Below are 65022 nucleotides of genomic sequence, written 5' to 3' on the forward strand. Positions count from 1 at the left end.
AGCTCGGCTCACTGCAAGCTCCGCCTCCCGGGTTCATGCCATTCTCCTGCCTCAGCCTCCCGAGTAGCTGGGACTACAGGCGCCCGCCACCACACCCGGCTAGCTTTTTGTATTTTTTAGTAGAGACGGGGTTTCACCGGATTAGCCAGGATGGTCTCGATCTCCTGACCTCATGATCCGCCCGCCTCAGCCTCCCAAAGTGCTGGGATTACAGGCTTGAGCCACCGCGCCCAGCCTCTGTATTCTTTTCTTTTAGGGACTCCTGCTTGTCAGATGCTTGACCTCCTATGGGGAACTTCCGTGTCCTTCGTCTTCTGGTGCGTGGTTCCCTTTTATTTGTGTTGTAATCTCTGTTATGCTTTGGAATGTTTGCTCTGCTGTATATTCCAACCCTTTTGTTTACTTTTTAAAAATGTATTTATTTTATTTTAAACTTTTAAATATTTTATTTAAAATTTTTTAAATTTAAGAGACTTTTCCATTTTCTAACCTTTTCATAGCTCACTGCAACCTCCACCTCCCAGGTTCAAGCAATTCTCCCACCTCAGCCTCCCAAATAGCTGGGATTACAGCCACCACGCCTGGCTAATTTTTGTATTTTTAGTAACAACGGGATTTTGCTATGTTGGCCAGGCTGCTCTCAAACTCCTGGCCTTAAGTGATCTGCCTGCCTCGGCCTCCCCAAGTGCTGGGATTACATAGCATTCTATTCTTATAGACAAAATGTGAACTTGAATTTTTCTGAGAATAGAGAATTTTTGTTTGTTTGTTTTGTTTTTGAGACAAGGTTTCTGTCACTCGGGCTGGAGTGCAGTAGTGCAATCATGGCTCACTGCAGCCTCGACCTCCTGGGCTCAAGAGATCCGTCCTCCTCAGATCCCAAGTAGCTGGGACTACAGGCGCAAGTCACTACTCCTGAGTAATTTATTTTTTGTATAGACGAGGGTCTTGCTATGTTGCCCAGGCTGGTCTGGAACTCCTGGCTTAAAGTGATACTCCCAACTTGGCCTTCCAAAGTGTTGGGATTACGGGCATGCACCATCACACCTGGCCTAAATTGAGATTTTCTTCCCTGAATGATCTGTTTCCTCTGGTGTCAGGTGTTTTCTCTTTGTTCTTCTTTTCTCTCCCTTTCATGATGCAGTATTTCTTCAAATGTCTGATGACTCTTCGGCATGTGAGGCAATACAGAGGCTGGCAGGGAGTGTTGCTTACATAAGCAAGGTTTGTCAAAAGGGAGGCTTCCCTTTAACCAGAGAAACTGGGTTTACCCGCAAGGACTTATCAAATGACAGAAGTAGAGCTTCGTGGGGAGGTGCCAGCACTTGTACTACCCACCTCATAAGTTTCTTTCCAAATGGTTTGTTTTTCTGTTTTGTTTTTTGTTTTGTTTTGAAACGGAGTCTTGCTCTGTTGTGCAGGCCAGAGTGCAATGGTGTGATCTCGGCTCACTGCAACCTCCACCTCCCAGGTTCAAGCGATTCTCCTGCCTCAGCCCCCCAAGTAGCTGGCATTACAGGGGCCCACAACCATGCCTGGCTAATTTTTTTTGTTTTTTGGGTTTTTTTTTTAGTAGAGATGGGGTTTCACCATGTTGGCCAGGCTGGTCTCGAACTCCTGACCTCAGGTGATCCACCTGCCTCAGCCTCCCAAAGTGCTGGGATTACAGGTGTGAGCCACCATGCCTGCCCTATTTAGTTGTTTTAAAAGAATATTCTGTATGTGTGTGGTGGGATGTGTGGGAGGGGGAGGCAATACACAAGTAAATACCTGGTTGCCTGGCATTTTGCATTTTCAGCTGCACTCCCCCTCAGGGTCTGCCTGTCAGGTTAGTTAACTCAATTGCAGACTCTCCACTTGTACTCCAGGTTTATACTCCCAGCTGTGCCTCCTGCTACCCTGTATTTTTGTATTTATATCAAAAACATTGTATTTTTGACTGGGAGCAGTGGCTCATGCCTGTGATCCAAGCACTTTTTGAGGCTGAGGTGGAAGGATCTTTTGAGCAGCCTGGGCAACATAGTGAGACCCTGTCTCTATGAAAAGTCAAAAAATTAGCCCAGCATGGTGATGTGACCTGTAGTCCCAGCTACTTGGGAGGCTGAAGCAGGAGGATCACTTGAGCCTGGGAGGTCAAGGCTGCAGTGAGCTATGATCACACAACTGCAGTCCAGCATGGGTGATGGCCTGTCTCAAAAAATATATATATTATTTCACTTCAGCTTTCTGTCTTCAAGAATTAAAAAAAAGTTTTTTGACACTTCTCACATTCTCTTTGTTGTTGTATTATATTCTTTTATTATTTGCTATTATTTTAATGGGGCCATGGAAGAATGGGGATTTAAACATATGAACTTAGTCTGCTGTATTAAACTGATAGCTCCCAATTTTAAAGGATTACTTTGGCTGTTTTATCAGAAGGAAGTGGAAAGTTGAATAATATTCTACAACTTTCCAGAATTGTTATAAACCTTTCATCATTAGGAAATTAACTTCTTTATCCTAGATAACATTTTTTGCTCTGAAATCTCTTTGTGTGATATTAATATAACCCCTCCATTTTTTAAATAAATCAGTGTTAATATCATATACTTTTCCATTATTTTACTTTTAACTATTGTGTCTTTATTTTTACAGTGATTTTCTATGTAGGCAGCACATAATTGGGAAGACCCAACCCAATGATGTGCTTTTTTATCCAATTTGATAGTCTCTGCTTTTAACTGATGTGTTTAGACCATTTACATTTAATGTAATTATTGATATGCTTAGGTTTAAATCAAGAAACTATAACAATTCTAGTTTATGCACCTAACAACAGAGCTTCAAAATACATGAAGTAAAAACTTACAGAACTGTGAGGAGAAATAGATCCTAATTTATAGTCAGATTTCAATACTCCTCTATCAATAATTGATAGAGATATAGAAAAGCAGGCTGGGCATGGTGGCTTACACCCATAATCCCAGCACTTTGGGAGGCTGAGGTGGGAGGATTGCTTGAGCCCAGGAGTTCATGACCAGCAGCCTGGGCAATATAGCGAGACCTTGTTGCTACCAAAATTTTTAAAATTAGCTGGGTATGGTGACACACATCTGTAGTCCCAGCTACTTGGGAGGCTGAGGTGGGAGGATTGCTTCAGCCCAGGAGTTCGAGGTTACAGTGAACTATGATTATGCCATTGTACTCTAGCCTGGGTGATAGAGCAAGACCCTGTCTCTAAGAAAAAAAGGGAAAAAAAGCAGGGTGGATACCAAAGAATCAAACAACACAGGAGAGAGAGAAATTGCCAAGGAGACAGTCTGAAGAAGTCTGGAAGAGCAGGGACACATCTTTGTGTGAAAGACTGGCTTTTGACTTGGGAGAAGAGCAGAAAGGAAGCAGCAGATGGGAATAGAAACAAGTAAGTTTGAGGATTTGGAGATAAGAAGCAGGAAGATTATATTCCTTCCTTCCTTCCTTCCTTCCTTCCTTCCTTCCTTCCTTCCTTCCTTCCTTCCTTCCTTCCTTCCTTCCTTCCTTCCTTCCTTCCTTCCTCCCTCCCTCCCTCCCTCCCTCCCTCCCTCCCTCCCTCCCTCCCTCCCTCCCTCCCGAGTCTAGCTTTGTTGCCAGGCTGGAGTGTAGTGGCACGATCTCAGCTCACTGCAATCTCCGCCTCCTGGGTTCAAGTGATTCTCCTACCACAGCCTCCTGAGTACCTGGGACTACAGGCGCGTGCCACCACGCCCAGCTAATTTTTATTTTTTTAGCAGAGACAGGGTTTCACCACGTTGGCCAGAATAGTCTCAATCTCCTAACTTCATGATCTGCCCACCTCAGCCTCCCCAAGTGCTGGTATTACAGGTGTGAGTCACTGTACCCGTCCTATTTTATTTAAATGTGAATAGAAAGGCTTTGCCGTCATTAAAAGAATTTCGTGCACAAAAGATCAGATGGTGCTGTTTTACAGCACTGAAAGTCACACTTCAGAGCTTCTCCCAAAAGACCCTGATTTGACTGTAGCTTTGACCATATTTGGGCATGGTGGAAGAATGTGTCTGTCTCTGCTATTTATTATTGAGTCTCATGATGAAACTGGATTCAGCCTCCATTTAGGAAAAGGCATGGGCTCTTGGGTCCTGCACAAAATGCATTCTCTTACATTTTTTTCTTCTCTTTCAGCTTTGGTCAAGGCCTTACCCTTTTCTTTTCTTTTCTTTCTTCTTTTCGCAGTGGAGTGGCAGTCACTATGGTGCCAAGAGACCTTGTTCTCCACACAATATGGTCCTGGAAAGTTCTGTGCAAATGAATTTTTAAGTTATATTAAATCATATGTCAAATATATTAGAGGAGTCACATATCTGAAGGTATTTAATGATGGCAATCATTTGTAAAGCACAGAGCCATGCATTCAGCCACCCATCACTTGTTCAGCAACTACTACATCCACATACATGGGAATAAAGAAGTGACTAGGACAGCAAGGTTCACAATCCAGTGGGGTAAAAGATGAGCACAGGGTGACTTGTAAAGAAAACAAAAACAAGCCCAGTGCGGTGGCTCACACTTGTAATCCCAGCACTTTGGGAGGCCAAGGCAGGCTGATCACTTGAAGTCAGAAGTTCGAGACCAGCCTGGTCAACATGGCAAAACCCCGTCTCTAATAAAAATTCAAAAATTAGCCGGGCATGGTGGTGGGCACCTGTAATCCCAGCTACTGGGGAGGCTGAGGCAGGAGAATTGCTTGAACCCGGGAGGTCGAGGTTGTGGTGAGCCGAGATCATACCACTGCACTCCAGCCTGAGAGACAGACTGAGACTCACTCTCTCTCTCAAAAAAAAAAAAAAAAAAACAAAAACAAATAAAAAATCCCAATTATAAGTGTCCACCTAGATAAATGATCATAGAATGAATATGCGTGTGTAACTAGTTCCCAGGTCAAAAGAGGCAACATCACCAGCCTAGAAGCTGCCTCTACCTCATGCTCCGTCCCAGCTACCAAAGTATGTAATTTTACCAGTTTACACTCCCCAGCAATGTAAGTTGCAGTTTGTATTAGTCCATTTTCATGCTGCTGATAAAGACATATCCGAGACTGGAAAGAAAAAGAGGTTTATTGGACTCACAGTTCCACGTGGCTGGGGAGGCCTCACAATCATGGTGGAAGGTGAAAGACACTTCTTACATGGCAGCAGCAAGAAAGGATGAGAGCCAAGGGAAAGCAAAAACCCCTTATAAAAACAATAGATCTCATGAGATTTATTCTCTATCATGAGACCAGTATGGGGGACACCACCGCCCCACCATGATTCAGTTATCTCCCAGCAGGTCCCTCCTACAACATGTGGGAATTATGGGGGCTACAATTCAAGATGAGATTTGGGTGGCCACACAGAGCCAAACTGTATCACAGTTGTTCCACCTTCTTGCCAACACTTGATATTGTCAGTCTATTTAACCATTCTGGTAGATGTTGTTGTGATATCTCATTGTGTATGTGTGGTTGGTTGGTTTGTTTGTTTTGAGACAGGGTCTCACTCTGTCACCCAGGCTGGGATGCAGTGGTCTGCTCTTGGCTTACTGTAGCCTCACCCTCCCAGGCTCAAGCAATCTTTCCACCTTGGCCTCCTGAGTAGCTGGGACTACAAGTGCACTCCACCATGCCCTGCTAATTTTTTTTCTTTTTTTCTTTTTCTTTTTTTTTTTTTTTTGTAGAGATGGAGTTTTGCCATGTTGCCCAGACTGGTCTTGAACTCCTGAGCTCAAGTAGTCCTCCCACCTCAGCCTCCTGAGTAGCCGGGACCGTAGGTGAACATCACCTATGCCCGGCTAATTGTTTTATTTGTAGAGACTGAGGTCTTGTTTCATTGCCCAGGCTGGTCTTGAACTCCTAGGTTCAAGCAATCCTCTCACTTCGGCCTCCCAAAATGCTGGGATTACAGGCCACCGTGCCTGGCTCATTGTAGTTTTAATGGGAACCAGATTTGATTTTGGAAAAATAAAAGCATGAAATGTTCTTCTGCCTGGGTACTATGGAGCAATTTGTAGTCATTACCAAGGTGAATGCTAATTTTTTTTTTTTTTTGAGATGGAGTTTTGTTCTTGTTGCCCAAGCTGGAGTGCAGTGATGCGATCTCGGCTCACTGCAACCTCCACCTCCCGGGTTCAAGAGATTCTCCTGCTTCAGCCTCCCGAGTAGCTGGGATTATAGGCATGAGCCATCACACCCGGGTAATTTTTGTATTTTTAGTAGAAACGGGGTTTCACTATGTTGGCCAGGCTGGTCTCAAATTCCTGACCTCAAATGATCAGCCTGCCTTGGCCTCCCAAAGTGCTGGGATTACAGGTGTGAGCCACTGTGCCCGGCCAGAATACTAAATTTTATAACAGATGTATCTAAGGGGCTATAGATGGAAAAAGAGGATACCCCTTCCACTCAGAGGGTTGTCTGGGGTGTCACCACTGTGCACACATATCAGGAGGGGGCTGGGAATCACATGCCATCCAGGTTCAAGGTCATCCAAGTATAGCACTGGATGTTCCCATTGTCACAACCTCTTCCCCATCCTGGGCCTTCACTGCCTCCAACTCATGTCAGCAAGATCATGATGAGCTCCTACCTAAGGCAGGCCTCAGCTTCCCCAGATATCTGTTGAGGCCACTAGACCAAAACTCTCCTATATTTTCCGGACTGTTCAGTCTTACCTTCTGTCTTTGTCTTATGCCAGATGGGAACCTACACAAATGCTTTATTTTGGAAAAATGCCTGGGATGACAGAAAACAAATCCGAGACCTCCCCAGAGCTGGAGGCCTTGGAGGCTCCCGGCAGGAGCTGGTGGGCTCCCAGCAGGCGGGAGAGCTTGAGCCAGTCAATCATTTACCCAGCAGGCATGGGGAAGGTGGTGAGCTTTTTTTTTTTTTTTTTTTTTTTTTTGAGACAGAGTCTTGCTCTGTCGCCCAGGCTGGGGTGCAGTGGCCGGATCTCAGCTCACTGCAAGCTCCGCCTCCCGGGTTTAGACCATTCTCCTGCCTCAGCCTCCCGAGTAGCTGGGACTACAGGCGCCCGCCACCTCGCCCGGCTAGTTTTTTGTATTTTTTAGTAGAGACGGGGTTTCACCGTGTTAGCCAGGATGGTCTCGATCTCCTGACCTCGTGATCCGCCCGTCTCGGCCTCCCAAAGTGCTGGGATTACAGGGTTGAGCCACCGTGCCCGGCCTGTGGTGAGCTTTTAAATAGAAAGCCCTCAGGAGAAAGGAATTAAAGTGTGTATTGTGCTGGGCTTTCCTGGGGTGAAGCTGGCAGAGCAAGAGGTGGGGCGAGGAAGAGGCAGGTGATTAGCCCCCCAGGGGCTGGGCCCTCCCTGATTTATGGGGTGACCCCCACTGGCCTTTCCCAGGCAGGAAATGGGCTGTTTACTAATGCCTTCCCCCTGCCACACACCTGTGAAAGCCAGTTGGTAGTATTTTAAAATAATTTACTAGAATGAAATTTCTGTGTTTTCGTTTGGATAGTTGCCCAGTAACTGGCTTTGTGTGTTTTATTTTTTAAAAAATGGCTTAAAATATGCAGGATCTTAAGCTTCAATATTTCTGTTTGTCTCTGTCTTTGTCTCACTGTCTGTCTCTCTATCATACACACACACACACCCCTGTGTCTCAGGTAAGAAACGGGTCCTCACCCTAGGAGATGTAAGATGGCTTTTCTTTAAATCGTGGAAGTCTTAGTTAATTCTTCTTAAACTAATTTGTCACTCTCTCTGGGGCTTCTCTGCTTTCTCCTCCTTCCTCCCACCGTGACCTTAAGCCACAGAGCATTGCCAATTCTATTTTTGTTTGTCTAAAATTGGTGCTTCTGGCAGAAGAAATGTGCTGTTGGCTTGCCTTTGAGCTTGGCCTATCTCGGTTTAGCAAGGCCTCCCCCAGGGACTCAGTCTCCTGTCTGCGGAGCACGAAAAGATATCCGTGGTCCCTGCCCTGCCAGGGGCATCTAATGCCAGGCGAGGAGCCACCCATTCTGTTTGTCAGAGATGGAAAAACTGCCTTTGGGGGAATTGCAATTCATTCCCTTCAAGGCACTGAGATGGCCCTTACAGTGCACAGATGAAAAACCACTGCCAACTTAGCATTGTATTCTAGGACAAATAGGGGAAGGCTCACTCTGAGAATGAAAGACAGGCCCAGGTGCTTGCTGGCCTCAGGAAGGGTGCTCGGCTCCACCCTCCTGTTCTGCTGCCCTCTCCTCCCCTGAGACCCACACACATGAAGTCCTATTGGGTCTCCGTGTAGCTCTTAGGAACTAAACCGTCACTTACACGCAGTAGGAAATTTGAACTTCCAGTTGCATGAAAGTTTTCTCATGGTGAAGGGGCTTTACGCGCATCTTCAAGTCACGTGAGCAAATGCTCTGCTTCGTCTGTGGAAGGAAGGTGAGGATAGTGCTGACTTCTTGAGTGTCTGTGAAGATTAAAGGTGGTAAATCCGTGCTGTTGATTGCTCCTTCCTCCTTGAAACGGGCTCTGGCCTTGGCTTCCAGGGCGCTCCTCTTTTGGTTTCCGTCGCCCCCTGGGCACTTCTCACCTGGTTCCTGTGCTGAATCCCCCGCCTCTGCTAGCTTCTGTATGCCACTCTCTCTAGGGCTCGGCCCAGTCTCTTGAGTTCCTCATCTATATTCACTTCCAGTGTGATCTTTTCAAGCTGCGTGGTTTAAATTCCATCTCTGGGCCAATCTCTCCAGCTCAGGGCTGTCCCTGAACTCCAGGTTTATATAGCTAAGTACCCACTCAACTTCTCCACCCGAGGCAGCTCAGACCAAATAGATGAAAGCAAACTTTATCTACCTCATCAACAACCATTCTTTCTGGAATCTTCTTCATTTCAGAAAATGGTAATGCTCTTCTTCCAGTTGATCCAGTCCCAAGCCTTGGCATCACCTTTAAAGCATCTTTTTTTCCACTCTGCACGCTTGGCCATCAGGAAACCCTATCACCTCTACCGGCAGGCCCATCCCCACCTCTTCCCACCTCTCCACTGCCACCGCCTAGTCCAGACCCACATGGAGTCTACGTGCCTGGATTGTCACCATCCATGCTGCTCCTTCTGCCTGGCAGTGAGAGACAGGGGGACCAAGGCAGGGAGGCAGGATGGCATTGTGGCCAAGTGTGGGGCTTTGGGGCCAGGATTTTTGGGTGCAAATTCTGGTGCCATCTTTGGTTTATTACTATCAAGAAATTGATTGTTGTTATACACATTTCAAATTGTGCTGTAGTTTTCAAATTATTTCCGTTTATGTCCACAGTGCTTGACATGAAAGTGGGATTTCTGGGACGTTTCAGAAGCCTTTGATTTCAAAAGGCTAAATTCATGAAACCAATTAGGCCGTGTTGTCCAAGAGGGGAAACAGGTACTTTCATTGTAGGAGGGGGCGGCTCCATCTCAGGAAACAGCTTCCCAGAGACTGCCTGGGAAAAAGGTTACTTTTGCTCCAGGCTTCTACGGGGTGGAAGATTCCAGTGCCTATTTAAAGGGAGGGATGAGGAGCACCGGGAGCTCCTAGGCTGTGAAGGCATCAGGCCTGGCAATCAGTGGGAAACCAGGGCAACCCCAAGGACTGAAGATTGAGCCCCGCATCCCTTCTAAGTCTAGGGCCTCCCTTAGTGCTGGGCCCCTGAGACCCCCTCAATGCAGGGGTAGGGGACCAGAAAACATGCTTGACTTTAATATACATTTTTTCCCCCATAATGACTTTAGATCGCTCTGGATTGGAGCCAAATTTGATGTGATTTAGAGAAATAAAGAAATGCAGCATTTCTTAATCCATAAGGGTCATGCTGTAAATTTTTGCCTATAACAACGGTTTTCTAGAACACATAAGTCAGACTCATGTTCTCTTTTCAGTCTGAAATGTGGGGTTGTGCATTGCACCTCCACAAGGAGATCATGCTTTTGTTGAAACAACCTTGGTTAAGAAATCCTAGTCCCAAAGATTTGGGTGGATACAGGCATCTCTCACGGCCAAGGTTGTAATGTGGCAAAGAGGGGCTCAGAGGACCTGAGGAATGGCGAGAGCTAGAGAGAAGGGAGAGCTGGGTGCTGCATTCTTACACCTTCTTCCTGAGGGTGGGAACCAAGGTCTTAGGAAGATCAACTTCCTATCTGAGCTGGCCAGCTTTCGGATGATAGAGCCACACAAATCCCCTCCTGTGTGCCACTGCCTGTTTCCCATGGGATTCCATCTTGGACCTCTGGGTCTGACATCATCTTTCATCCAATCCACCTAGGACCCAGTTAACACAAGCCCTGTCAAGTGGTGGTACTGCAAAGAGCCGAATATGGCCATGAAGCAATTCCCTGTGTTATTTGGATATAGTCTGGACATAAATGTGCTTAGACTATAGGTCATGTGTCTTCTTGAGTTAATGTATTCACCCCTTGCCTACCTGTCTGGGTTCAAATCCTGGGTCTTTTACTCACTTGCCCTGTGGCCCTGGGCAAGTAACTTAATCTCTTTGTGCTTTAGTTTTCTCCTTTATAAAATGAGATTAAGAATAATATTTATCTAGTATGGTGGCTCACCTTTATAATCCCAGCACTTTGGGAGGCTGAGGCAGGAGGATTGCTTGAGCCAGCCCAGGAGTGGGAGATCAGCCTGGGCAAAACAGTGAGACCCTGTCTCTACAAAAAATAAAAATAAAAAAATTAGTCAGGTGTGTGGTGGTGGACACCTGTAGTCCCAGCTACTCAGGAGGCTGAGATGGGAGGATTGCTTGAGCTCAGGAGGTTGGACTGCAGTGAACTGTGATTGAGTCACTGAACTCCAGCTTGGGTGACAGAGCAAGACCCTATCTCAAAAAACCAAAACAGAAAACTAAAAAAAAAAAAATTATCTCACATTGAATCAAATTAGTAGATGAAAAGAAAACTATGCCTGACACACAGTAAGTGATAATAAATTGTAGTCATTATTACTAGACTTTCACCTGAGGAGGAGAGAGAGCCATATTTTATTTTAGTAGTGACAGAATTCAGAAAAAGAGTTTGAAAAAGTTATTTTTTCATGGCTGGGTGTGGTGGCTCACTCTCGTAATCCCAGCATTTTGGGAGGCTGAAGCAGGTGGATCACTTGAGGCCAGGAGTTTGAAACCAGCCTGGCCAACATGGTGAAACCCCATCTCTACTAAAAATACAAAAATTAGCCAGGCATGGTGGTGGGCGCCTGTAAGCTCAGCTACTCAGGAGGCTGAACTGGGAGGATGCCTTGAACCTGGGAGGTGGAGGTTGCAGTGGGCCAAGATTGCACCACTGCACCCCAGCCTGGGTGACAGAGCGAGACTCCATCTCAAAACAAAAAGAAAAGGTATTTTTTCTTTCATTTGTAACAGGTCTATTAACTAGAATAACTTCATAAAATGCTGTCTGGATTGTGCCCATCAAGCAAACACTGACAGTATCATTCTGCCGGTAGAAAATAGTTTTTCTCCTCTTTATGGATTCAGATTTATTCCTTTTTTATAACTTAAAGAATAGATAACAATGGCTTGTTTCATCCTAAATAAATAAGGACCTCTCAGATCTCAATGCCTGGCCTAAATAGCATGGCAGATCCCAGCCTCCTGATCTTCTCTGTGGTCAGATAAAGGCTGAGATGTGTGGCACCCACTCCTTCCAGAAGAGTCATCTGTTGCGTGGGGTCTAGAGGTTCATACAAAACAGACAAGAAGCCAGAAGCAGTGGCTCACACCGGTAATCCCAGCAGTTTGGGAGGCTGAGGCAGGAGGATCATTTGAGGTCAGGGGTTCAAGACCAGCCTGGCCAACATCATGGTGAAACCCCATCTCGACTAAAAATACAAAAATTAGCCAGGTGGGGTGGCATGCACCTGTAGTCTCAGCTACTTGGGAGACTGAGGCAGGAGAATCGCTTGAACCCGGGAGGTAGAGGTTGCAGTGAGTGGAGACTGTGCGACTGCACTCCACCCTGGGCACACAGGGCAAGACTCCATCTCAAACAAACAAAAAAGAAATACGTAAGTATGTGTACAGCCGTTTCTTAAATCCTCTGTTCTTCAATATTGCTAGGAGGCCCCTGAGAGATTTTATCACAACATAGTTTATTAGGTATAAATGGCAGAGCCTAAAGCAATCAGAAGAGGGCTGCCCAGTGTACACATGTTACGGGTGTGAGCCTTGGCCAGTGGAGAAGCAGGTGCCTGACCCAGTCAGGCCAGGAGGAGGCACGAAGTCAGGAGAGCATTAGCAGGCCTCAGGCCTTGCTGGTTCCAGGGCTCTGGGCTGTGGGCTGCCTGGCCTGCCCTTTTGATAGCAGTTCTCAAGCCTCTTGACCACTCTACTAGAGGCTCCCTGGCACTGAAGCCAGGGTCTCACCAGGCCACACGAGCGAGCCTGGCCAGCTGGCTGCATGCCTGCCACTGACCCACTGCGGCTCTTCCCTGCACTCAGTGACTGCTGGAGCCCTGACTCCCAGACCGCTGAGAATAGAGCGACTTCACGTGACAGCCCCTCTGTGTGTAAGTCTCAAGCCAAGCCCTTCCATGGAGTGAGCTGTTTCCTTCCACATTCAGAGCCTCAGGTTCGGGACAGAGGCCAGGTGCTGTCCGATGTGGGCCAAGGACATGAGCCCATGTGGATGTGAGAGCAGGCCCAGGCTCCCTGTGTGTCACCATGTGACTTAGATCACAGCCAGCAGGGATCAGGAGTGTTCTCAGAGCCATCAGGCCTCCCCCAGCTGCCCAGACATTTTTTGCAGCTGCAGGAACAGCCACAGATGCTGCTCTCATGGCAGCTGGGACTGGCCAGCCCAGAAAAGAAGCCAGTGAAGTCCCAGTGAGGCCCTTGGGGGCAAGTGGGCTCCTAACTGGGCTTTTTGCCAAAGCCTAGAAAGATAAGACACCGGCCATGTTTCACTCCGTTTTTCCTGTGTTTTTTTTTTTTTTTTTTGAGACCGAGTCTCGCTCTGTTACCCAGGCTGGAGTGCAGTGGTTCAATCTCAGCTCACTGCAACCTCTACCTCCTGAGTTCAAGTGATTTTCCTGCCTCAACCTCCTGAGTAGCTGGGATTGCAGGTGCCCGCCATCACACCCAGCTAATTTTTGTATTTTTATAAGAGATGAGGTTTCACCGTGTTGGTCAGACTGCTCTCGAACTCTGACGTCAGGTGATCCGCCTGCCTCAGCCTTCCAAAGTGCTGGGATTACAGGCATGAGCCACTGTGCCCAGCCCCGTTTCCTTCTGACTCTTGTTTTCTTACCAGTGGGGACCTATTGCTCACAGGAAGAAAATGACATTGTCCTTATTTTGTGACTTCTGGCAACTATCTTTTTCCAAGGAAGCCCCTTCCCTTCTGCCCTGCCTCTGAGTTCAAGCCGGGATGCAGCTCCTAGTATTTTCAAGCATCTTACAAATGGAGATCAGCCCCGTCCTCCTCCGACATCCTCACCCCGCATCAGAGTCAGGACTCCACGGTGCTGTGGTCATCACGGCTGCACGGCCCTGCGACCCTGAGCCCCACTGGGCTCTGACTGTGGTTACCAGCATCTTAGGAGACAGAATAACAGTCTGGAAGCAGAAACAGATACTGTCCACTTTATAAACAGCCACAGCCACAAGGTTTATTCCTGGATCACAAACCAACCCCACTGACCAAACTCCCAGGCTACTTTATATTAAACTTGTTATCAAATCACCCACATAAATACATATAATAAATACAAAAACAGACAGGATTTTTTTTCAGTCTTTGGTATAGAGAGCTTTCTCCTCCTCTTATTCCTCCCTCTGTCTCTGTGCTCTAAAGACATTTCCTTGTGTTCACATTATTTCCTTGGATACAAAATCGCCCAGAAGTAAACTTTGTGCTGGAACCCCTGCCTCCATTGACAGTCCTGCCAGGGACCCAGCCCACAGTGGCCCAGGGGAGAAGCAGGCCGTGGGGACTCACACGTAGTCGTTCAGCCTGTACCCGCTGTGCGTGGCCGAGGTCACTGAGGGGGCCCGGTTGTCTTTGTAGGCAGCTGGTGGCTGGTAGGCAGGTGCGGTGGTGGCGGTGGCCATGGTGGCCCTGGGTGGGGCCTGGTAGGGCCTGTAGGGTGCCTCGTCCTGGCAGGACAGGCAAAGCAGGGTGCCACCAATGAGCGAGAGGGACGAGGAGATGAAGCCCAGGTACAGGGCCTGGCCAATCTCGAACTTCATGCCGCTGGGCAGCAGCGGGTTGTAGAAATTCTGCACCACGTCATTGGTGGTCCAGGAGACAGCCACCATGCACAGGAGGCCGGCCAGGATGAAGAGGGAGCCGCCAAGGATGGCGAAGGTGGTCTTGGCAGGTGTGCCCTTGGCGCAGCGCGTGCACTTCATCCCGATGACCGCGCAGGCGCAGGCTATGCCCGAGAGCAGGCAGGAGATGACCATGAGGGCACGGGCAGCCTGGAGGTCTTGGGGCAGCGCCAGCAGGGACCGGTAGATCTGGCACTGGTAGATGCCTGTGCTGTGCCACACGCACTCCATCCAGAGCCCCTTCAGGTAGGACACGGCCGTGAGGATATTGGTGCCCACATGCGCCGTCCTTCGCCAGTGAGGCAGGATGGTGGTGATCAACGTGCCCACCATGCCCAAGAAGCTGAGCAGGAAGCCCAGGAGCTGCACGGCCGTGCTGGCCATGGTGCGGCTGCCTGCCTAGGCCAGCCGGGCAGCTCCCTGGGCCCTCGAGGTCACGCCGCTCCTCAGGTGCCGACCGGAGCCCTAATGAAGCCGAGGGAGGCGGGAGCAGGGAGAGAAAGGAAACGGGTTAAAGATTATCTCATGCACTTATTTCTGTCACCGAAACCAAGTTTTCCATAGGCGGTTGGTGTGGCAATTAACATGTTTTCAAAAATAGTTTCTGAGACTTCACTGGGTGGGAGAATAGCTGCTTTCCCGGGAAGGCAGGATCTGAAGGGATGACAGCCGACGCTGGTCTCGGGGAAGGACTCCAGCCTCCTGCTGGAAGTTCTGCTTATGTCCACCCTCAAGCACTGCTGCTGCTTTGGCATCTCGTGTCCTTCCGTTCGTCAGTAACCAGGAATAACACTTGTTAAATCAACATGTGCTATTCATGCCTTGGCCTGACAGTGCTCAGGTGTGTGCCAGCTGTGACTTAGAAAATAGCCCTGGGCGGTTGTCAACATGAGGGGTTTTCTGAAGTGGGCAAATTCTCCACCCACGTGCTCAGGCGGGGAGAGGTTTTGTCCCCTCGGTAGGTCAGATGCTGCCTTCAGAATTCCAGAGCTGGATGTGACCCAGAGACTGTCAGCTGATGCCAGGGCAGGAATTTCCAAGGTCACAGCCCCTCAGGAGCTGCAGCAGGAGCACAGGCCAGCATCCCTCCTCTCCAGCATGGACCTCCGCTCCCACCATGCTCCCCATTCGCTATGCCCGCTTGTGACTGCTGAGGGCTGATCGAGGGTGACTTTATTATCAAACAGAGGCTGCTACCTGGCTTTCAGGGATATGGGAATGCCGAGCCCTTTCAAAGGCTCTTAAAGAATTCTTAGCATACCAAAATCCAGGACACTTTTTGGGGACAAGGACCCGGCACCTATGTAGGGCCAGGCATATAGAAGACACTAGGGACCGGGCACAGTGGCTCATGCCTGTAATCCCAGCACTTTGGGAGGCAGAGGCAGGTGAATCACCTGAGGTCAGGAGTTCAAGACCAGCCTGGCCAACATGGTGAAACCTCGTCTCTACTAAAAATACAAAAATTAGCTGGGCATGTTGGCAGGTGCCTATAATCCCAGCTACTTGGGAGGCTGAGGCAGGAGAATTGCTTGAACCAGGGAGGGTGAGGTTGCAGTGAGCTGAGATCGCACCACTGCACTCCAGCCTGGGAGACAGAGTAAAACTCCGTCTCAAAAAACAAAACAAACAAAAAAACACTAGGAAATACAGAAGGAAGGAAGGAAGGAGAGAGGGAAGAAGAGGAGGAGGGAGGGAGGAAGGAGAAAGGAAGGAAGCGGGGGCACAGAGAAAGGAAGGGAAAAAGGAAGGGATGAAGGCAGAAAGGGAGGGGAGTGAAAGTCTTGAGTGGACACCACTAGCTTTTCTCTCCTGCCTGGGGCAAGGTAATCAGCGAGACCAAGCATCAGGAGGTCCGGGCCCTGGCTGCGCCCATCCAATGGGTGACCTGGGGCTCAGCTTCTTTTTTGGTCTGAAGGGAGAAAAGGGAAGCGTCTCTGCTGATGACAAGTCACTTCAGCATCCCAAACCGGCGAAAAACTCAGTAGGCAAAACCTGCTTCTTCTTCTGCAGAGGGCTGAGCCTCAGTTAAGCAGTGCAGGCTGCAGACAGGAAAAGTGGGCTGCAGGGTGTTGCCCATGAGACCCTGAGACATTGTCAAGAAATCCCCAGTGGGGCTTGGCAGCTGTAATCCCAGCACTTTGGGAGGCTAAGGCAGGTGGAACGCTTAAGGTCAGGAGTTTGAGACCAGCCTGGCCAACATGGTGAAAGCCTGCCTCTACTAAAAAAAAACACAAAAATCAGCTGGGCATTGGTGGTGTGCACCTGTCATCCCCAGCTACTCAGGAGGCTGAGGCAGGAGAATTGCCTGAACCGGGAGGCGGAGGTTTCAGTGAGCCTAGATCGTGCCACTGCACTGCAGCCTGGGCGACAGAACGAGACTCTGTCTTGAAAACTAACTAACTAACTAAATAAATAAATCCCCTACTAGATGGAAATCACTTGGTGAGTAAATAATAACTGATGTTTCCACTGGGAGTCTAAACCGTCATCTTGCTAATTTAAAAACATATACTGGGTTTAAATGCTTTAGTATTGTAGGAGGTAATTGGTTCTGTCCTGATGAATGAACAAACAAAAATAAATAATAACAAAACAATGTGGTGCCTCACAGGACACGGAGCAGACTGAAGGGGTGTCTAGGTGATAGGGTTCGGATTTGTGTCCCCACCCAAATCTCATGTCGAATGGCAGTCCCCAGTGTTGGCGGAAGGGCCTGGTGGGAGGCAAATGAATCATGGGGGCGGACCTCTTCCTTACTCTTCTTGTGATAGTGAGTGAGTTCTCACGAGATCTGGTTGTTTAAAAGTGTGCAGCACCTGCCTGCTCCCCTCTCTCTCTTCTTCCTTCTCTGGCCGTGTCATGCCTGCTTCCCCTTTACCTTCCGCCATGATTGTAAGTTTCCTGAGGCCTCCCCAGTCATGCTTCCTGTACAGCTTGTGAGAGCCAATGAAGCCTCTTTTCTTTATAAATTATCCTGTCTCAGGTAGTTCTTTGACTCAGGTTGCATTGTGAGAATGGACTGATACACCGAGTATTTTTCTGCTGCTGTTTTGGATGACTATTTGTTCACAGCCCAGAATTTGTCACATGCACTATGCATGATGCTGGCTTTGCATAAAGCCTTTCTTCCCTCCACACAGCAAGCACTCACTCTGTCCAGCGACTGGGGACACCATCACAGTCCCTGCTGGCCAGAGAAGGACTGGGGCCGGCTGTCCTATGGTCACTGCCCTGGGGGAGGTGCTGGCAACAAGGCCAAGGTGGCCACCCTGATAGGCACAGCCAGTGGGGCTGCCAGCGGACCCACGCTACACCCTGAGCACACTGATGGCACCAGATGACTGGGCCTGAGCACGGTTTGAACACTGACACATTTCCTAGTTTATTCCCAACAACCTAATGCGTCAGTGACTGTTACCATCCCCTTTTTACACATGGGCAAACGAGAGGAGCAGAGGACAAAAGTCCTATGCCTGGCCTGGCTAGTATTCTCCTTGGTGTCATTCCCCCCTTTAAACACTAATGCTTCAATGAGATGGGACTGAAGTTAGTGTAAGGACTGAGGGATGGTGTTAGCAACAGATACTCCTTCCCACAGAGATCTCAGAACAGTGGCCTTGTCCCTTTTGCAGTGGCTTGGGCAGCCAGGACAACAAACTGCCCTGCTTTGCTAGGGCCTGAGGGGTTGCCCAGGACAGGGACCTTCAGGGCTGAAACTAAGACAGTCCCAAGGAAACCAGGACCAGAGGCTCCTCCAGGTACCTAGATCTCCGAATGGCCTCTGAGATCTCTTCCCGCCCTGCTTTGAGGCTGCCTCCAGGGTGACAGCCACACAGGGTGTCCCTGGTCCAAGCATAATGGGGCTTCTTGCAGCTCTCACTCTCAAGGTCAATAATTAAGTATACAGACCCTAAAGAATGTGGCATAAAAGCCAAGCCCATTAGGCTAGGCGAGTGGACCAGAGGTTTATTGGAGGTCTAAATATTTATGGAGAGCAATGATGGCTAATTTTAGAAACCATTAGGCTGCTATTTTTAAACATGTGCTATAAGGATTTGCTAATTTAAGACATGAGTGTTAATGAGCCCCCAAATCCCAGACACCAGCTCCCCAACCTGCTTTCCTTCTTCCTTACCAGCAGCTGCTACTGGCATTAGGTAATAATTCAACTTCCCTGCAACTGCTTTTCACTTTGGGGCCTTTCAAGGGAAAAACAACTTTAACTGAATGCATCTCCCTGGAAGCCACATAAAATTCCTCCCTGATGCTCTGGAAGCGCCCTGCCCTGCAGGGCTGTTTGTATAGGAAGGAACTTGCCCAAGCCTGGCCAGGGGGAGCAGCCCATGCAGGGCTGAACTGGTGTTCACCTGTGGTCTACCATTTTCCTGCAGCCATGTGTGTGCATATGGGAAGATTTGCTAGAGAGATACGGGTCCAAAACAAATAGGGTTCCAAGCATCAAGCTCCAGAAAGCCCTCGACAGGCTGAGTGGTGGTGGGAAGGCAGAATCTAACAGGATGTGTCAGAGGCATCAATGCTGGGTCCTGCATTTGAGTTCACAAAACCCCAAAAGTACAATCCTGGGTGGGGAGTATGTGGCTTAGCTGCACAAGAGAGCAGGATTTAGGGCTGAGTTTCCCAACGACCGCATCTTGGAATGCTGCATTTGCAGGATGTCGTGTGTCGAGGACACAAATGTCAAATATGTTTAAGAAAACCTTAGTGACTGTAGGACTTCTCATAGCTGGAAATGTGTTAATGTGCATTGTGTCTCTCCCAGAAAAGGTCTCATGTGCAGCATCCCCTGAACTTATTTGACTGGAGACACCCCCCACTACCCCTTTAGCAAAGAACAGTTTGCAGTGAAATCACTTTGGCATGATAACTTGGACTTGGCAATGGAGAGATAGAGTGGGTTGCTGTATTAGTTTGTTCTCATGCTGCTATAAAGAACTGCCCAAGATGGGTAATTTATAAAGGAAAGAGGTTTAATTGACTCACAGTTCCGCAGGACTGGGGAGGCCTCAGGAAACTTACAATCCTGGCAGAAGGTGAAGCAAACACATCCTCTTTAAATGGCAGCAGGAAGGAGAAGAATGAGTGCCGAGCTGAGGGTGAAGCCCCTTATAAAACTATCAGATCTCGTGAGAACTTACTATCATGAGAATAGCATGGTGGAAACCACCCCCATGATTCAATTACCTCCCACCTGGTCCCTCCCCATGACATGTGGGGATTATGGGAACTATAATTCAAGATGAGATTTGGGTGGGGACACAGCCAAACCATATCATTCTGCCCTGGCCCCTCTCAAATCTCATGTCCTCACATTTCAAAACACAATCATGCCCTTCCAACAGTCCCCCAAGGTCTTAACTCATTGCAGCGTTAACTCAAAAGTCCAAGTCCAAAGTCTCATCTGAGACAAGGCAAGTCCCTTCTGCCTACGAATCTGCAACATCAAAAGCAAATTAGTTACTTCCTAGATACAGTGGGGGTACAGGCATTGGGTAAGTACCACCATTCCAAATGAAAGAAATTGGCCAAAACAAAGCTACAGGCCCCATGCCAGTTCGAAATCCAATAGGGCACTCATTAAACCTTAGAGTTTTGGTCGGCTTTGTCCCCAGCAGAGAGTATCAGAAAACAATAGAGCTGTAAAGAATTTTGAAAATCTGTGAAGGGCACTGGTGAAACGCCAGAGCTGCTATAGGCCCTTCCAACTGGCTCTGGTTTCAGGATACCAGCTCTGAAGGGAGAGGGTTTTTTTGTGTGTGTCCATTATAAACTTTTATGTTGTCTCCCTCTGTTTTCTCTGAGCTATGTTTTTCTTTTAAAAAGCAGGGTTCTGGAGCACACAGTAGGGTGCCCTTGTTTTGCTCACCTCCTGGCTCACCTGGACCCCAACTGCATCAACTTTGGCTCCAGATTAATCATCATTTCAACAGCAGTGGCCATGGGGATGGCCTGGCCAGGACTGAGGAGAGGACGTGTTGTCTACCAGCCTGTGTCTTGACTGCCTGGGGTCAGAGCAGTCAAGGGATAGGGACAGAGCCACCCTATCTTACCATTGCCAAGTCCAAGTGATTGTACCAAAGTGATTTCACTGCAAGTTCTTATTCTTTGGTAAAGGAGGTGGCAGGGGTGTCTCTAGTCAAATAAGTTTAGTGGATGCTGCATATAGAGACCAGGCTTCTTGGAGGGGTGCAGGGGTGGGATGGGTGGGGTGTCTGAGTCCCTTACTCTCCTTAACCCTCAGCAGTCTCACCTGCTGCCGTCACCTCGTCCCTTGCAAAATCAGCCCCTGTGATGAAAGCTTTCCTATGGACACGCATTGCTCCACAGCCCTTGTCTACCCACCCTGGTGAAGGAAATGTCAGCCCCAGAATGGAGGGGTGCAGGTCATCAGCAGGGAGTTGAGGCACAAGCCAGGTGTGGTGGAAGTTTCTTTCTTTCTTTTTTTTTTTTTTGAGACAGAGTCTCACTCTGTCGCCCAGGCTGGAGTGCAGTGGCACAATCTCTGCTCACTGCAACCTCCGCCTCCCAGGTTCAGGCCATTCTCCTGCCTCAGCCTCCCGAGCAGCTGGGACTACAGGCGCCCGCCAGGTGGAAGTTTCTTTACCCGGAACTGCCCTGAGCGCCACTGTGCAGGCAGAGAGTTGGAGGATGTGGTCACCAGTGCCTTTTGCCTGCCATGTGGTCGGAATGGCTCTTGAGATGTTTGGGAATGAGCCATTATACATGTTTGCCCTAAAATGCTCTGACATGATGTTGGGTCCATTATAGAAATAGCGTAAAACCTGATTTTCTGTCTGTAAACTTATTAGAGAAAAATGAAGTGCCACCTTAAAATGAACATAGTCCTTGGCCCTTGAAATAATGTAGAGTTGCTTCAACGTTGATGTTCAGCCACTTAAGAAAATGTCTGGTTCAAAAACCTGAATGTCCTCACTGTCACCCCAACCAAATGGCCTCTTCATTATTGTCTAGCTATTTCATAAATGATTTGGCTGGGGACGGTGGCTCACACCTGTAATCCCAGCATTTTGGGAGGCCGAGGTGGGCAGATCACCTGAGGTCGGGAGTTTGAGACCAGCCTGGCCAACAGTGTGAAACCCTATCTCTACTAAAAATACAAAAATTAGCTGGGTCTGGTGATGCATGCCTGTAATCCTAGCTACTTGGAGGCTGAGGTAGGAGAATCGCTTGAAGGTTGCAGTGAGCTGAGATTGCACCACTGTACTCTAGCCTGGGTGACAGAGTGAGACTCTGTCGCAAACAAAACAAAATAAACAAACAAAATCATAAATGCTTGAATTTGGGAACTAAAAATAAACTCAAGGGAGATTTGGATTCATCTAGATGAGATATATTAGCAAAACTACTCAACACAGAGAAATGAAAGTAATTCTTATGCTATGAGGTATCTGCATGAAATAACTTCAACTAGTATTTCTTTTTCTTTTCTTCCTTCCTTCCTTCCTTCCTTCCTTCTTTCCTTCCTTCCTTCCTTCCTTCCTTCCTTCCTTCCTTCCTTCCTTCCTTCCTTCCTTCCTTCCTTCCTTCCTTCCTTCCTTTTTCTTTTTTTTTGACAGAGTCTCACTGTGTCACCCAGGCTGGAGTACAGTGGCACTATCTCGGCTCACTGCAACTCTGCCTCCCAGGTTCAAGTGATTCTCCTGCCTCAGCCCCCTGGGTAGCTGGAATTATAGGCCCCCACCACCACGTCTGGCTAATTTTTATATTTTTAGTAGAGATGGGGTTTCACCGTGTTGGCCAGGCTGGTCTCAAACTCCTGGCCTCAAGGGATCTACCCACCTCTGCCTCCCAAAGTGCTAGGATTACAGGTGTGAGCCACTGTGCCCAGCCTCAACTAGCATTTCCTAAGGACATCTTGGACACTGTGTTTCTTAATAATTTGCAAAACAAATGCATATCTTTTCAAGAAGCTTAGGGATACTTTAGAGGGGCTATTTTTAGCACATCTTCTTACAGAAATATGTAAGAATGATGAGAAAGTGATCAAGCAGTACCTTGGAAAAACCATTTCATATTCATTTCAGATGGGCTACGCTGTGGGGTGTTGGCTCTAAAAATAAAACTTTCTTCATCACTATTCCAAACTTCCTGTAACTTTCCTTGGGTTATTTTTCAGACTGGCAGGCATCTAGATTTTAAATGTGTGAGGACTTTCTATGCCATCTGCATAGAGTCGTTCATGAAGCCTTTCCATGAGAGGCAGAGACAGGACACTTACATGACTACAACTTATTACTATCATGATAGTTACTGCTTGCTGTTGTTATTTGAGAAAACCAGCGTGAAATATCTTACTCAAAATCATATGGACATGACACGTTCCATGAATTCCTCCCCTCTCTTTTGGATGAAGAAATAAAAATCTATTTTTTTTTATAACAAGAACTGATTTGAAGAAAAGTTTATGTTAATACAAATGAAAACCATGGTACGCAGTTAAATGGTTACAGAGGCTATTTTCAGCTCAGTAAGATTGAATGACCTATTGATTTACCGAAAACTACAAACTTAAGGGACTATGACCACAAAAATTAAAACCCTTTCCGGAGGCCTTATCTCTCTCATTTCAACTCACCAGATTTCATTAGAATTCATTGAAAATGCAGTAGATCAGCATTTTAAAATGAAATGATTGAGTTTCATTTGCTTAAATACATGGGTGCCTTTTCAGAGCGATTTTTCCTGACAAGATAGTCAGGCAGGTTTGCTATGTTGCTGTTGTTTTTCATTTTTCAAGGTGCAGGTAATTAAAAACTTGCCATCTGAGATTTAAAAAAAAAATACTAGAAAAGTAAAACAAAACAAAACGAAACAATACCCCCCAAAACCCAGGAGGACATAAAAACATTTCCTAAAGCCTTAGCTGATTATTAGATGACTAACGGTTAAGTGTTCTGTGGGAACACTTTATCTAGGGGATGCGATGGACTGACCTGGTCCCCCAAAAGAGATATGTTGAAGTCCTCCCCGCTCCCAGTGCCTCAGAATGTGACCTTATTTGGAAATAGGGTCATTGCAGATTTAGTTAAGATGAGGTCATACTAAAACAGAGTGGCCCCTAAACCAATAGGGCTGGTGTCCTTATAAGAGGATGGGCATATGAAGACGGAAATCGAAAGACACGTGCAGACGGAAATAGAACACATGCAGATGGAATAGAAAGAACACGTGAGCCTGGGAGGCATAGATTGCAACAAGGAGGCAGAGAGTGGAGCGAGAACTTACCAAGCCAAGGAACGCGGAGGATCGCCAGCAACCGGCAGAGGCCCAGCAGGAGGCCCGGGACAGATGCTCCCTCTCAGCCCTGGAAGGAACCAGCCTGCCCACACCTTAGTTTCAAGCTTCCAGCCTTCAGAATCATGAGAGAATAAATTTCTGTTGTTTCAGGCCTCCCAGGTTGTGGTGCTTTGTTATGGCAGCCCCAGGAAACAAACACAGGAGAGTAGCTGAATGGCAGCACAGGGCATTACAGAGAAAACGCTTGGCCAGGCCCCATGGCACACGCCTATAATCCCAGCACTTTGGGAGGCTGAGGTGTGAGGATCACTTGAGCTCAGGAGTTCAAGACCAGCCTGGTCAACATGGTGAAACCCTGTCTCCGCTAAAAAGAAAAAGAAAAATTAGCTGGGCATAGTGGCTCAAGCCTGTAATCCCAGCTACTTTGGAGGCTGAGGTGGGAGGATGGCCTGAGCCTGGGAGGCATAGATTGCAACAAGCAGAGATTGTGCCATTGCACTCCAGCCTGGGTGAGAGAGCAACATCGTATCTCAAAAAGCAAACAAACAAAAAAACCTCATCTGTGATTATAAGAACTGGGTCCCCTTCCAGGACAGGCATTGAGTGTGATCTGGTGGCTTCACATTTGTCATTGATAAAAACAGGACAGGTGCAGTGGCTCACACCTGTAATCTCAACATTTGGAAGGCCAAGGTGGGAGGATTGCATGATTCCAGGAGTTCAAGGCCATTCCTGAGCAACATAGTGAGACCCTGTCTTTACAAAAAAAAAAAAAAAAAAAAAAAAAAAAAAAAAAAAAGGCCACGGTTAGCTTCTTGTCTCAAAGTGTGGAGGACAAAATCCAAGGAAAAGGTAGAGGACATGGAGAAAGAAGAATCTGGAAAGTCCCCTGCAAATTTGAAAATTCAAGTGCAAACACAATCTACAGTAAGTAACCCATATAGTAATCAAATGACTCAGCTTCTCTGAGCTTAAGAAGTGTGTGCATTCACTTAGCTCACAGGGAGTTTGGGGGGCTCATGTCTCCAGCTTGTGTGCAATTGGCTGGGGTGTACCCAAATTGGTGACTGACCTTTTCGGGCTGGGTGTCTGGTTTTCTTAAGTCAACATGTCTTGGTTTCATAGACCATAAAAGCCCAAATTTGGGGCAGAGTCCAAATTTGAATAAGGTGACTCAGAAGCCTGCTGAGTAAAGACCTTGGAAATCCAGCAGAGCCTACTGGGCTCCCCCTTTAGTCAGGACTTACACCAAAATAGAAAAACAAAGCAAACTCCAAACAAGCAGTAGGTCATTGTCTCAACTGACTGAAAACCTTCATGAATAAGACAACGATTCTGTGAATTTTGTAAGCCTCTGAAAATTATTTACTTGAGAATTGAACTGTGCATAAATTGCGGTGGTTAAAATGTGGTGTCAAATGAAAACATGAGGCTAAGATTTTCTAATGGTAAGGAAAATACTATTAAACATGAGGTTTAAAACTCATTCTTTGTAAATTTAGCTTTGAAGCCCAGGTGCTCCAAAGTTGTTAGTTGTTAATGATAGGAGTGAAAACAGTCATAGTTAAAGTTCCAGAGGGTTTATGATATGCCAAACATGTGCTAAGTGCTTCTATGGGCATTTAATGAACTCTTAAACAATCTCAATGTGCATGTTGCCATCCTTATTTACAGATAGGGAAACTGAGGTGTAGAAAGGTTACATCACTTGTCCAAGGTTACATCTGGGCTGAATTAGGGAGACCAAGCAGGAGGTTCTTGTGATCTTTCAGGTAAGAGATGCTAGAGGCTGAGCCAAGGTAGTGGGACAAAGGTGGGTGCCAGGAAGAGGTCAGTTTCTATATTCAGGTGAGGCTAGCAGGATGTGCTGGTGGTTTAGCTGTGGGGTGTGAGACACAGGTGACTAAAGTTATTGTCTTGGGCAACTAGAAGAATGGAGTTGCCATTTATTGAGAGCTTGAAGAGGGTTGGAGATCTGGGTATGGAGGGTGTGATGATCAATTTTATGTGTCAACTTGGCTGGGTCATGGGGTGCCCAGATATGTGATTTGAACACTATTCTTCATGTTTCTGTGAAGTTAGTCTTTGGACAAGGTTAACATTGAAAGCAGATTGCCCTCCATAATGTGGGTAGGCTGCACCCAGTCAGGTGAAGGCCAGACTGGAACAAAAACCAAACTGGTGTCTCCATCAGCTCAAACTGCCACAACAAAATACCACAGACTTGCTGGATTAAGCCACAGAAATTAATTTTCTCACAATGCCTGAGGCTGGAAAGTCCAAGACCAAGGTTCTGGCTGCTTTGGTTCCTGGTGGAAATTCACCTGACCTCTTCTTTGCACGCAGGCTGAGAGAAATCTTTCTCTCTTTCCCTTCTTTTTAGAGCACAAATCTCATTGTGAGGGCACCCACCCTCATGACCTCACTGAACCCTAATGACCTCCCAAAGGCCCCGTCTCCAAATACTATCACATAGGGGCTTAGGGCTTCAATGTAGGAATTTTGGGAGAATGCAAATGTTTAGTCCATAACATGCAGCCTCCCCTGAGCAAGAAACTTTCTCCAGCAGACTGTATTTGACCTTTATTTCCAACATCAGCCCTTCTTGGCTCTATAGCAGGCTGCCTTCCAACTGAAACTGCAGTGTCAGCGATCCTGGGTCTCCAGACTGCTAGCCCACCCTGCAGAATTTTATTTTATAGATGGGGTCTTGCTATATTGCCCAGGCTGGTCTTGACCTCTTAGGCTCAAGTGATCCTCCCACCTCAGCTTCCTGAGCAGCTGGGACTACAGGCATGTGCTATCATGTCTGGCTAATTTCTAAAAATATTTTGTAGAGATGGAGGTCCCACTATGTTGTCCAGCCTGGTCTTGAACTCCTGGGCTTAAGCAATCCTCCAGCCTTGGCCTCCCAAAGTGTTGGAATTACAGGTGTGAGCCACTGTACCTGGCCCACCCTGCAGATTTTGCACTTGCCAGCCTTGAGAATCATGTGAGCCAATTCCTTAGAATAAATAGATCTCTTTCTATATAGATGCACATCCTATTGGCTCTGTTTCTCTGGAGAACTCTGACTGATACAGAGGATGAAGGGCAGAAGAGAGGAATTTTGTTTTGGACTTGTTGAGTTTGAGATGTCTGTGCTTACCCAGCTGGGGATAACCATGCTTGCATATGTAAGTGCAGGGTTCAGGGAGGGACTGAACCGGAGAAGTCTGTTTGTGTCTCCACCGCATGGAGATGGGATTAAAAGACAGGATGGATGCTCTTAGGAGAAAGCGTTAGATAGAGAAAAGCAGGGGCTCCAGGGCTGATTCTAGGAACCCTCCAACATCAGGGGAGGGATGAAGATAGAGGGAGGAAGAGGAGCCAGCCATGGGCTATAGGAGTGGCCAGTAGAGAACGGTCAACCCAGAGGAGACTGGTGAGGGAGGACAGAGCTCCATGTTGGAGAGAGCAATCTACTGTGTCAAGTCAAGTAATCTGATAAATCAGGTCATCTGAGCACTGAGAAGTGATCGCTGGATTAGCAACATGAAGGAAATCAGAGACCTTGATAAGCCAGTTTCAGTGGAGTTGATGGGAGTGGATTCAAGAGAGAATAGGGACAGAGGGACAGGAGAGAATTCTTTCAAGAACTTGGACCCTCCAGGAGAATCAGGAAATGAGGCAACAGTTTTAGGACGGGGTCCAGGGCCCACAGACCTCAGGGTATCTTTCAACTCAGCTAGGAAAAAAAGTGACATCTTCTATTTCATCAACCTCTCACTGACAATTAGCATTTCCTTCAATCCTGAATGGAGGCAGCCATCTACAGCAATACGACCAGTGCCTATGCCTTAATCAGCAATAGAGGTAATGATATTTTGCATCGCATTACAGGCATTGCAGATACCTGCAAAGAACATTTACTATTGTCACAATTTCACATGGTACTTATAAGACCCTTGCTAGACCTCATAATGTAATGCATTAATAAGGAAGGTCATCCATTACTAGGAATAGAATTGCACTAAAATATTTTGATAACTATGTTTTACTATAATTCACTTCCTTTATAATCCTGCATGTTATGTGTTATGTTACACATTTAAAAGCATTGTGCTGAGAAGAATACATCAGCTTCGCCAGATTGCCAAAGGGATCTCAGGCAATCCCCATCCTGCCACCCAGAACACCACCACCAATAACAAAAAACAAAATCAAAGGAGTTAGAAATCTCTGCCAGTGGGATGTGTAGGCAAGAGAGGACTCTTTAGTTTTGCTGTTGTTTTGAAGATGAGAGACACGGAAGCATGTTTGCATGCCTGAGGAAACGGTCCAGCGAGGAGGGAGACATCTGTAGGGGCAGCAGGGATCCTGTGCGCACATGGAGAGACCAGCTCTGACCAGCATGGAGAGAGCGCACTCCAGAACGGGAGGGGAGGTGGGAGCAGGAGGCTGGAGGAGATGTCAGTGGACACTAACACATGTTCTGAGATTGCTCCAAGTTTCTCAGGGAAATAAGAAGCAACATGACGTCTTGAGACAGGAGATTGGGGACGAGGTGCGGGGGGCTTGAGCACAGAGGAGAGCACAGTCATCCAGGAGAATGAGAGCAGGCCTGGACCAAGTCAAGGGGTCAAGTGCTGGTCAGTGCTGGGTGCAGGTGGGGCAAGTGGTCTTGAGGGTACCACTGGACCATCGCGCCAGACAGCCTTTCCCAGCACTGGCAGCTGCACTGCGAGGGTCCTAAGTGGACAAAAGGCGGCTCTGGATTTGGTGGGGGTTTTCCTAGGGGAAAATGATGAAGGCGGACAGCCAAGGGAAATAAGTATGCACACAAATGAATGAAGATCACGGCAGGCCATGGAGTTGAAGCTGGGATGGAGGGACATGAGGACACAAGGAAGGTCCATGCATCCTGGAGGAGTCACCTGGATTGGTGGCTCTCCACCCTCCTGCTGTAGCCGCAGCCCATGGAGAGTTTAAAAAAGATCCAGATGCCCTGGCCACCTCCAGACATTCTGATTCACTGACTAGGGTAGGGTCCATGCATGGGAATTTTTGAGCTCCTCTCCCCCACCAGGTGATTCTGATGTGCAGCCAGGTTTCAGAACCACTGGCTTATTTATTTCATTAAAAATTATTTTATTTTATTTGTATTTTAGAGACAGGTTCTCACTCTGTTGGCCAGGCTGGAGTGCAGTGGTACGATCATGGTTCCCTGCAGCCTTGACCTCCTAAGCTCAGGTGATCCTTCCTTCTACCTCAGCCTTCCGAGTAGCTGGGACTACAGGTGTGAGCCACTGCACCCAGCCCCACTGGCTTCATTGATGTAACTTTTATTATTTTATTTTTTTGAGACAGAGTCTTGCTCTGTCGCCCAGACTGGAGTGCAATGGCATGATCTCAGCTCACTGCAACCTCCGCCTCCTGGGTTCAAGCGATTCTCCTGCCTCAGCCTCCCCAGTAGCTGGGATTACAGGCGCACGCCACCACACCCAGCTAATTTTTGTGTTTTTAGTAGAGACAGGGTTTCACCATGTTGGCTAGGCTGGTCTCAAACTCCTGACCTCAAATGATCTGCCCGCCTCGGCCTCCCAAAGTGCTGGTATTACAGGCATGAGCCACCACCGTACCTGATGTAACTTTTAAAGGTCTTATTAGGAGTTTAAAGAGTCCAAAACGGTATAACAGAGAGTCATAGTTCAGATGTCTGTTCTGCTGGGCCTGCCTGCCGACTGCAGGCTCTCTTTGGGATCTCCTGAGATGGGGACAGTTGTGCTTGGCCTGTCCCTGCAATATTGTCTCACCTACCCCTAAGGCTAGGCTCTCCCACCGCCTTTGTCTAAGATTCTCTTCTCTAGTTACAATCTTATCTTCCCTCATGTGACCCTGCACCCCTGTCTTCTGCCATCTAGAAAAAGTGTGTGTGTGGGGTTTCCTTATTTATCTTGCTGCCATCTGGCTCTTACCTTCCCAGAGCCCCATGGAAGCCTGTTCTTACAACCTGGGTCCTCTTCCTGGGACCCCAGTCCATCGTGGGCACTGAGCCTCCCTCACTGTTAATCTTGGCCAAGAAGTTACCCCACAGGCATTTATATTTTCATGGATGACTTTTTTTTTTTTTTTTTGGACAGAGTCTTACTTTGTCACCCAGGCTGGAGTGCCATGGCACAGTCTCAGCACACTGCAACCTCCACCTCGCAGGTTCAAGCGATTCTCCTGCCTCAGCCTCCTTAGTAGCTGGGGTTACAGGCGCCTGCCACCATGCCTGACTAATTTTTGTATTTTTAGTAGAGACAAGGTTTCACCATGTTGGTCAGGCTGGTCTCAAACTCCTGACCTCATGATCCGCCCACCTTGGACTCCCAAAGTTCTGTGATTATAGGCGTGAGCCACTGCCCCCAGCCCATGGATGACCTTTGAGAACAAATCTCCTCCTGGCCCAGGCCCTAAAGCATACACTCACAGTGGTGAGAACATGATTGGGTCAGTCTTTCAGGAAAGCCTGTGATACTTTGATATAAAGACATTTAGAATTAATTGGGTCAGATATGAGATTTCAGATTGCAGAAATCCTTGTGTAAGCAAAGGCCTTGCAGATAAAGTAGTGCATGGCGGGTGCAGCTTAGCCTTTAGACATATACACAGTGGCCAGGTTGTGCATTTGCTCTGAAGAGTACCAGGCTCTGTAGGTTACCTTTGCCTGCTCTCAGGACTGGCTAGATAATTTGCAGAACCCAGTGCAAAATGAAAATACAGAACCCCTTGTTCAGAAATTATTAAGAATGTCAAGATGGCGTCTGCAGAACATCAAGCCCAGTGCAAGCCTTTCTGAGCACGGGGCTCCCTGTAACTGCACAGCGCACGTGCCCATGAAGCTGACCCTGCCTGTTATGGACATGCCAGGAACTGGACATTGGGTTTCCCCCCTTAAAACAATGAGTGCATCGAGTTAGGATGTGGGAAGGAACAGAGACAGTCTTGCAGTGTTCTGTGGAATCAAAAATATGGTTTCATATGTTTACTTTTCCTTCATTTAAGTGTAGCCCTGATGTCTCTGCGAATATCTGCCATGGAAGAGCCTTTTGAAAGCAAAGCTCTTGCTGGTCTCCTGTGCCCAAGAGTGGCCGCCAGTGGAAACAGACCTGGTGTTCTAAATCTCAGTTTTTGTTTTTTTTCTTCTTCCAGGAAAGCTGTAGACGAGCATGTGCACTTCCAGGCCCGGAAGAAAACAGCTTCCTCCGAGTACCTTGCCTCTTCGCACAAGGCGCTCAGCTCAGAGCTTCCCCTAACCCTGGCAGGTCCCCCCGATACTTCTCTTGGGAATGAAGTGGACAAGGTGAGTGAACGAGCCTCAGCTTCTCCCGTCTTTCTTTTCACAGACTCACCCCACAGGGAGAGATGAAGGAGGCCGTAGCAGCTCAGGCCCAGGAGCCCTCCAAGCAAATGGCCTGGACTAGAAAATTCCCCACACGATGTTGCTGTTGGCCACTCAGTGAAAAGTCCTTGGCCCTGGCAGCCACTTGTCCTGCAAATGGTGTGAATGAGGAATCCACAGATCAGCGGGAAGGAGGAACGTTTGAGTTTGAAAACGCCAAGAATCATTCCTGAGCTGGCAAGGCTGACCACCTGCATTTTAAAAATACATCGGTACTAGCCTTGAAAACAGATTTTCAGACTTCTTGTTCTGTGTAATGAAAGATCTTTTTCGATAGATAGGCAACAGAATGATTTTTTTAAAAACAAAAATGGACATATTCCATTTTATTGATCTTTATCTAAAAAAAAACTAAGTGGAAAACAGGAAATATTTAATAGTGACATTTTTTTCATAGCACCAAAGGAAGAATCTATGTGTCTTCCTTTTTATAGATTTTTCTGTAGATGCCTTAAGAAGCATTGAACCCATTATACAGATGGGTGAATAAAACACAGTAAGCTTGAGATTTGCAAATCAGATTGGAGCCAGATAAGGATGGGGGCTGGTGCTGGCTTCAAGTCTGACTAATCTTGGGCAAGCTACTCAGCCTATTACTCACCTGACTGTCTACATTGGAATAGCTCCTCCCCCAGAGACGTCTAGAAGATGCTGAGATAATATATGTAAAAACCGACAAGCCCTTTGGGAAGGATACCAGCACATGCAAGGCGTATGCTACTGAAGTTTTATCGTCCTAACAGATAAGCCCGTCCCCAACTCCAGTGAGTGACCAAGAGACACAGGCATGAGCACTGAGCCCAGATGACAGCATCTTTTCACAGCAGACCCGGACCCAGCCCCTGGGTACGCGCAATGATGAGCTGTCCTCTGGTTTCCCAAAACTTCAAAAATGAAACCCAGTGATCAAGAGATGTCTGGCCTTGAACACTGCAGGAATTAAAGCCAGCACCCAATTAAAGCCAGTGAGGACAGCACTCCAAGGTTGGGGACCGTCTCAGGACACTAATCCTGGTTCCTTTTCTATTTTGCCTGGGTCCCTCCTGCCCATCCTGGGAAGCGGTGGCAGCTGTTGGGGATGTGGGGCCCCAGGTAATTGAAGGATTAGCTCATGTCTCAAATTGCATGACATTCCTCTTCAGCACCATTGTTTTACCCTTACTGAGAGAGATCTATCACTTTCCCACCCCTTCTGCCATGCTAATATGTGTCTGTGTTGGAGGGCAGAGGGGTATTTAGGGAGGAGGAGAATGTTCCGCCTGGCCCTCTTTGCAGAAAAATGAGGGATTCCCAGCAGACAGAAGGGGGCAGTGGCGCCAAGCTCCCGGAGCTGACCCGTGGCCTCAAAACACTCAACAGATTCAGTCCTTGCTCCCAAGCAGGCCTGGTAAGTGATGAAAAGAGTTCTGCCCAAACTCTCAGGAACCGGATTATTGTCCTTCCTGGCTCATTAGGAGCCTGGCTGCCCTCCGGCCGACTGCGTGGGGTCCTCTGGGGGCTGCCCAGCCCAGCCTCCAGCTGTCTTTCCTGCAGGGGCCAGCACAGCCAGTTCCCCTTGGAGAACGCTCCAGGCCGCAGGCATATGCAACGGACGGGGCTTCAGGGCTTCCAAAACAGATGACTGTCAACCCCAACCCTGCCCACCCCACATCCACAGCTTCACCCCAAACTCACATGCAGAAAACCTCGAGTCCCATCTTCCTGTTCAGGTCCCTTGCCAGCCGGAGCCACTCTGGAGCCTGGCCGGACTCCAGCTCCCATGTACAAGAGGACTCAGCCGGAACGCTGCCGCCCTCCTGCCTTCCCTCTTCTGCTGACCGGACGCTTCCAGGCCGGAGTATTTGAGAGAAAATTGCCTAGACAATTATAGTGTTCCTTAGAACGGCCTGCGTGGGCACACGTGCCACTTGCTTAACTAGCATGAGAGGAGGTGGCTTGGCCAGAGCAGACATTCAAGACCAACCAGAAATGTCATTTCTGCCCTGTGGAAAAAAAATGCGCAATACACCTGAACCTGGGCATCTCTTTCCTAACACGCCCTCAGGATCAAGCCTCCCCTTCCCAGCCTGGCAGGGTTGCAGGGCGTCCAGAGTCCAGCCCACGCCTGCCCAGGCTCTCGGCTCTGGGTCCATTGGCTCTTCACACTCACTTCCCTGTGTCCTGGAATTGCCTGATTCTTGTAGATTACTAAAAACGCACAGCTCATTCCCTCCTGCGCCCTGACCACCTGCCCACAGCGACTGTGTCCTCCTCTGAGCCACCACCTGGCGGTTGTCCCCACACAGCTTTGGGTTTTTCTGCTATTGAGTGACTCAGCTTCTCAGCCTTCAGGCTGCTATGGGCCCTAGATGCATGCTGGTCGATTCCGATCAAGGAGCAACTGCTTTTGTTTGTTTGCTTTTTTCTACAACTACAGCTGTGAGTGATTCGGGTGGTCTGTTGGTGGAATGTGGAGCTGGATGGGCTGAGGAGCACAGAGTGGAAAGAGGGACAATTTGCTATGAGTTGGAGATAAGAGACGTGGCATACTGTGAAGCCGGTGCTGATGGAAGAAGGTGGCTTTCTTGGAAGGTCAAGACATTTTCTTGAGAGCAATGTCCAGGAGGGCTGGGGAGAGTTCTTCCGGAAGTGAAGGCAGCACCTGAGGGTGGCTGAGGGAACTGGGCAGGGCTGGGAATGCCTCCAGCCCTTTGAGGAGTGATTCTATGATTAGGAGATGTTTGGCCTTGAAAATTGCAAGAATGAAATCTCTTGGTGGGAATGTGTAGCCGAGAGCCAGCACCCTGAGTGGCTCCAAGGTTTGGGGACGCTCTCAAGGCACAAATCCCAGTTCCTTTTCAATTTTGAAAATCACTGTGGGTGATTCTGGAATTCAAAAGTGTGCTGACAGCCATGGATTTAACATGACAAGCATTTCCACCCCGTACTCGCTGAGCCCACCGCAGATGCTCCAGGGCCAGGGACTTACTTGGGCTTCTGTGTGTCTTCCATAGCTTGCATCAATCCGCCAGGCTCCGGTTGGTGCTTAAAAAAAAAGATGCAGCAAAGGAATCTGGTGTGGATGAGTGCTCTGGGCATGGACTGGAAGCCTGGCCCCTGTGTCCCTGGCAATGGGACGGTGAAGGACAGAAAGGCAGCACATCTAGTAGTGTCAGGAGCTTGGAGCAGGCACTTGGAAGCATCTGTTAAATGTTATTGATGGAGGATTGACATCACCCACACCTGCATAGCTTTTTTGGTCTTTTCTTTGGAAGTGAACAGTCACAAACAAAAACAACTTTGGTTCAGGTCATTTACAAGCCCAGATCCTCTATCCTTAGAGGTTTCCCACCAGATATACTATTTCACTATCTATGCCAGGAAAGTTACGTAAAACCACGTAGAATTTTACCTGACAACGAAATAGACCTTTTCGTTAGATCCTCCACCTCACCTAAAGAAGTTACACAGGCTGAAATGAAATTGTTAAAGGAATGAACTAACTTGGAGATAGAATCATTGCCTTTGCTGAAAAACATTTTAAGAATATGGGAATATGTAGGGGTACTAGCATAATAGTAAAATGTGCCCATATTATCTATAATTTTATGCTGGGCATTTAAAAAATTATTTTTTATAACTTTGCCTTTGAGATGATTTGGTTACAAGTTCATAACATTTAGTTTACAACTGGCTTTGATTTATTGGCATTCATTGTGTATTAGGATACCCCACAGGGAGAAAATATAAACTCCAAATTGCTTTAAAATATTATATTTTTTAGGGATATTATTCTATGACAGTGAATGAAATGGACATAACGTTCCATTTTGTAGATATTTCGTGAAACTTTCATTAGTCTTGATTTTCTTTGGAACAATTCATTCCTGTTCTGGGCTGAAGTATGAAAATTCCCTGCCCTGTGACCCTGGCCCAAGGCTCCTCTTGGATAAAACAGTGTTTCCTGGACCAGAGGGCAAAGTCACAGAAACACAATGTGATGAGATCTAAATAGAAAGGTATTGATTTGTTCTTCGTTCATCAAACAGTTATTGGACTCCAGCACGTATAAGTAGCAGGGAGCCTGGCTAGCACTATACCTTCCCCTCCCTCCTCTCATAGTCAGGGCCACAGGCACACATAGAGCCAGGGAAAATGAGGGGGTAGGGAGGCTGGCCCCGAGGCTCCAGCCCCTCTCTCCCAATCCTCTCCCTGAGTGGGTGGGGGACTCTTCTGGCTCCTCCAATTTCCATCGATGTCTGCCCTTGGATCGGTTTTTAAACTCTAAGGTGTAAATGAATCATAATGGCTCAACATTTTGTCCCTCCCAGGAGGTACTTTTAAGTCTAAGGAATAAAGATTTAAAAGTAAAACTTTGAATGCCAATCGGGGGTAAGTGAGGATTTGGAGGAAGGTCTTGAGCATTTTCCTAACACTCCTAAAATCATCCCATTCAGTTAGGGCAACAACTATCCCGATGGGTTGGGTACGATGGAAGTTAGTCAATGTTTCAAAGGATGGATGGATGCATGGATGGATGGATAGATTGACGGATGGATGGATGGATGGATGGATGGATAGATTGACGGATGGATGGATGGATGGATGGATGGATGGATGGATAGACAGATCACCTTTATTTTAATCTCAACTGGTCTTTGAAGCTTGATTCATTTTTTGATTTCTCATGGAGCCACGCTAGGGTCGGACACATAGGAAGTTGGCAAAAGTTTGTTGACTAAATAGATTAATGAAGGGAAAATTATGTATGCAGAGATACCTGGGGTTTGGGTTACCGGTTTGGGTTCCCTTTGATTTGAGCGATATACATGCTGACAACTTGAGTCTGCAGTTAGTGGATCCTTAGCTAACTTGCTAGAGAAAAGGTCGTGGTAAAACTTGACCTTGCTCTATTCATCAACAGCATATCCTGTGAAAGTCACTACACTTCCATGAAAACCTTGGTGCTAGGCCTACGATATCTTTGCAGAGGTCTGACCTAAGCAGACTCCTTGTGTTAATAGTAACAACAATCACAGTGGTCCTGAACACAAAGGCAGCATTCATTGTGTGCTAGCTATGGTTTTAAGCATATTACGTCTATTTACTAATTTAATCCTAGAACAACTTTTGCTTTAGGTACTCCTATTAACCTCATTTTATGGATGGGAAAGAGACTGTGAGAAGTGAAATCACCCGCCCAAGGTCATACACCTGTAAGTGATGGAGGCAGGGTGTGAACCCAGCACACTGGCCTCACTTTGTGGGCTCCTACCACTACACTGTCTCATGTTACTACCCTGTATCCATTTCCAGGATGAACTGGCAGCCGCAAGTTCTCCCCAAGGCCTCACTGCAGCCCTTGCATCTCGGCATCAGCTCCTTGCACTGCCCAGGTGGTGGTGTTTCTGACTCGGGGTCTGCATCTCTCTCTGCACCACTGGGTTCAGAGGCCCTGAGGAGCGAGCCCGGTCCAGGGCTAGCTTCGCAGTTCATAACCCTTGGGCAAATGTTACAATGGGAGGGCTGCACAAATGCATCATTTGGTTTCAAACCATGGGTCTCTCTGAGCAGGAATTGCTGGACTGGGCCCCAGAAAGTTGCTGACCCTTTGTCTGGAGTCACAGGGTCTGTGTCCAGTGAGGCCTAGAGGTCACGTGAGGTCCAGAGAGAGAGAAGCACAAGGCAGCTGCTGCCTCTGAGGCCTCATAGGAGCCATGCAGTGAATGAACCAGGGTTTCTTCTTTCTCCATGGCAACTAGGAGGGCAGCTCAGCCTTGGAAAAGGATCCTCCATCTTTGGTTAAAAGAACGGTGAGCCCAGGTTTGGTAATGATGTAGCTGTGTGAGTTGATGGATGCAAAGTGCCCGGCTTGGTGCCTTATCCATCGTAGGTATTGCCGAAGGAGAGCTTTGGTCCCCCGTGCCTGGAGAGGGCTGTTGTGGTTTGTGGGTTGGGACCTTCTGGATTCCCGGCATTGATAATGGCACTATGTGGGGTGGGGACCTTCTTGCTGGAGGACTCCTTCCCTCCCTGCTGGTGACACAGGCAGGAAAAGAAGCAGGAACTAAGCCAACTGCAATAAAGAAAGAAAGAAGCAGCTTCAGAGCCTCCCTTGCCCTGTAAGAAGCAAAGGGGGACAGGGCCAGATACGGACCCACTGCAGGGATGGGTAGTCTCCGCCCTTCTCTGAGGAGGATGCAGGGCTTCCGGCCCCACGGGGGAGGGCAGGGATACAGGAACCTAGACTCATGCTCAGACATGGTCTGGATTTAGAACTGTAGGCCTTGGGGCCGTTTTTTAAAAATAGACCCTTTCCTCAGGAAAATCCCACAAAACTGCCCCAAAGATGAGTGAGGTAGGAAGAGTGTGAGCCCCGTTGGCGCTTCAGAGCCAGATGGGCCAGGTGGATGCCAGTGCAGAAGGTGATCTTGCCCTTGGGTTGGATGGTGTGTAGCTTGGGCAGGATACGGCCGGTGTCTGGAGTGAGTGTGGTCAGCACTTCATAGTCATTAGCCAGTGTGATGAGGGCCATGTTGTTCTCAGGGTTGCTGCAGGTTTTGTTTATTTTATTTTATTTTATTTTTTGAGACTGAGTCTTGCTCTGTCACCTAGGCTGATGTACAATGGTGCAATCTTGGTTCACTGCAACCTCTGGCTCCTGGGTTCACGCCATTCTCCTGCCTAAGCCTCCCAAGTAGTTGGGACTACAGGTGGCCGCCACCACACCAGGCTAATTTTTGTATTTCTAGTAGAGACAGGGTTTCACCATGTTGGTCAGGCTGGTCTCGAACTCCTGACCTCATGATCTGCCCACCTCGGCCTCCCAAAGTGCTAGGATTACAGGTGTGAACCACCGCGCCCAGCCTGCTGCGGGTTTTGAATGACATACTATGTTGCAGCCAGGTAGGTAAAAAGTCCCCATTCCACACATACTCAGTGTTTTCCACACACACCACAGTGCTTTCCAACACCATCCTGCCATCTTCCTCCCTCTCATTTCTTGAGATAATCCTTCATGCATAATTTGGGTTAATAGTGCCTCATAGTCTACTTAGAAAGAATCAGATAGAATTTTGTTTAGTAAGGAAATTTCCAAATAGAGAATAGGAAAGTTAACTGATGGCAACGTATTAATAGAGAAGATCAGTGAGGAAATGAATTAAAGAGGTTCCTTTTACACTTTTCTTCTCTGAGGCTAGGTACACCTTAGCTCAGGTTGCAGCTTCTTTGGTGCTGTCAGAGCATAGTTGGTATGAAATGGGAAGTTTCTGAAAGTCAGATGACACATTTGTGAAACGCAACCTCACTGTTATCTACCTGGAGCCCATAATTTAGCTGACAACAATCTCAGCAACAGGCATTTCAATGTGGTCCTGCATTTGCTAATTGCTGGTGTGTACTCAGGACACTGGAAGATTTAACCTTTTGGATGAGACAGACACCAGTAACTTCCCAGCTGAGCTTCTCAGGAACGAACTGATGAGAAGTGACATCCAAAAAACTATGTCTTAAAATATAAAGAGATAAAAAGAATGAAGTAGAGACTCAAACAGGTATTTGCACACTCACATTCATAGCAGCATTATTTGTAATAGTCAAGAGGTGGCAGCAGTCCAGGTGTGCACTGAGAGATGGATGGATAAACAAAATATGCTGTAACCACACAATGGAACATCCAGCCTGAACAAGGAAGTTCTGACACACGCTCCAACACTGATGAACCTTCAGGACGTTCTGTTAAGTGAAATATGCCCATTGCAAAAACAAATACTGTGATTTCACTTTTCTCTCTCTCTCTCTCTTTCTTTCCCTCCCTCCCTCTTTCTCTCTCTCTTTCCTTCCTTCCTTCCTTCTTTCTTTCTTTTTTCTTTCTTTCTTTTCTTTCTTTCTTTCTTTTCTTTCTCTCTCTCTCTCTTTCTCTTTCTTTCGTTCTTTCGTTCGTTCTTTCTTCTTTTCATTCTTCTTTCTTTTCTTTTTTCTTTTCTTGACAGTCTTGCTCTGTCACCCAGGCTGGAGTGCAGTTGCGGGATCTCGGCTCACTGTAACCTCTGCCTCTTGGGTTCAAACGATTCTTCTGCCTCAGTCTCCTGAGTAGCTGGGACTACAGGCACGCACCACCACGCCCAGCTAATTTTTGTATTTTTAGTAGAGACAGAGTTTCACCATGTTGGCCAGGATGGTCTTGATCTCTTGATCTCGTGATCCACCCTCCTCGGCCTCCCAAAGTGCTGGGATTACAGGCGTGAGCCACCGCGCCCGGCCTGTGATTCTACTTTTATGAGATACCGAGTATAGTGAAATTCATAGAGACAGAAGGTAGAATTGCGGGTACCAGGGGCTGAGGGCGGGGGGATGGGGAGTTACAGTTTAATGGGTGCAGACTTTCAGTTTGGGATGAGGAGAAAGCTCTGGAAAGGAAAGGTGGTGATGGTTGCACAATATGCATATACTTAATGCCACAGAACTATGTACTTCGAATGCCTGAAATAGTACATTTTATGTTATGTATGTTATACTACAATAAAAAATATAGAAAGGGCCGCGCACGGTGGCTCATGCCTCTAATCCCAGCACTTTGGGAGGCTGAGGTGGTCAGATCACCTGAGGTCAGGAGTTCAAGACTAGCCTGGCCAACATGGTGAGTACAAAAATTAGCTGGGTGTGGTGGCATGCATCTGCAATCCCAACTACTCGGGAGGCTGAGGCAGGAGAATCACTTGAATCTGAGAGGCGGAGGTTGCAGTTAGTCGAGATCAAGCCACTGCACTCCAGCCTGGGCAACAGAGTGAGTGAGACTGTCTCAAAAAAAAAAAAAAAATATATATATATATATATATTTTTTTTTATATATATATATATATATATTATATATATATATATATATATATATATAGAGAGAGAGAGAGAGAGAGAGAGAGAGAGAGAGAACATCCAGGACCGATATTAGCCATTCTGAATTGGACTGCCCCCTCAAATGTGGTCTTGCAGCTTTCCACTTGTTTAGGAGTAAGGAGTTTTATTGGAATAAATGTTCTCAGCTTTGCCAATGACTCTGTGAGGGAGCTATTATCACTGCCAGGCATCACATCCAGTCCTCACAGCTGGCCATAGGAAGATCTGGGCCTCACCTGGGCCTCCCATCCAAGCCCCAAGTTCTTTCCTCCCCCAGTAGCCAGCCAGAGCCACCAACCCTCCCTCAAGCCGTCAGAGAAGGCAGCTGTGATGAGCACTGAGCCCTCCACCAGGAGTTGTTGAATGAACAAGTATGAATCTCAAACACAATTTTCTGCAAGGTCTTTTTCTCCACTCCCAGGCCCAGTTGTATCTCTTATGGCTGAGGGATCGGGATGACTTTGCTGCGGCCTGGCTAGACGCGCTTCTCTAGATTGCCATGGACCAGGCAGTCTAGCGGTGAGGAAGTCAGAGGCTCCAGAGACACTTAGATATCATCAGATCCCCTCCCAAAGGGAGAAGAACGCTCTGTTTTATTTCATTTTATTTAACTTTATTAATTTAATTTTTAGAGTCAGGATCTTGCCCTGTTGCCCAGGCTGAAGTTCAATGGCTTGATCATGGGCCACCGCAGCCTTGAACTCCTGGGCTCAAGAGATCCTCCTGCCTCAGCCTCTCAAAGAGCTGGGTCTACAGGTGTGAACCACCATGTCTGCTAATTAATTTTTAAATAAATTTTTTTTTTTTTGAGACAGAGTCTCTGTCACCCAGTCTGGAGTGCAGTGGCGTGATCTTGGCTCACTGCAACCTCTGCCTCCTGGGTTCAAGTGATTCTCCTGCCTCAGCCTCTGGAGTAGCTGGGATTACAGGCGCCTGACACCACACCTGGCTAATTTTTGTATTTCTAGTAGAGACGAGGTTTAACCATGTTGGCTGGGCTGGTCTCAAACTCCTGACCTCAAGTGATCCACCTACCTCGGCCTCCCGAAGTGCTGGGATTACAAGTGTAAGCCACCATACCTGGCCAAACTTTTTTTTTTACTTATAATTTTTTGTAGAGATGGGATCTCCCTATGTTGCCGAGGCTGGTCTCGAACTCCTGGCCTCAAGAGACCCTCCCACGTCGGCCTTTCTCTGACTGTTCAGTTTGATCCACATGGAACCAGGTTTGCTTGCACCCTCCTCACCGCTTCTCCTTTCTGCTCCTCCCAAACACAGGAACATACTCAGATATGCATCAATGTGCACATGCGCCAACATGTGTGGGCACACACATGCAAGTGCACAGACACCCACACACACAGCCCTGGACACACACACATTGTTTTCTCGAAATCACTTTTGGCAGCAGCAGAGCCAAACCTTTCCAAAGGCCAGAGAAAGGCCTTAATTTGCATCATGTTAACTCGGGAGGCTGCATCTCCTCCGCTGTTTTCAGTACAAAACATGAGTCAATGGCATTCCTCAACCCTCACCCCAGCAAATTAATTAGCGCCAATATGATTAAAGGGCTCAGCTCTGGTGCAGAAACTAGGGTCCCCAGATACCCTGATGAACTTCACTCACAGTCTCTTTCCTAAGGTTTGTGCCCTAAAACAAGGCACTTACTCACTGTGTTCAGCTCTTAACCTCAAGAACTTCCCTTCCCAGCTGGGGACCTCTTCCATAAAGGAGTTAGCAGAAAGCAAGAAGCAACACACAAAGCTTTCAAAAGCAAAATGGTGAGGAATGTACTGTGTGTCAGCGAGTCAACGAAAATAAGAAAGGGGGCCTGATGTCAAGCTTCACACGATCATTTTAATTTCCGAGTACTTTTTGGGTCTTTTCATGTTGGCTTCATGGAAATTTATGTTTGCCGAGAAGACTGTATTTGCTACAGGATCTCGCTGTGTTCATTTAGCCTGGTAATAAAAACCATCTGCCTGAAATCCTTTTTGGAACAAGGAGGGGTATAAGCAAATAAGCAAATGGTCGTAAAAGATCCGGAGAAGGGTGGGGCTGTTTCAGGAAAGTGGGGAGCCTGGAGTGCATGCCTCAGGCCTGGCGACCGTAGGAGGCCGGGGACTACTGATGGTCATGTGTGAGGCTGCACAGCTTTGCCGGTAAATATGGTGCATGGGGGGAGGACAGGTGCATGTGCACAGGCACCCCTCTCTTCCCGAGCACTCACTCTGGGCTGGGGTCTCACCGCTGGGGTAAGAACAGTATCATGATGCATTAAGTCAGGAGTCCTTGAAGTGGGTTGAAGAGTGTCCCTGCAAAACTCATGTCCACCCAGAACCTCAGACCATCTCTGGAAATAGAGTCTTTATGGGTGTGATTCAGTTAAGATGTGGCTCAGTGTGGTGGCTCATGCCTGTAATCCCAGCACTTTGGGAGGCTGAGGAGGGAGGATCGCGTAAGGTCGGTAGTTTGAGACCAGCCTGGGCAACACGGCGAACCTCTGTCTCTATAAAAAAAGGCAAAAATTAGCTGCAGGGCATGGTGGCGAGCACCTGTAATCCCAGCTACTTGGGAGGCTCAGGCAGGAGGATCTCTTGAGCCTGGAAGGTGGAGGTTGCAGTGAGCATTGATTGTGCCACTGCACTCCAGCCTGGGTGATAGAGCAAGATGCTGTCTCAAAAACAAAACAAAACTAAACTAAAGATGAAGTTATACTGGCCCTAAATCCAATGGCTGCTGTCCTTACAAAAAGAGGATCGGCATAGAAGAGGGAGGACAGCCACGTGACGACAGAGGTAGAGATGGGGGTGATGCCACTACGAGCCAGGAAAGGCCAAGGAGACTTGGAGCCACCAGGGCCTGGGACCAGCAAGGAAGGGGCCTCCACTAGAGGCTTCAGAGGGTCGCGGCCCTGCCGGCACCTTGATTTTGAATTTCCAGCCTCTGGAGCTGTGAGAGAATGACGCCGTCTGTAGAAGGAAGCTCTCAGAGTCCCCCTTTCTGCCTGGGAGTTCTGAGCCATTGTGTCTTTGTGGGGAGAGACGGGTCAGACAGTATCGCAAAGAAGCCCCTCAAGCTCTTGGCCTTTAAGTCAGGCATTGAAGTCCAAGAGTAGAACAGAACCAACCTTGAGAGAATATTGTTGAGCCCATGTTTTGTTTACCGGTTTGTTTTTCTGCCCCTCTGGGAGGAGGTCGAGACTCCTAGGCTCAAGGAGGCAACAGGGCAGCTGCCCTGAGAGCAGCTGTGAGGGTTTCAGAGGGGCCTTCGTCCTGTCCTGCTCTCTGGGTCCACCCTACAGATGGGGGTGTCACCACAGGAGTCCCGAGCTGGGGTCTGTGAGTAGAGAAGGCTGCTCTTCTGCCTGCCCTGGGAGGCAGGGCGTGGAGGAGAAACGGCAAGACACATTAAGCTTTCTTAATGTGGGTTCTGATAACATAGGCTCTTATGTTCTCAGCAAGACAGTGTTCTTGTAAGCCAGGCTTTGGTAAGAGATAATCTTCAAGGTTCCTTTAGCTCTGATTACCATGTAAAGACCTAGGCCTGCAGGTCTGATCTTTGAGGTTCTTATAATCCAGAAAACTCAGGACACTGCATGCCAGTGTCGGCTTCAAGGAGCAAGGGAAGTCCAGTCCTGCCAGTCCTGGGGTATGAGGAGGAGGAGGCAGGGTGAGGAAGGGGAGCCGAATGGCCGCACACTTGCCACAGTCTCTCCTGCAGCTAACATTGTGGAGCGGGAGCCTCTGCAAAATGGGTTTTTTTTCTGCCCCCTGCTAGGAAACATTGGAGGAGGCCCCATCTCAGTATGGGAGTGCGGGTGGGTATTGAAGGAACACACGTGGCTGAAGGAAAGTGGGATGGATGAGCACACACTAGGATTCCTGATGCCCTTCATCTCCTCCATGGTGTGGAGGAGACCCAGGATCCTCATGTGTTCCCAAAGCGGGAACAGGGTGGCTGGGAGCCAAGACCTGGCTGGAAGCCAGTGGATGCCAAGAGCCCACTTTGGCCAGGATGGGGTGGGAATCCCACTAGATCTTGGGGGGATCACCATGGTGTACTTGGTCACACGTGAGAGCCCCCAAGAGCAGGACCTCAGGCTCTTCTGCAGGGACATCAGCTGGATTCACAAAGAATCCTGCTGGACACCTGCTGGGCAACAGAGGCTGAGGTCGGACTAGCCTCTGGCACAGACCGGGAGACAACTGCCTCTCCCAGGGGGACTGTGAGATTTCCTGCACACTGCTCGCCATGTAGGATATGATGCCAGGGAAGAGAGAAACAGGACTGATGAGACTGGAATCTACAAACACATATTTACCTAATAAGGCCTGTTTCAATCAAATAAGCTTGTTTCAAACAGAGAGGGCTGAGAGGATATTCCTAACAGATTAAAGTCCCCTGGGCTGCCCGTGGGAGAGGGTCTCAGGAGGAGGAGAACTAAAGAAGCTTCGTGGTCCCTGCACACTGGTATGTTCAAGTGAATCTGAGCTGTTACCGCCTTGGCATGAAAAGATGATTGTCAGGGGCTGAACTGTGTCCCCTTCCAAATGTATATGTTGAAGTTCTAGCCCCCAGTGCCTTAGAATGTGGCTGTACTTGGAGATGGAGTGTATAAAGAGGTGATTAAGTTGAAATGAGGTCGTATGGGGGGTCCTGACCCAATCTGACGGGTGTCCTTCCAGGAAGGGGAGACAAGGACACAGATACATGCCGGGGGATGACCCTGGGAAAACACAGGGACAAGACAGCATCTACAAGCCAGGGAGAGGGGCTTCAGGAGAAACCCACCCTGTGGGTGCCTTGATCTCTGACTTCCAGCCTCCAGAACTGTGAGACAGTAAAGCCTGGTGTTTAAGCCGCTCTGTCTGTGGAACTTCGTTATAGTATTCTTGGCGGATGAATACAATGATTCCGCTCAAGGACCATGGGTCTTCCTGTGCATCCCTGCAGACATCTGTATCCAGAGGAGGACCACACAGGAGGCCTGGATGTTCCCAAACTTCCCTCAGAAACCTGCTGTTACCCAAGTTCTCTGGGCGGAGGAACTAATCCCCACGCACAGAAAGGGGAACCAGAGGCCGGGCTTGGTGGCTCACGCCTGTAATCCCAGCACTTTGGGAGGCCGAGGCGGGTGGATCACCTGAAGTCAGGAGTTTGAGACTAGCCTGGCCAACATGGTGAAACCTCTTCTCTACTAAAAAATAAAAAAATTAGCCAGACATGGTGGTGGGCACCTGTAACCCCAGCTACTCAGGAGGCTGAGGCAGGAGAATTACTTGAACCCGGGAGGTAGAGGTTACTGTGAGCCGAGATCGTGCCATTGCACTCCAGCCTGTGCAACAAGAGTGAAACTCCACCTCAAAAATAAATAAATAAATAAATAGGAACCAGAAAGTCTGATTGGATCAAGTTTTTCCTGAATTGACTGAACTTTGTTTAATTGTCAAGTTTAAGAACTCCATTATGGGGTGGGATGAAGGCTTGAGACAGAAATGATACTTAGTTATGGAAAAGGGAATTTGAAATTTTTTGCTGCCCACTTGAGTTTTGGAGTCTCAGGAAATCATACCGACTTAATCAGAAAAGCAGATGCTGTGATGCACGTTTGATCAGTGCAGATGCTGATGTTTACAATGAGCGGTTGAAAAAGCACCTTCCCTCCTGACAGTCTGGAGCTTGGGGCTACAGCCCCGGCCCACAGGCTAAGAAGCAAAGGTGATTTTACAACCCATGCACTGAGTTGGAGCGTGTTCTCACCCAGCAAAGTTCTTGTCCACTCAGAACGTCAGAATGTGACCTTATTTGGAAGCAGGGCTGTAGGTATGATGAGTTAAGATGAGGTCACAGTGGATTAGGGTGGGCCCTACACCAATGCTACTGGTGTCCTTATAAGAGCAGGGGAGACCCAGGGGGAAGAGGGTATGTGAAGACTGAGGCGTAGATTGCAGCTGTAGGGCAGGGAATGCCGGGGATGGCCAGACCCCACCGGAAGCTGGAAGGGGCAAGGAAGCTTTCTTCTCTAGACCTTCAGAGACAGCATGGTCCTCCCGGCACCTTGATTTCAGAATTCTGGCTTCCAGAATTGGGAGTAAGTTTCAGTTGTTTTAAGCCACCTAATTTGAAGTGCTTTGTTATAGCTGCCCTAGGATGCTAATATACTGTGTTATAAAAACCAGGGTTTCTGCCAGGTGCGGTGGCTCCCAAAATGCCTGTAATTCTAGCACTTTGGTAAGCCGAGGAGGGAGGATCATTTGAGTCCAGGAGTTTGAGACCAGCCTGGGCAACATAGTGAAACCCCATCTCTACAAAAAAATACAAAAATTAGCCGGGCATGGTGGTGCACACCTGTGGTCCCAGGCACTTGGGAGGCTGAGGTGGAAGGATCTCTTGAGCCCAGGAGGTTGAGGCTGCAGTGAGCCATGATCACACCGCTGCACCCCAGTTAGGGAGACAGAGTGAGACCTTGTTTCAAAAAAATTCAGGGTTTCTAGAGCCTGTGCTCTATATGAAATGATTTAGAACCTTTCTTCTAGGGACAAATTCCTCCAAATGTAGAACCAGGCAGGAGATTTAGGCACAAGAGGTTCCCAGGGTGTCTCCACCGAGCATCCCCTGCTCCCCATTTCTAGTCTAAATCAGATGACATGGACGCCTGAAAGCAAATGCTTGCAAATCACTCAGGATGCTCTCCCAGCCAATGGAGAAGAAAGCAGAGGAAGGAAGGAAGGAAGGAAGAGAGGCGGCAGTCACACAGGCTCTCTTTGCTTTCCAACAGGAAGGGGTTCAGGGTCTGTGTTCTTTTCCCTTCCTTTCATATGGATCTTTTTTTTTTTTTTTTTTTTTTTTTTGAGACGGAGTCTCGCTCTGTCGCCCAGGCTGGAATGCAGTGGCCGGATCTCAGCTCACTGCAAGCTCTGCCTCCCGGGTTTTACGCCATTCTCCTGCCTCAGCCTCCCGAGTAGCTGGGATTACAGGCGCCCGCCACCTCACCCGGCTAGTTTTTTGTATTTTTTTTAGTAGAGACGGGGTTTCACCGGGTTAGCCAGGATGGTCTCGATCTCCTGACCTCGTGATCCGCCCGTCTCGGCCTCCCAAAGTGCTGGGATTACAGGCTTGAGCCACCACGCCCGGCCCAAATGGATCTTTCATATCTCCAATAACTCTTATCTTTCAGCAAACTCCAGCAGGCCCCAAATGAGCTGAGAAAATATCCAACTTCAAAGGTTTTGCACAAATCATCGTAAAGTCCTGACCTAAGCCTGGGAAAGCCGGAATGAAGCCCAGAAATCACTCCTTATTTCATCACCGTTTAGCCAAGACACCTTTCCCGTCCACAGGTCACATCTGTCACTGCCCCCTTACTGCCCCCGCCCAGGTCCCAACAACCTTGAGATACCTGCATGATCCACCCTCAAAGCAATGAGTTAGGAGCCGCGCTCCTGGTCCTTGGCCGGTAGCTTTAGTGTTATTCCGGGGGGCTGCGTGGGGGCACCTGCGGGGGCTGCCCCGTGAGGGCTGTGGTTTAATTTCCTTTGCTACTTTCCTTAGCTCTTCAGTCTCAGTCTTAGCCACTAAACTGTGTCTTGGCCACTGGTGGTGACAGCACAGGGTGACGCTGTTGTCAGGAAGAGGAAGGTGCTTTTTCTTTTTTTCGAGATGGAGTCTTGCTCTGTTGCCCAGGCTAGAGTACAGTGGTGCAATCTTGGCTCACTGCAATCTCCACTTCTTGGGTTCAAGCGATTCTCCTGTCTCAGCCTCATGAGTAGCTGGGATTACAGGCACCTGCCACCACACCCAGCTAATTTTGTATTCTTAGTAGAGACGGGATTTTGCCATATTGGCCAGGCTAGTCTCGAACTCCTGACCTCAGGCAGTCCACCTGCCTCGGCCTCCCTAATTGCTAGGATTATAGGCATGAGCCACTGCGCCCAGACAGGAAGATGCGTTTGTGAGCCAGGACAATTGTGAGTGGAAATAGAAGAAAAGTAAAATAATAATACTAATAATGCCTTTTCTCTGGTCCTGGAAGATATACATGAACTTGTATTTTACATGTCTTGTCTGGATTTAGCTGTGAAAGACCAGTAGACCAACTGGTGGGAAAAATACTTGCACAGCAGCAGGTTGGTTGAATAAAATAAGAGATTTCCAGTCTCGGATTGGATACATGCACTTAATATCAGCAGACATGCTGTGAGTATAAGCCTCTATAAACTGAGCACTGTTGCAGGCGATGGGGACGTGGAACTGGGTAGGACCGATGGCTAAGCTCTCTTCCCTTCCACCCCAGAAAAAATGCACATAGGAACTGGCTGTGGCAGACAGCAGCCTACAGAAAGGTGGGGGCACCTCTCAGCTGGCCTTCAACTCCTATACAGACACGGGAAAACCAGTCTCGGTTCAGGTTTAGGCTCCACTGGCTGCGTTTGCCTGGACACCATCAGCCCTGCATGAAGGTGGCCACTGAGGGGCCCTCGTGGGGGCTGAAATCCAACCAAGCCTTGGTCCCTGTTTGAGTTGCCAGGAACTTGTCTCTTTTGTCTAGGTGGTTCGCTCAGCAAGGGTATTTTTTGTAATTCAGCCACCCAGATGGGGGTGCCTTCTTGCACTCTATCCACCTGGATGAAGCACCTTTATTTTCTAATTTGGCCAGTTGCAGGGCACGTGACAATCACTGATACGACAGAAGGGTAAACTTTCTGGGGTTGCATCTTAGGAAATTCCATTGAAGGAGGAGTAGAGAGATGATATCATTGACCACAGGACTCAAGAAATAAGCCCAGAGCACACATCGGTTTGGCGGGGACAATGAACCGTGCAACTGCTGGGAAACTGACCTTCAGAACTTTGATGTGAACGGGGCCATGGACTTCAGCTTTCTCCAAGGTTTTTTTCATTTGTTTGTTTGTTTTTTGGTCTCACTCTGTCCCCCCAGGCTGGAATGCAGTGGTGTGATCTCAGCTCACTGCAACCTCTGCTTCCCGGGTTTCAGCAATTCTCCTGCCTCAGCCTCCCAAGTTTTTCACTTGAAACCTGCATACACACAGCCTTTTTGTTTTATGGACTGGGTTCCTACAGAAGAGTTATTAGTGAGGGATTGAGTGCATTGAGGCTATTAGTACAAAGTGATCAAGATTAGAACATAGTGGCTTATCTCTGTTTAGAGTCTCTACAGTTGTTGCAAGGGGCTTGTTGCAACGTCCATTCCAGGGCCCCCACCCAGACCTACCGAATCAGAAATTCAGGAGGGGAGGTTAGGAATCTGTGCTTTTATGTCAGCCCCTGTTCCAATCCATGTGACTCTTATGCATTTTGAGGTTGAGATTCCCTGATTTAGACACGTAGACAATAAATACCGATTCTTGGACTACAGAGCCAAAGACAAATCGAGTGACATATTCTAGCTCATGGAGCCAGCTGGGCAAAGCCAGCAGGGATTTATTGCTCCTTAGATGATCAACGCTGCCACCAGGGCTGCTGTCATCTCCTGATGACGAGCAATGTTCTCACAGCATCAGGGGGCTGGTGGAGAAAATCAGGGGTTCTCCGGAGCAACCCCGGGGGCAGTACTGGGCCCAGAAGCCAGCCCCAGCCGCGCACACAGAGTCTACATGTCTCCCAACGTGAGTCCCGCGAGGTGGAGAATTAGAGCATGTTGTTCATTTATAATGTTTGCTTTGCTTTTGGAAACACCCTGGGGCAACTCAGGCCAGGTTTTCACTGTGGTGTTTGACTTGGCGTAGCTGCAAAGTTCCCCCTTTTTAGTCTGTTTATGGCAAGTTAGCACACGGCCCCATATCCAGGAGCCTAACACCAGACCCCGCAGAAATCAGGCAGTGTGCAATGAAATGAAACATTGGGAGGGCTGGGTCGGGCTTCCCTGGACCCGCCCTCTCAGCCAGGAGCTCGCCTGAGGTCAGGCTGGGCACGAGGCCACTGCAGACTTTGCAGCCTCAGACCTGTTACTGCAGCCCAAGGAACAGTGATGTCTCAGACAGTGACATGTCCTGCTGACCAACCACAGGGTTTGGAGGATAATTTCCCAGGAAGGAGATACATTCCATTATTATTATTATTAATTTTAGATAGAGTCTTGTTCTGTTGCCCAGGCTGGAGTGCAGTGGAGCAATCTCGGCTCACTGCAACCTCTGCCTCCTGGGTTCAAGCAATTCTCCTGCCTCGGCCTCCCAAGTAGCTGGGACGACAGATGTGTACCACCACACCAGGCTAATTTTTGTATTTTTAGTAGAGACGAGGTTTCGCCATGTTGGCCAGGTTGATCTTGAACTCCTTACCTCAAGTGATCTGCCTGCCTCAGCCTCCCAAAGTACTGGGATTACAGGCGCGCACCATCGTGCCCGGCTGATACATTCCGTTCTTTAGCTCCTTCTTTGCTTACACATTTTCTTTTCTTTTAACAAAGTCAACTCACTTTCAATAGGAAGTTGCCGATTCTTTTTCATGTTTACTCTTGAGTTTCAAATAGACACCACCTTATATTTTAAGAAGACTCGTTATCACTGTGCCAGCCACTTCATTTCCATCACTTCATTTCATCTGCACAGAACTCTATGCAGGGGATATGATTAGATCGCATTTAATGATGAGAAAGAAAACTCGGAGAGCTTAAATCAGCAGCCCTAGGTGGCCCAGCTAACACCTGGGGGCACAGCTCAGCAGCAGGTCTTCTTGGCGATGTGGTTGCTGCCTGCCTGGCTAATGGCCTGCCTCATCCTGAACCCTTCAGTGTCACCTTCATCTTTCCTTCTCTGCCTTGGAAGAGGAAAGGATGATGGCTTGTCTGAGGGCTGAAAGATTTCACCCACATCAAGCCCCATTTGCTTGAAATGTATCTGCCCAGTTTATATCAGCAACATGAAGAGCAAAGAAAGCTACCTGTTTATATTGCCACATCTGTAGGGCATTAAAATACATTATTAATGGGAGTTTCTGTCAATATCTCGCTTTTTTTTTTTTTTTTTTTTTTTTAGAAAAGTGAGACCATGATTGGGTTACACTAGCGTGAGTGGTAGAAACCAGGTAAAATCTGACCTTTGGTTGACCTTTGGGACATGGAGATGGTCATCTGACCCAGGGCAGGTCACATTCAAAGAGCACAGACAAGGTCCCCCTGAAGTCAGTGGGACACTTGGGCCTGAGACTGTGAAACTGAACTGGAACTTATGGGCTTTAGGGAACAAGCCTGAAAGCTCCTAAATCTCCTCCTTGAAGATCTCCTTCCTCCTGTTTTCCTTCGAGATCTTCTGCTGCTTTGACGTGGATGCCACCCCCTGACTTCAAACTCACATGTTCAACCCAGCGATGGGTGGCGACTGGGAGGCTCTGTTAGTCTCTTTTCAGCAGCCTGGCCCTAAATTAAAGGACCTATGGTCCTCTCTAGTTGAACACATCCCAGGCTCCCAGCCAGCCCCTGACCCTCGAGAGGGGTTGCTTTTGCTGGCAGGAGGGAGACAAAAGTGAACATATTTTAGGATCTTGTTACTAGGCCACAGGAAACACTGGATGGAAAGTCTTATGAATTTGAAAAGCCCGTTTTTAAAAAAAATCAAATCTAAGGAACCCAAAAGGCATTAAGCTATTGTTTAAACACAGACAGTGCCCAAACCCTGCACACTAGTTTGTAGAGGTTGGAAGAGGCAGGATGGAAGGGGTTAATGGTGCTATTCTTTCTTGAATATTCTGGAACACACCACAATGAGCCAAAAACAGTCAGAGGGAACCATCATGAGGAGCATTATGTTTTTACCTATGATTAACTCCAACATCCACAAGAGCTGAACCTCAGAATTATTATCTGAATTGTGCATACTGGGAAACAAGAGATTTGATGAGTTTAGTAACTTGTCCAAGATTACAAAGTTAGCAAGAGGTAGGGCCCAGAAATGAACAAGGTCCTTTCTTCTGCAAGCTGGCTCCCATGAAATACTATTCTTATGCCAGCTGAGGTCTGATGTGGTATCACATTATACTACTGCACCAGCTGGGGGGACAAGGGCATTATGCCATCTCTGTAGTATGCTTAGAGGTCTGTCCTGAAATTAGCAGAGTTCACTTACAGCCATGAAAAGGATATTCCGAGGAAACGATATCTTAGATTGCTTTCTTTCAGTGCATAGACATCACTTGAGAGGCTTCATGTTACTCAGACATCTTGTAAACTTTACAGCTACTGTTTTACACTTCATCAGCATTCCTGATCTTATGGTGTTCACTTCAAATAATGTTGGGTGTGTAAGAATCAAATGCAAATTGTACAGTATTTGACATGGATGTCTTTAGGAGCCAATATTTCCTCAAATATCATGGTTTCAACGTTATCCACTAATGCTTTAATAGATAGAGTTTCTTTGCATTCATAAATATAATAGTAATAAAAATACGAGTTGTCTACTATAAAACAAAACACTTATATTTCCCAACTACTAAAACATCTATGTAATCTTGAATCCATCTGATCTAAAGGAGGGAAAATGTTCTCAACCTAGGCTACACACTAGATCACTTGGGAAGCTTTGAAAAATTCTTAATGCATGGGCCCCACTCTGAGACCAATTAATTCAGATCTCTGAGAAGTGTGGTCTGAGAACTGATGGTTTAGAAAACTGTACAGACGGTTCTAACATGCAGCCAGCATTGAGAACTACTGGGTTTAGACAAGAATGGATTTTTTTGTTTTTTGAGATAGACTCACTTGCCCAGGCTGGAGTGCAGTGGCACAATCTCAGCTCACTGCAACTTCTGCCTCCTAGGTTCAAGCGATTCTCCTGCCTCAGCCTCCCAAGTAGCTGAGATGACAGGTGTGTACCACCATGCCGTGCTAATTTTTGTATTTTTAGTAGAGACAGAGTTTCATCATGTTGCCCAGGCTGGTCTCGAGCTCCTGACCTCAAGTGATCTGCCTGCCTTGCCCTCCCAAAGTGTTAGGATTACAGGCGTGAGCCACCAGGCCCGGCTAATATGGTTTGGCTGTGTCCTCACCCAAATCTCATCTTGAATTCCCATGTGTTGTGGGAGGGACTTAGTGGGAGGTAATTGAATCATGGGGGCAGGTTTTTCTCACGCTGTTTTCGTGATAGTGAATAAGTCTCGGGAGATCTGATGGTTTTAAAAATGGGAGTTTCCTTGCACAAGCTCTCTCTTTGCCTGTTGCCATCCATGTAAGACATGTCTTGCTCCTCTTTGCCTTCCACCATGATTGCGAAGCTTCCGCAGCCACATGGAACTGTGAGTTCTCCATTAAATCTCTTTCCTTTGTAAACTGCCCAGTCTTGGGTATGTCTTTATCAGCAGTATGAAAATGAACTAATACACCAGCCAAGAACGGATTTTTAAATTAATGGAGTTAGGTCTGATTAATATCAATGCATTAATGTATAAAGGTCTACACATTATGCATTACAATCAGGAGTTTTAAATATAATGCCACTAAAATATATGCAATGAATGCAATACATACAATGAGTCATTAGCTTCCAGGTATAAGTAGATGCTCGATAAATATGACTGAATTACTGAATGAATGGCATCCTACAAAGTTTTATATGAAAAATTATATTTTGATGAAATTAAGACGCCATCAATTGTAAGATGTAGTATCACTGATAATGAAAATAAATTCATTAAATTATGACATGCTATCTAGTATATGTCACACCCTAACTTCAAAAATGTTAAAAAGGCCAGACGTGGTGGCTCGCGCTTGTAACACCAGTGCTTTGGGAGGCCAAAGTGGGAAGATCACTTGAAGCCAGGTGTTCAAGACTAGCCTGGGCAACATAGCAAAATCCCATCTGTATGTAAAAATAAAAAAATTACCTGGGCATGGTGGTGCATGCCTGTAGTCCCAGCTACTTGTGAGGCTGAGGTAAGAGGATCACTTGAGCCTAGAAGTTTGATGCTGCAGTGAGTTAGGATCGTGTCACTGCACTCAAGCCTGTCTCAGAAAAAAGTTAAAAACAAGAAAAAATACAATATTTTGAAATTACTGTATTTGCTTTTTCTGCTTAGTATACGCCAACTGTTATACTATTAGTTTCCACTAGATGCCGCTGTGATCTGCTACTTTAGGTTCCGAAAGGCAACCTGAAAGCCAATTTTCTCCAAGGATTTAAAATGGAAATAATTCACCCCCTTTAAAGACAAAAGATATTTTAACCACCTCATACTGTAGGGGGTTGTGGCTCATTCCTTCTCTGTGTTAAGACCTATCCGAAGTATCTTATGAAGTGTAAAATTATTTTAAAAGGAAATTGAAAAGTTTTAATGACTTGATAGAAAACAGTTGCTTCCCTTTTAGCCACATCCCCAAATTTCACATTTTGCGTGTAACTCATGACTAGCCTGCAGTGGGTTATAGAGAAGGGACGGTAACACCGATAGGAAGGCTGATGTTGACTTCAATGAAATAATAAAACTTGAAGGAAAGAGTATGACATCTTCTGATCTGAAGACAGCAGATCATGGTACCCTGTACTCACGAGTCACCGCTCCCAGCGACAGGAAAAGCTGGGTAGAAAAGAAAATCTGGGCTGATAGGACTGTGCCCTGAGCTTGAAGCCAAGCCCAGTGTTAACCCTGGGCATTGACCCAGGTCCTCCCTGGCTGAAAATCTGGAAGATTTTCCCTGCTGGGTGAGAATCACTTTTTCAGCAAAACGATACAAGCTTTAGGGCCAAAAGGAAGCCCATGAAGCTTCCAGAGACATGCTTAGAGCAATGCTTCTCAAACTCTTACAATCTCCACTATATGAGAACAGAAATGGAGAATAAGTATCTCAAAACTTATATAACAAATTTAAACAGTTTCACATCTGCTAAATCTAATAAAAAGAAACTGGGATAGTATTTCATATGTCTTCGTTTCATATTTCATTTTTCCAGTAATTCAATTCTTTTAGTGTTTTACAAAAGTATTGGTCCATAATAGACTGGAATTTTTTTAAAAATAGCCCTTCAGCCCAGATAGCTTTTGAAGCACTGCAGAGAGCCCACCCCAAGCTGCTGGAGGGGCCAATTTCAGGACGATGAACCCATCACACCCCTGAATAATGTTCTAGTACACAAAATAGGTAAGAAAGGGCTGAAGAACAGGAGCACTTTGATGGTAAAGGACAGGATGACTGGAGAGGTAAAAAGAAATCCAAAGAACAGAACACCTCAGGGAGTCCCAGCCTCTGAACCCACAGTCAGCAGCTCACCAGAACCTACCATTTCTGCAAAGGCTCAGAGATTCCACCATTGCTACTCCCAGCAGCTCCCCTGCCCAATGTATAGACAATCAGCCTAGCATTGACCTTGGGACAAGAGAAACTCAGGTGGTTACAGTGAAAAGAAAATGCAAAACCACTCAGAACTGCCCAAGTCTGACATATTTAGCTTCAGAAGAGAAACACACAGAGAGGTCCATTGTTAACCCCTTCCTGGTTTGATCCACCCAAAGTCAGCCGGCTTGGATGGAGGGGAGGCGTAAGGCACTGTGGACTTCCATTTATGGATAACTGTGAGCTGGCTTTTTTGCTTCTCTGAAAAATGATCTGTTACACTAGCATACTGTCAGTGCCTTTTTTGGATATCCACTTGGTAATATCTATCAAAATGTAAACTGTGAATACTCTTCAACTCAGCTATTTCTCTGCTAGAAATTCATTCCCCAGTTATACTCCTAAAGTAAGCAAAGACACAAATAATACAGGATTCAATACTCTCTGGCTCTTTCTGAGAGAATAAAACAGTATAAAATCTAAATGTCCTTTATAAGAGATTACTTATATTAACTACGGTACATCAATACCGATTAGTATGCACCGTTAAAAGATTAAATGCTTCTGCAGTTACTAATATGCAAAGAGTTCCAAGATACAATGTTAAGTGAAGGAAGCAAGTTGAAGTGCAGTGTGTACAGCATGATCCTATTTGTATAAAAAGAACAAATGCGGCCAGGTACGGTGGCTCATGCCTGTAATCCCAGCACTTTGGGAGGCCGAGGCCAGTGGATCACCCGAGGTCCGAAGCTCAAGACCAGCCTGGCCAACATGGCAAAACCCCAACTGTACTAAAAATACAAAAATTAGCTGGGTGTGGTGGTGGACGTCTGTAATCCCAGCTACTTGGGAGGCTGAGGCAGGAGAATCGTTTGAACCCAGGGGGTGGAGGTTGCAGAGAGTCGAGATTGGACCACTTTACTGCAGCCTGGGTGAAAGACCGGGACTTTGTCTCAAAAAAAAAAAAAAAAAAAAGAAAAAAGAAAAAAAGAAAAAAAAGAAAGAACAAATGCATTTCTATCATGCAGAGAGAACTTCTGAGGGCTGCACAAAAAGCTGTTCACAGCGATCACGTCTGGGGGTGGAGCCAAGGGTTAAGGGTCAAGGTTGGGGAGGACTTTCATTTTTTAACTTCATACCCTTGTATGTGGTCTGACTTTTTAAAAAGTAAAATGGATGAATTTAATATGGATCAAGGTATCTATTGCAGAGCATCAAGAGTTACATGAGGCCAGGTGCAGTGGCTCACACCTATAATCCCAGTGTTTTGGGAGGCCAACGCAGGAGGATCCCTTGAGGCCCGGAGTTTGAGACCAGCCTGGGCAACATAAAAGACCCTGTCTCTAAAAAAATAAAAATAAAAAATTACCTGAGCATGGTGGTGTGTGCCTGCAGTTCCAGCTACTCAGGAGGCTGAGGCAGAAGGGCTACATGAGCCCAGGAGCTCGAGGCTGCAGTGAGCTATGATCACACCACTGTACTCCAGGCTAGGCAGCAGAATGAGATGCCCCCTCTTTAAAAAAAGGCGCTACAGGCAATGGCACTAAATATCAGTCAGCCGAAGACATAACCTGACACAAGCAGCTGCACAAAATAGTAGTTGCCCTCAAGCTCCAGGGACGTTGACAAGGAAAAAACACACAACTCCCAGTGTGCTCTCAACCCATGGCTGTGTATATCTTCTAGTGACGAGCCTTGGGGACCCCATAAAACCCAGAGGAACATGTGGCAGAGGAGCCAAGGCTTCCAGGGGTCGTGGCCATCACCAGGTGAGAAAGCCCAGAGGCAACCGCGTGTTTAATTACTATGTGAAAATGGAATGAGAGGGAGGGAAATTGGGTTTGGTTGCTTCAGTAAAAAATGGTTGACCAGGTGTGGTGGCTCACACCTGTAATCCCAGCACTTTGAGAGGCCAAAGTGAGTGGATCACCTAAGGTCAGAAGTTTGAGACCAGCCTGGCCAATGTGGTGGAGTCCCGTGTCTACTACAAATACAAAAATTAGTTGGGTGTGGTGGCACGCACCTGTAATCCCAGCTACTTGGGAGGCTGAGGCGGGAGAATCACTTGAACCTGGGAGGCAGAGGTTGCAGTGAGCTGGGATTGTGCCACTGCACTCCAGCTTGGGTGACAGAGTAAGACCCCATCTCAAAAAAAGAAAAAGTTTTCCTGGCCCTGGTTTGTAAGTAGAGGGAGTGTCTTGTGTCTTGGGAGCCAGTAGCACTGTTAACATTTACAAATGGGACACACACATTTCCTGTTCAATTCCACGCTGCACAATGCTGATTCATTATGATACCATTGGTCTCAGAAATACTTTTCTTAAAAGTTGTATATAATTACCACATATATACACATAAATAAAAATATACACACATATATGTGTACACACACACACACGCATATCACACTCTGCGCTCTCAGTCAGGGATAGCTGGGGAAGGAGACTGCCTTTGGAGCCCTTGGCACGTTACACTATATTACAAATGCTCTTTGCCGAAGAGTATTTTCAGTGCTGTCCTGAGTTGAGTGTGTTCTTCAAAATGCATTGTTTACTCCACTGTGGTCTTCCTTTCTGCCACTCATTTCACGTTCTAGGGAACAGTTTTGACTCACAGTTACAGGTAAAAGGTGTTTGAGTGACTGTTCTAGACTTGCCCTAGAGAGACAAAGGAAGAATATTATGCCAAGTGTCGAAAGGCTACTTTTCAGGCAGCTCAAGTTGCCTTCATGGAAATGATGGAGGAAGCAGAGGGTGAAGTTTAAGGACAGGTGGAAATCCTTCAGAAGCCTATCAGGCATCATTAACAGCACTGCAAGGCTGGGAGAGATGACCGAGGGGATTTGAAAAGAGTATTAGGGTAGGAAGCCGGAATTAAGCTTATAAAGACCTATAGAGCACGCAGTCCTTCCATGTCATGGCCTATCTGACAGATGCGTTGGGGGGCCCAGGAGAGCCAGGAGTAGTGGGCAGAGGGCAAGCAAGCACAGAGCCACCCTCTACAGGGACACTGGAGCACTGAGGCCACTGCACTCGGGAAGAAATCACCAAGGTTTCTGTTAGCCAGGGTGGGCCAGCTAAATGTCTGCAACATCACTGAAAACAGTCCTAAGTTGGAGAGACAATGGTCTTTTCCAGAACTCCCCTTGGCAGAAGCAGTGTGGGAGATGGAAGGTTCTGGAGTGAGGAGTTATACCTTGAGGGGCCGGCTTCAGGACATTGTCCTGTGGGTCGGTAGGCGTCCTTAATTGTGGGACTTTTGTTTTGCTGAGAGGAGGCTGCAAGTTTGAGGCAAAAAATAAATCTGGAGGTAAAGAAGCGGCTGAGGTTGCTCCCCCTTGGCCCTTTCTTCCTGCTGGGCCTTTCCTTTATTTATTTAGAGTACTCAGCCTTTCCTCTAGGTAAATACTGAACAAATATTTTCAAAACCACCAGTTTAAACAGTGTCAAATTATTATCCTGTCTCCACCTGGCCCTGGGTATGGCTGTGGTGTGTATTGTGCTGTGTTCTGACTCTCTTTGGTTGAGCAGGAGGCGGCCTTAGCGCTACAGGTGGAGATGGCCACCCACCGGCCGTCAAAGCACTTCTGGTGTCCGCCATATTGGGAGGAGCTCAGACCGGAAACCACAGGCGGGAGAACGCAACTGGGAATGGAAAGTAGGTGTGGCTCTTTGTGTTGCTTTGGGCTAACTTAGGAGAAGGGTAGATGTTTGGAGGTGGTGTTGGCTACAGGGGAGAAGGAGTTGGAATGGGATGAAAATTTTTGGCCCAGAGAAGGGGAGCAGTGATTGTTGGCTGAGGCATTTATTGAAGGACTCCTATGGAGAAGATACATATGGTGGGGGGCAGAGTCCCTGTTGAGAGGGAGTGCTGCCTGTCCCACACAGAAATTCCTTCTCCCTGACAGCCGCAGATGTCTTAGTAGCATTGCTTTTATTTTTATTTCTTTCTTTATTTTTGAGACTGGGTCTCACTCTGTTGCCAGGATGGAGTGCAGTGGCCCGATCTCTGCTCACTGCAACCTCTGCCTCCCGGCTTCAAGTGATTCTTCTGCCTCAGCCTCCCTAGTGGCTGGGACTACAGGCACGCACCACCACACCCAGCTAATTTTTGTATTTTTAGTAGAGACGGTGTTTCACAGTGTTGGCCAAGCTAGTCTCGAACTCCTGACCTCGTAATCTGCCCGCCTCGGCCTCCCAAAGTGCTGGGATTACAGGCATGAGTCACCTGCGCCTGGCCCAGCAGCACTGCTTTTAGACTCACACTTTAGAAACCAAAAATCTGTTTACTGGCCATCTACACAACCTGTCAATTCCTAAACAACCTGAAGGTTTAGGGCCCTGCCTTAGACACATTGTAACCTATTGAGAGGCCCAGCGTTTGCTACAGCAAATGGTGTAAACTCCCATGGCCTAGTTATGTCCAGGGCTCAGTTGGGTTTTTGGCCTCCTTATCTTCAAATGGGGCAGGCACAGCTCTGAGCTGATCCAAGCGCTGAGCTGATCCAAGACATTCTTCAACCAACCAGACTGGAAATACCGGAAAAGCAGTGGCAGCTGCCCTCAGAGGCAGTGTCAGTATTTTCTTTCCTTTTGGCCAGTTTCATTTCGACTAGAAGCCGGAATCGTAATTATAATGCTACATGTTTACAGATTTTAACTAATTGATCCCTTGGAGTCCTCTTTTGGGGGAAAAGCGTTCTACCCACCTCATACATCAGGAAAACAAGAGGCCATATGGTGTGGCTGGGCTGGGTGGTCTCTGGTGTCAGTAGGAGAGTGGAGACTGCGGCTTCAACAGTTCTTGACTTCTTGGCCTGTGTCCAGATCTCTGGGCCTTGCAGCCCCTAGAAAGGTGACACATGAGAAACTGAAGTGGACCAGACCGTAAACTCTCAGGAGCAGTTATCTCTAGAGAGGAGGGCAGGCCTCGTGGCCCTGCCTGTGCCTGTTTCTCTTGGAGGGACAGGTTGGAGAGGAGGAAAAGCCGTTCCTGCAGGAGTGTTTTGCGCACCTTTAATTACCAGTTAAAACAAAACATTCTGTAATGAAAATTCCCCTTGAAAGAAACTCCAAGTTGCTGTGAAGGTTTCGTCTTTCCCTTTTGAATCCCAAGGTCTGCAGCCATGTAATCCAATGTTGGTCTGGAAAAATATTTGGCTACAGAAAAACCCACATGAGGTATTGGGGACACCAGTAAAGGGAAGGAGGTTGGATCTTGTACAGTAGCTCTTAGCAAAATCCTTCAGGTCAAGACCTGGACTACTTATTAAGAACCCTCTTAACCCTTTTAGTAAGAGGTAGATATGTTTTCTTCTGATTCTATCTTCTCTAATGTTTTTCCTCAACAAATTAATATGAGTTGGTGGTGGATGTAGAAGAGGGGAGAAGGGAAATCTAGTTCTCCAATGGTCATGGCTATTTCAAGATAAGGGAAGTGATAGAAACAGAGAGGGAGGCAGGCCGGGGAGCCTCCAACCCCAACAGATGAAGACACACATAGAGGCATGGAAGTCGGCAAATAAATTCAGGCTGGGTTCCCAGCGGGCAGTGTTTGTTTTTTTTTTCTAAGCGAGCAGGTGTAGTTAAGCACAACCTTTCCACGGTGTGTTGAAGCAGATTACCAGCCCTGTTTGGAAGCACAACGTTGCCATCTCAATGGGTTCTCCTTCAGAACCCATAATAGGTGTTTACTTAGACCAGATCCCATATTGCCTTGTGTCATTGTCCAATTGTCCTATGTGGATTTTACCAATTCAATTGTAGATGTCTTAGTAACAGGGACCAGAATTTTTCCATAATCAATAGTAGTTTAAATGATTGAACCAAAAGTTTCCTCTTGTGTGCAATCAGCTGAGGAACATAAACTAATTTCAGTCTCATTCCTAGTGCTTGATTTTTCTTCCATCATTCTAGGTTTCCTGTCTGGCCCACACTTAGAGAGTCCTCCCTGCTGCAGGGAGCACATCTGTGACCCATGTGTTTCCTTTCTTTGCTCCTGTACAATGGTAATTTTTTCTTAGCTACTACAGGAAGCCCAGCAGATTCAGATGTACAAGAAGCCACACCAGGACCTAAGATAATATTCATTGATGTTATCAGCAGGTCTGATGCTAACATTTGCCTAGAGAGTGGTTACCCTGAGAAGTTTACCCCAGTTTTAAGTTTGGTTGGTCTGTTTTGAGGTGATAACCTCATATTGAAGTAATTTCTCCCCACCAAAGAGTCTAGAATAGGTTTATTTGTAATCTATTTTATGTAGCTGTGATTGCCTCAAGACACCTGCACAGGGTTATTAAGAGTGTGTGTCTAGGCATGCGGTTAACTGTTTCAGCTCAACGGTCTGTGAACATCATTAGTAGCCCTTGAAATGGATCTCCAGGAAGTGCTGGCTGTTAATGACTCTGCCCTGATGCTCCTATGTGAGCAGAACAAAGAGATAATGTCTAACTTTGCAGGTAGCTGAGTGCTCCAAATTGATGACTAGCTCAGGGAGAGGAGATGATGTGCCATCCTGAGCCTAGAAGGCATCACCAAAGGAACAGTGGGAGATTAACAACTCTCCCATGCTAGGACGTTGACTTGCCAAACTGATGGAAGAGTGACAAACTGATAGACTATAGTGCTGTGTCCCTTCTATGGTTGAGGGAGGGCTTCGCCTGAGACAGTCAGAAGTGGTAAGAGAAGATTTATGTGGTAAGGGAAAGGGAATCTTCCCAACGATAACTATTAATTGACTTTCATTTTGTAGAAGAATGTTGTATTAAGTGTTTGGAGATAGAAAAAGTATGGCATGCTCTCAGGATGTTTATAATTTACTTGGGGACATAAGGCACACGATTGAAAAGCTAGTTAAAATACAAGACAATAGAATAGCCACTCTCCGGAGTAATATTCGGCCATTAAAATGGATGAATCAGATCCATATGTACTCAGAGTTGAGCGGGAAAAGGCCAGTAGCAGAACAAGACACCATCTATGTAAAAGTTAAAGCAGAGCTCACATATGTGTGTGAACATACATGTGTATGCACATGTCTGAAGGGGTCTGGAGGAGAGCACATAGAAAAAGAGCCAGAGGTTCCTCCTGGGGAGGGAAGTGAAACTGCGGAGGACAGAGAAGGGCACCTTTCATCTTTTTACCGCACATACTTTTGTATTGAATACATTATTTAGAACAAGAAAGTCTATATTTCTTGTGTAAAAAAGGAAAAGAATGAAAAACGTAGCAACAAAGCAAGTACATGACTGATGCCAAGGGGTGACCCTAATGGTAAAAGTGGTGGCGTAGTCTGCCCATCACCTCACAAACTCTTCTGCCACTCCTCTTCCTCCTTGTTTACAGAATCCCATTTTTGCTCAGGAATCTACCTGCTTGTGTCTCAGGAGATATCTGGAAAAACATAAAATGGTGGTCCCATCCCATCCCTCTGTGGTGATTTGTTGCACTTGGTCATGTGATGCCATCAGGGCCAATGAGATTGGAGGGACTGTCGGGGGGGCTGCTGGGTAAAGCTTCTTTGCTCTTAAAAAGAGGAACAAAGCGCCGAAGGACCACTTTTTCCCTCAACAGGATAGCACCATTTCTGGATGTGACGACTGCCAATGTGGCAACCATCTGAGCCTTAGGGAGCTATCCTGGGGACCGGGCCAAACTCTGAGGATGTTGGTAGAGAGGATGTTGGAGCTGTCCTAGCTCAGGACTTCAGCTTCAGTGACAGAACACATTTTCCTTTTTGTTAAAGCCAGCTGAGGTGGGAATATCTATTACCTTCCAGCTCACATGCCAGTCACAGGGAGCCCTGTTTGTGAGACTTCAAGCCCCTTGGGTGCATCTCAGGGTAAGTTTGAGTCCTCAGGGACATGCCCTCTGGGGACAAGAATGAGAAGGGGTCATAAACCGTCTGTGACTGGGGAGACGGAGAAGTCATCCTGAGCTAGGGTCACTCTTTGTCCTGGCACCTCAGTGGGTGAGAGGGACTGCTAGGGTGAGGAAGGGAGATATATTTAATACAAGCAGCCCCTCAGTCTGGCCCCTGGGATATTTGATACAAGTTCTTTTTTCTTTTCTTTTTTTTTAAATTGAGACAGGGTCTAACTTTTTTGCTCAGGCTGGAGTGCAGTGGCACGGCCTCCACTCGCTGCAGCCTTGACCCCCTGGGCTCAAGCAATTGTCCCATCTCAGCCTCCCCAAGTAGCTGGGAACACACGTGCACACCACCATGCCCAGCTAATTTTTTTTTTTAGAGATAGGGCTTCTCATGTTGCCCAGGCTGGTCTCAAACTCCTGGGCTAAAGCGATTCTCCTGCCTCAGCCTCCCAAAATGCTGTGATTACAGGCGTGAGCCACCGTGCCCAGCCTACAAGTTCTTAACAGAATCAGAAGGTGTAGCTGGGAGACAAAAGAGCCATCACAGCTTCATGATATTTGGAGGGAAGTTTTCTTCCTTCAGAGCAGAAAGCATCACTGCTGTCATGGGGGAAGAATATGAGCAGCCTCATGGGAGCTGGAGTGAGGCTGGAGGTGGGACAGGGGCCAGCCTTGCAGAGCCATGGGTAGGTTGCAAGGGCTGGGCAAGCAGAGCCCGCGGCCGTGCTGTGGTGGGGAAGAGGCAGGCAGAGCCCGCGGCCGTGCTATGGTGGGGAAGAGGCAGGGAGAAAGCCCACTGCAGGTGTCTCCAGGGTGCGCCAGAAGCAATGAGGGTTTCAACTGGTTTGTAGATGAGTCTCCCTGAATTAAACTCCACTCATCCCAATCTGGTATTGATTTAAATATCTTAAACTGGGATAATCTCTTGCAGTATGTTGGAGCTGTGCCCCTGAAGAGAGAACGGGGAAATAAAGTCTTATTGTGATCGTGTGTGTGTGTGTGTGTGTGTGTGTGTGTGTGTGTGTAGAGAGACAGAAGGGAGGGAAGAGGAGGGCATGGGAAGAGAGGAGAGGAGAAGGGGGAGAAGGGGAGGAATGAGTCCTCATTTAACCTGGTCCTGAGGAGGGGGTGGCCGGTTTCTGCACTGAGACATAGCTGTTTCCTTCTCTCGTCTCGTCTCCAGCTTGAAATCAACCACCTCCCTCCTTTTCTTGGAATGAAGTCAAGGAAGGTTTACTCGTACAGTGCAAAACCCGGCCCTGGTCTTCCCACTGTGATCTACTGAACCCTAAGGTCACTCGGAGCGACTTGAAAATGCTTCAGGAGCCGTAAATGCTCAACTCAAATCTCATTTAACATTTTTCCCACTTCATACCGGTTAGGATAGCCTGTATCAAAAACCAAAACCCTTGAAAACAACAAGTGTTGGTGACCATGTGGAGAAATTGAAACACTTTTGCACTATTGGGGATGTAAAATGGTGCACCGGCTGTGGAAACAGTAAGGAGGTTCTTCCAAAAATTTAGTACAGAACTACTACATGGTCCAGCAATTCCACTGCTAGATACATGCCCAAAGGACTGAACACGGAGACTCAAACAGTTCTTTGTACCCCAGTGCGCATAGCAGCAGTATTCACAGTAGCCAAAAGATTGAAACAACTCAATGTCCGTCGATGGGTGAATGGATAAATCAAATATGATGTATCCATATCATGGGACATGATTCAGCCTTAAAAAAGTAATGAAGTGGCTGGGCATAGTGGCTCACACATGTAATCCCAGCACTTTGGGAGGCTGAGGCGGGTGGATCACCCAAGGTCAGGAGTTCGAGACCATCCTGGCCAACCTGGTGAAATCCTGTCTCTACTAAAAATACAAAAATTAGCTGGGCATGGTGGCAGGCACCTGTAATCCCAGCTACTTGGGAGGCTGAGGCAGGAGAATCACTTAAACCTGGGAGGCACAGGTTGCAGTGAGCCAAGATTGCACCATTGCACTCCAGCCTGGGTGACAGAGTGAGACT

General features: G+C 47.4%; 1 protein-coding gene across 3 annotated transcripts; it reads right to left on the reverse strand.

Annotated features, from left to right (window-relative positions):
• Nucleotides 1-13075: 13075 nt before the first annotated feature.
• On the reverse strand, nt 13076-59975 carry LOC105472660 (claudin 14). 3 transcript variants are annotated; one of them, XM_011726116.3, is made up of 3 exons: nt 59838-59971; nt 13933-14729; nt 13076-13550 (listed from the first exon to the last, which is right to left on the reverse strand). In XM_011726116.3, exons 2-3 carry the CDS (start codon nt 14646-14648, stop codon nt 13520-13522), a joined length of 747 nt encoding a protein of 248 aa, XP_011724418.1. In that variant the 5' UTR covers nt 14649-14729; nt 59838-59971; the 3' UTR covers nt 13076-13519. The 3 variants fall into 3 exon arrangements, with proteins under 3 accessions (XP_011724418.1, XP_011724417.1, XP_011724422.1); XM_011726115.3 differs by lacking the exon at nt 59838-59971 and adding an exon at nt 32644-33241; XM_011726120.2 differs by lacking the exon at nt 13076-13550 and having other exon boundaries at nt 13573-14729; nt 59838-59975.
• Nucleotides 59976-65022: the final 5047 nt, after the last annotated feature.

The sequence above is a fragment of the Macaca nemestrina genome, chromosome 4 (assembly GCF_043159975.1).
Source record: "Macaca nemestrina isolate mMacNem1 chromosome 4, mMacNem.hap1, whole genome shotgun sequence".
In the NCBI taxonomy this organism is placed as follows: domain Eukaryota; kingdom Metazoa; phylum Chordata; class Mammalia; order Primates; family Cercopithecidae; genus Macaca; species Macaca nemestrina.

Bases quoted from the DNA above. Each gene is read 5' to 3' on its own strand.
- LOC105472660 (XM_011726116.3), bottom strand. From the start codon at position 14,648: ATGGCCAGCACGGCCGTGCAGCTCCTGGGCTTCCTGCTCAGCTTCTTG. The intron at 13,551-13,932 runs GTGAGTCCCCAC...TTCTGCTTCCAG, and splicing joins TACAGGCTGAACGACTACGT to ACTGTTATTCTGTCTCCTAA.